At 42.3% G+C, this 72,089-nt stretch overlaps 1 protein-coding gene and 1 pseudogene across 2 annotated transcripts in view; both read right to left on the bottom strand.

Annotated features, from left to right (window-relative positions):
• Positions 1-30,734: 30,734 nt before the first annotated feature.
• LOC147465839 (uncharacterized) lies at positions 30,735-50,236 on the bottom strand (annotated as a pseudogene).
• An 8,147-nt stretch (positions 50,237-58,383) lies between these two features.
• LOC147465838 (amino acid transporter AVT6A-like) overlaps positions 58,384-72,089 on the bottom strand; it is a 24,337-nt gene continuing 10,631 nt past the window's right edge. Inside the window, exons 3-6 of one of the 2 annotated variants that reach the window (XM_086522282.1) lie at positions 60,322-60,528; positions 59,763-60,228; positions 59,039-59,350; positions 58,384-58,906 (exon numbers count right to left, since the gene is read on the bottom strand). In XM_086522282.1, coding sequence (XP_086378408.1) covers positions 59,233-59,350; positions 59,763-60,228; positions 60,322-60,528 — 791 coding nt within the window. In that variant the 3' untranslated portion in view covers positions 58,384-58,906; positions 59,039-59,232. The remainder of the gene's footprint in view (positions 58,907-59,038; positions 59,351-59,762; positions 60,229-60,321; positions 60,529-72,089) is intronic. The other variant, XM_086522274.1, reaches the window with a different exon arrangement.

Raw genomic sequence — 72,089 nt, 5'->3', positions numbered from 1 at the left:
GATAGTCCTACAACGTTAAAATTCTCTTCTTCTTCTTCTTCTTCTGTGTGTGTGTGTGTGTGTGTGTGTGTGTGTGTGTGTGTGTGTGTGTGTGTGTGTGTGTGTGTGTGTGTGCGCGCTCGTCAGAGATTGTTGTACGACAGATGTAGAGGGCGGTGGCAGACACTGGGTGGGGGGGAGGGGGGGATCTTGCAAGTATTTCCAGTACGTGTCATTTCTCTCTCTCTCTCTCTCTCTCTCTCTCTCTCTCTCTCTCTCTCTCTCTCTCTCTCTCTCTCTCTCTCTCTCTCTCTCTCTCTCCCCGCGAATGTCCTCCCATTGATCTGTGTACCACAATGTCCTTGCTTGCCACCCTCCTTTCTGGCTGACAACCCACCACTCCTGCTACACCGGACAACTTCTCATTGATGCCTTGATTGCCTTCGTCAAACTTGCATGCGATTTGCCCATGTCGACACCCCATGTCTTCAAGATACGACAGGGTGCATCTTTTGATGTATATCTTAAAGATCACATTCACAAATCCCATCCAACAAATGAAATATATGTCCACTAACTTCATATGCCAATAAAAAATTAACGAGTTTCAAAAAATACAAAAAATATTTTTATAATAACCTCCCCTTTTTCATTAAGCAAAATGGGGAGGTATCACTAAGGCCTTACCCCTTTGGGGCAGGCCAAAAAGAAGAGTTGATGGATCTCAACTTGGATATTGAGGAGGACCCTAAAGCTGGTTTGAGTCGATACATAGTTGAATACAGATTTTTAGAATCATCTAGGGGTGAAAGCATGTATAGGTGGACCGCTTTTGCCACTATATAGTATATGGTTTTTGGGGTTGAGAAAATGGGTGGTTTAGGCATTTGAAACAATGGGATTAAATTCAAAATTTATGGAAAAAAAAGGGTTAAAATTTGACGTGTACTAAGTGAAAGCGCTTACTCGTTAATGATCACCTCAAGGTACTTTCAAGCACTTAATGCAAATATTCTCTCGAGTCTCGTCCCTCCCACTCTGTCTCGCTCGTTCCTCCCCCCTCTCTCTGTCTCGCTAGTGCCATTCAGGTTTCTAATTCCCTCTTTCCTCCCTCCTTTGTGTTTCTCTGCTAGCCGAAGCAACAAGCAGCAACATCACAACAACAGCAAGCAAATTCAGGAGGAGTACTTTTTGATGGACTGGTCATCAACTTCAGTAAAAATCCCCTGCAGCAGCAGCAACAGGTATGTGTCATCATGTAGGTTGAAGCATTCTATCTCAAATGTTGGTTGAATTTGAATGTGGCTGGTTTTCCTAGGTAGCATTTCCAGGTAGCATTGATCCATGTTTTAACATGCTTCATGCAGATGTAGAAGCGTTGTATGCTTGTCTCTGAATGTGTGGCAAGATAACCAAAGGGGGCTTGGCCTAGTGGTTAAAGTGAATGGGTGGGTGCGTAAGGACCCAGGTTCAACCCCTGGCGATATGGTATGCCCTCTGTTGGGGAGGGTATTGCAAAAAAAAAAAAAAAAAAGAATGTGTGGCAAGATATCATGGATTGTAACTATAAATGATGCATGTGTAAGTTTAGAATTTATTTCTGGAATGTATATGCATTGTGCACATCTAATTGATCACCCTTGTGAATGCTTTATTAAAATGCATCATGCAGCTTGAAGCATGAATGCAGATTTTATCAACTGTGTATGCATGCTTATATGAATGCATCATGCAGGTTCAAGCATGAATGCATTTAACTATTGATCTTGTATCTATGTGGAATTTGTGATTTTTTCAGGATGAAGAACCAGGCTACAAAAGGACCTTCAGACTCTGACAAGGGTACACCTAGGAAGGGAAAGAGCTCTACGCAGGAGTCGCCTATCAAAACAGGTTAGATGCATCATGCATGCATTTCTAAAATTGGTTTTATGTCTTGTAAAATTTCTAAATTTTTTGCACATGCATGCTACAAAAAGAACTTCCGAGTCCCCCAAGGGTACACCTAAGAAGCAAAATGTTCAGCAGGTTAGATGCAGGTATTTCCCCCATGGATTCAATTAAAGTGTTTCTTTATTAGGAAAAAGTAGTGTGCACACCACTAGTAAATATCAAGTGGGTGAACCCCACTTTTTATGGCTACAGCACCACTGATAGGCTGTGTTGAAGTGGTGCACCTGCAGCACCCTTTAAAGTTGGGCAGAAACCATGGTTGCATCACTACATAGTTATGCTGATATGGTGCACCATCTCTTAAAAGTGATACTGGACCACTTTAAAGTGCTGGGCAGCACTAAAAAGAGGTAAGGCTCTAGGAAAAACTGGCGATATAATGGGTGCATCACTTTTCAGTGGAAAACCCTAACTATTTTGTGGTGAAGCATCACTTTTAAGCGAAGCATCACGATGGTGCACCACTTTTCAGTGGTTCTACACACTTTTAAGGTACAGAATAACGTTCTAGTTATTAAGCACCACTTTCTAGTGGTCTTCACCACTAGAACGTGGTCAACATCACTATAAAGTGGTGAACACAACTATAAAGTGGTGCTTCTTAACTAGAACGTTCTAGTTATTAAGCACCACTTTCTAGTGGTCTTCACCACTAGAACGTGGTCAACATCACTATAAAGTGGTGAACACAACTATAAAGTGGTGAACATCACTATAAAGTGGTGCTTCTTAACTAGAACGTTATTCGGTACCTTAAAAGTGTGTAAAACCACTGAAAAGTGGTGCTTTCTAACCTGAACGTTATTTGGTTTAAAGTGGTAAACACCAATAAAGTGGTGCTCACCACTTTTTGTGGTACAAATCACATTTAAGTGGTGTTTATAGTGGTGAAGACCACTATAAAGTGGTAAACATCACTATAAAGTGGTGCTTCTTAACTAGAACGTTATTCGGTACCTTAAAAGTGTGTAGGACCACTGAAAAGTGGTGCTTCTTAACCTAAACGTTATTTGGTATAAAGTGGTAAACACCAATAAAGTGGTGGTCACCATTTTTTATGGTTCAAATCACATTTAAGTGGTGGTGCATGATGGTCAACCACTTTCAGTGCTGTAGAACCACTTTTTAGTGATGCTTTACAAAAGTGCAATAATCTTTAGTTCTGCATCTTTGCTAAAAGTGGTGGTTAAGTGCTTTTAAGTGATGAAGATTTACAAGGAGATACCACATTATATTGGTGTAGCACCACTTTTTAGGAGTGTAGCACCAGTTTTAAGTTGTGTACAACAATTCACATCGGTGTAGCACAACTGAACAGTGGTTCAGCCCACTTTTATGTGCTGGAGCACCACTTTAAAGTGGTGCAGAAACACCAAAAGGTGATGTATCACCAGAAAATAGTGGTATAGCAGGACTTTTTAGTGTTACCTAACCAGTTTTAAGTGGTTGAGAACCATTTAGTGGTACACCACCACTTAAAAATTTTGCAGTACCACTGAGAATGGTGCAGAAATCATTTCAACCACTTCTTGTTGTTGATAAAACAAGTTTAATTATGGCTCATTACATACTAACATGCATTCATATATGTTTTTTACAGGGAGGTGGACAGTACCACGAGTGGCCTTACCCACTCAAACAAAATTTTGCTTCACCAAGGAAGATTTTCATACCGAATATGGGCTATGCTTGGTTGGCCAGGATCCGAAGCTCCTATGTGATGATGATTTCTTAGATGAGGAGTGGCTTAGTGTATGGCTTTACAAGCGCCACCAAAAGGAGAAGATGCATTTAAAGCGGCTGAGGCCTGAAATGTATGAAGAATGTCTCGTGCTATACCACAAAGTATATCAGGGAGCTCCCCCAAACAACGAGGTAGGTGTGCGTTTTGCACATGGATTTACTTGGCAGAAGTGCAAGACCGCTGAAGATTCTGAAGGTTTAGTTGCATGGGCTGTGTATGCTGAAGGTGTTATCAAAATGTTACGCCAACAGAAAACTTTAAATAGGAAATTGGAGAAATGGAGGTCCACAAACGGTCCATGTCTTGGAAGCGAGTGGAAATTTACTGCAGAAAATATGCATAATTACACTGACAGTACTGGCACAGGATTTGACTGGCAGACATACTCAGGTGGACATCAATTTTCAGGGCAGGCTAAGGAGGAATTTCTAAAGAAGCGGGCCTTTGGCTCAATGGGAACATTTGGAATGTCAAATGTTTCCTCGACTACATTTTCTGCGTCAACGGCTAATGTAGCAGCTATTTCTAACATGAAGGCGAATGCTGCTGAAAAGTTAAAAGAGAAGCAGCAATGTCTCGAAGCAATAAAAATTTCTTTAGATCAATCAAAGACAAAGAGATATGAGCAAGTTGGTTTGATGCGAGGCGCCGCCAAGATTGTAGAGAGACTGAACAAGGATATGAAGGAACTCAAGTTGCATAAGGTGGGCTTGTACCAAACGAGGAAGCAATGGCAAAGCTTGAGACCTTGATTCAAATCAGAAAGGAGGCTCTCAAAGACATGGGACTTGATATTCAAGTGCACAATCTCGATAACCTAGGTGAAGAGGCAGCACAGTTACAGGTATGTAAGCTTGATTGATTCACCTAGTAGTAGTTGATATTACTTAAAAGTGGTTAAACTCTAATTAGAAGAAAATGGTTAGAGACCTTTTTATATAATAAAAGACCACTTAAACGTGTTTATATAACACTCTTAAGTGGTACCACATAAAGTGATGAAGACTCTTGAAATTAATGCACAAACACTTATACTGTTTTATAAAGTACGCAGTGCTATTTTTTTACAGGGTCAGCATGACACTTTGTTATGGGAAGAAGAAGTGGCGACAGGGCATCTTCGATTTGTGGAAACGATTATTAATTTTTTCAAGTCAAGAATGCCTATCCTTCCTGTCAGGCGCCTGTTCATTTGGGATCGGACAATAGCTGTGTGCAGTTAGGTGATTGTGTTGCTTGTGGGATGTCTATCATGCAGACTGTTGTTACCGGTGTCTACATGCTCCGGTGTCAACATCCGTATCACCCACTTTGTTTTGTAACTGCCTGTAAGTCTGTTGGCCAGTGTCTATTTCATGGATGTGAGGAACCCTTAAAAGATGCTTCGAAGCTGTTGGCACCTGGAGAGGCAAACATGGATGAGCATGTTGGTACAGGTAATCGATGTTTTTATACCTTATGATATGAAGCTGATTGTAGATTCATTTCTTGACCATTTTGTTTCTTTTCTCCATGTAATTGCAGAGAAAGATCCAATGGAAGGCATCTTTGGATCTCCTGTTTTGATGGAATTGGTAATATTCTGTGAAACATTCTTCTCTTTGAATGTTCACATAACTTAATATTGAGTATTATTACATTGTCTTTTATGTAGCACACTCCCAAGTTGGGTCATCACGCAAGCCCAATATTGATAGCATGTGTGGTGGGTGCGGGGATAAGAATGCATCCCAGAAACAAGCAGGTGAAGACACTCCGAACCAACAAAAGGCAGAAAAAAGGGCTGAAAAAAGAGCAGATGTAGTGGGAGCTCAAGGTGACGCATCCAAGGAGTCAGCCAAGGTGCCTCTAAAGCCAGAACCTGCAATGAACAAGGACATAGAGGACGCTAAAAAATCATCTAAGAAGCCAATTGAAAAGGATACAACAGTGAACTTGTCTGATGAGGACTCGGAACTTCTTATTTCAGATGTTTGTGCAGAGATTTTGGGGCATAGGAAAAAGAGGAGCAACACTGAAGAGCACGCTACACCAGAGAAAAAAGCTAAGGTTGCATCCGAGCCTCCAGAGCCTACTCCAGGAGGTAAAAAATCCAAGGAGCCTTCATCTGCTCGGAAAAAGACTAACCTCCAAGCACCCAACCTTAAACCTCCCAAACCAAAGTCCCGCAAGAAACTTCTGTAGCCCCTATTAACCTTTTGTGCTTTGTAGCCTCTTTGTAATTTTGTTTTTGTACCCTCATTTTGATGATAATGAAACGATGGCTTTATTTTTCGTTCACTAGTTGTTTATTGCTCATTGATTTTCTATTTATTGTACTCATATTGTTCATTGACTGTCTATTTATTGTACTCGTATTGTTCTTTCCGACATCATCATGAGCATCTTCAAGTAGAGCTTATTTTTTCTCCAGTATCTCCTGCCAAGTGGACTGTTGCCATAGAAGTTCAGGAAATTAATGAAATGGAAATCAATAGCCTGGAAGGTATACTTTTCAAGTGTATTTTGAAAACGTTAATATGTGAGTCTGATTGAGGTTTTTAAGGCATGGTAATTGTCTATGGCAGAACTTAGCTGGATTGGAGATGTTCAAGAACCAGATGAGAAGGTTGAAGACATAGCAGCTAAGCAGGATGCAGATGTAACACCAGATAAAGTAGAGGAAGACCAGGAACCAGCAGTTTGCCCCGAAATTGAGGAGATTTCACCAAACTGCCCTGGATGGGGATATCTTGTTTCGAATTTCTGCAAGATCAAAATGTTCATCATCCTTGATCTCGATGGACTATTCGTGAAACGAGATGTAACCAAACGTGATCCAAAGACTGGACAACTTAAACACCCTCCACGTCCAGCTTCCGACAGAGTTAAACTAAAAAGAGTGGACGAGAAGTTGTGGATCTACTACCGTAGAGATGTTGAGCAATTTGTTTGAGATTTGAGGCAAATAGCAGATGCAATGATTTGGAGCACTTGTACTGCTGCTAACATTGAGCATATCCTCAGTACATGTTGGACAGACATATGGGAACATAGGACTTATTACTTTAGGGATCTCTTCTCAAAGTGACAATGTGAAAAGTGGTCGTATTTTGAAGAGATTGTTGGAGCTCCAAGAGACCTTGCAGGTGAACCTGTGTCTTTCAAGCCCCTTTACCATGTCTGGAACAAGTTTCCAGAATATGACTCCTCTCGGACATTGTTGGTAGATGACTCCAGATATAAAAATCTGCGCAATGTCTGGGACAACTGTATATGTCACCCACCTTTGATCCTCTTGATGAAGAACAAGACCCTAATTACCTCACGCGCACACTGTTGCCATGGTTGTGCAGATGGGCACTAACCCCCAATACCCTAGAGTATACAAAGGCAAAACCCATGAGCAATCCCAAAGATGAACTTTCGAGTGTAGTCTTTGAGCACTTTGTTATAAATGGAGATGAATGAGATTGTATATCCGGAAGTGCCAGAAACGTTATATATTGTACATTCTTGGTGGACATGTAGACATTTCTAGATAATTGTTGTAATATACAGAAGTTCTGGCACTTTACTGTCTCTGCACTATACATGTCTCTACACTTCTGAATGTCTCACAACCACTTTTTAGTGGTGCTAAACCCCTAAAACATGGTTAAATTTTTATTATGTTATTGCAACAGTTTTTCTGGAACTGCAACACCATTTAATGGTTATGTTTGGGGGGAGTGGTGCTAAATTTACCACTTTTTAGTGGTGCTAAACCACTTTAGTACCACTAAAAAGTGGTAAATTTTTATTGAGTTTTTCTGGAACTGCAACATTTTTTAGTGGTGATGTTTGGGGGGGGAGGGGAGAGTGGTGAAGCATTCTCAAAAACCAACATGTCAATTCCATCGTACGTTTACACCAATTCCATCTTGTTCAATCTTTCACTAGATGATATAAAATCAGGTTTGATTTACAATTCAAAGGGCATGCTATTGTATATTGCCTCATGGTTTTCATTGGAAAGTTCGAACACTTCTCCTATGCCATTGAGCACTACAGGCTCCATAGGGAACTTTATTGCCCTTATCAAGTGGGAATATATGAAAACTACTAGCTTGTTATCCCACAGCTCATACAAGTTTGCTTGTAGGGATTTATACCAATGGCCCGTGACCATATAAGTATGCTTCTCTATCTTGTTGCCCCATGCATCAATTTGCTCGTTAGTTGTTAGGCCCTTAGCTACTACACACTTCAAAATGTAGAAGTCAACAGCCTCCTCATTATTCTCTTCAGAAGTGACAGCAAAATTGTCTCCAGGTGTAAGAGCATCGCTTAAGGAGTCATAATGACCTGCATAAGTGGCACCATGGAACTCCTCATCGTCTGAGTCTCCTTATGACTGGGAATCATTAGCAAGTGGCTCCAAAGTGTGATATTGCCACGTCTCCACATGTGATCTGTTCATACACTTTCTCCAATGGCCAAGCCTGCAAGGAAAACAAAAGCATGACAACCGTTTTGATCGCAATGCACAAGTGTTGTTCTCAGAATACCCATTCACACAGTGCATTTCTCTTGATCCCTTCAATGGTTTGTAGTCCCATTGATGGGATCGCTGAACATCGCCTAGCTTGACCTCCCAAAACACCCTACTGACCTCCCTCTTTTGCTTGTCATACATAGCAGTTGCTCCAGTACTGAGATGCATTCTCAAAAAAGAGACAACTTCAACTGCACAAGTCAACCACACGCTATTTTTCTTCAATTGCTCATGAGTTAGAGCCCTTTTAATGACAGCCCCAGCCCCATCATGTTCCCCCTTTCCATGTCCTGAGCAAAAAAAATTCAAATTCATTTCCATGCCAGTAAGGCTCCAATATCTAGCAACAAAGTAAAACGGTCGCTTTGCTTTAAATTGTGAAGCTGCGCCATCTGACCAAACCCAATGTTTTTAAAAGCATAGCCCTTGATCTCTCAACCATTGAGCATGTAAGAGAAAAGCATGCTGCACAAATAAGGTGTCATGTTGTTTAATTTCTGAGACAAAAAAGTGCATGGTCTTCTTTATTGCACCTGATGCGATGCGGAAATAAATAATCAGGACAAAGATAGTGACCTGCTTAGTGTACCAATGCATTGACTGGATCTCATTTTGCTCCTTGAAGGAGTAGTTCTCTTCAAAGTCAACGACGGAGACAACCACATCATCTGGAAACAAAGAAATGCAGTCCTTGAACTGTTGTGCTTGTCACCTAAATATAAAATTGTGAGTGACATACTTCTTCAAGTGGTCTTGGTACACTCGCAAAAGTTCTCTAGGCAACATTTCCTTGTGGACAATGTCTTTCACAGTGCTCTTTCTAGCTTCATTGTTTAATCCAGTAGCACCCACTATATTTTCAAAAAACTTCACATATACTTGCTTACTCTGCTTAACTTCTTCTCTTGGACAGATCTGAATATTACCTACACCGCATGCATTGCATGTTCCCATTAAGCATTGGTAGCTATGGAAACTATGTTCTGCAAGTATAGGGCAGAGTATAGACTCCAACGGTGAAGTGGTACTCATACTTGCATTTTTGTATGCAAGACATCCATGGTTGACAACTTCATCATGATGAAGGCATATAGGGCAGCTGCACATGCAGCAAAACCATGAAGATCAAAACTTCGAGTCCGCATGTGATTTACTGCCTCTTTAAGGAAAATCATTTGTACATGCACAATACAACAGCAAGTGTAGCGATCCCTCAATTTTCGGACAAAGAACGGTTTCATAGACTCGAAGCAACGTTGCGAAATCTAAATATATGCATACTTTGTCTTGAATCTTAAATAAAGCTCCACCTGCAATATACATGTATACAAATGTTAAAAATAAAGTTAGCATTCAAAACTGGTTAAATTGTTTCAAAACATTAAAAAGTGATTCTATATCACTAAAAACTGGTGTGCACCACTAAAAACTAGTAATGATACATTCAGTAGTATTGTTTTACCTCTGTGAAAATAATGCACCACAAATACAAATTAGTGTAGAAACTAGTAACCATACAAAAAGGTAGAATATTAAGAGGTTGTGTGAGGACAACTTAATAGTGGTGAGAAACCGCATTCAGCGTAACTAAAAAGTGGTTTGGCACAACTTAAAAGTGAATTCAAACCACTTGATGGTGATGAACCGCCAATAAAAAATGGTGTGCACTGCTTGAATATGGTGGGCAACGATTAAAAAGTGGTGAGTAAGGACATGAAATTTCTGGGGAAGTTCAAAATTAGCACTTAAAAAGTAGCTGGGAGGGACAAAATACTAGGCGACAGACCAGCATTAGCACTAGATAGTAGTCCAACACAACTTGAAAGTGGAGGAGCTCTTGTGAAAAGTGTTTGATGACCACTTTAGAGTGGTGAGCGACTAGTTCAAAGTGGCTAGTCACCAATTAAAATCTAGCACTTAAAAAGTAGCTGGGAGGGACAAAATACTAGGCGACAGACCAGCATCAGAACTAGATAGTGGTCCAACACAACTTGGAAGTGGAGGATCTCTTGTGAAAAGTGCTTCATGACCACTTGAGAGTGGTGAGCAACTACTCAAAGTGGGCAGTCACCACTTGAACGCAGATTCTGGTCACTTGAATGCGGTTTCTGGCCACTTGAAAGCGGGAACTTGCCGCTTGATTGCAGTGACAAGGTTTTAGCTACCACTTGAAAGTGGTGTCTTGCCACTTGGGAGTGGTGCCTCATCACTTGCATGGAGTGATGACTGGCGTAGTGACTTAGCACATGAAAGTGGTGTCTCACCACTTGACGACCACTTGAAATTAGTGAGCAACTACTTCAAAGTGGGCAGTCACCACTTGAACGTTGATTCTGGTCACTTGAATGCGGTGTCTGGCCACTTGAAAGCGGGAGCTTGCCGCTTGATTGCAGTGACCAGGTTTAAGCTATCACTTGAAAGTGGTATCTCACCACTTGATGACCACTTGAGAATGGTGAGCAACTAGTTCAAAGTGGGCAGTCACCACTTGAACGCGGATTCAAGTAATTGGAATGCGGTGTTTGGCCACTTGAAAGTAGTGTCTGACCACTTGCATGGAGTGATGACTAACGTAGTACTTTGCACATGAAAGTGGTGTCTCACCACTTGATGACCACTTGAGAGTGGTGAGAAACTAGTTCAAAGTGGGCAGTCACCACTTTAAAGCGTTTTCTTGTCACTTGAATGCGGTATCTGGCCACTTGAAAGCGGGAACTTTCTGCTTGATTGCAGTGATAAGGTTTTAGTTACTACTTGAACGTGGTGTCACACCACTTGGGAGTGGTGCCTCACCACTTGCATGGAGTGATGGACTGACGTAGTGACTTAGCACATGAAAGTGCCTTCTCACCACTTGAATGCGGTCAGACACCACGTGAAAGTGGTTTTTATACGTGTAAGTGTTGTGTGCACCGCTTCATTGTGGTGTGACATCACTTGTAAGTGTTTACTAACAAAATGTGTTCAAACTCCACTAATATGGTTTTGGTTACCATCATAAGGTGGTGGGCACCATTCGTGCAGCAGCATTAAAAAGTATATGGCACTACTATAACTGTTGCACCATGACTAAAAGCTGCTACATCACTTGGAAAAAGTGAGCTGCACCACCAAAAACGTTTGCACCTGTAACACCCCTATGAGTTTGTAAAACACGTCTGTTAGCATTGGGTAAACAAGACTTTTTAGTCAGTGAACACCACTTTGTAGGGTTTACGGTGAAGCGTTGGTGCATTTCTAGTAAAAACTGTTTCTTAAACATTAAAACCTGCTGCAAAACATTAAAAACTGGTTCAAACACACTAAAAAGTGGTGTGGAAACACAAGTAAAAGTGCTTCAAAAACATTTAGAACTATTGATCAAATTTTAGAAGTGGTTCAGATACAATTAGAGACCAGTATAGTAATGGTTCACCACTTTTTAATGTTGCAGCACCACTAGAAAGTGGTGCAAAACACAGAAACAAGCTATAGCACTAATAAAAAGAAGTATAGAAACATAATGTTGTGGCAGTAATGAGTTGTAGCACCAACAAAAAGTGGTATAGATACATAATGTTGTAGGAGGAATATGAGTTGTAGCACCAATAAAAAGTGCTAAAAAAATATATCAATTACCTGAGGCTCCTCAAGAAGGTGGATTGGATGCTTTACATATGAACATCTAGCTAGTCTCTTACTGCAAACATCTTTCTTGTTGGGGGACACCCTCGTCTCATCCGTCCAAAATTGAAAGACTATGTCTTTAACAGTTTGAGTGATGTGAGTTCTCCGTGCATCATTTCTAGGACACGCAGATGCAGGGAACGAACCATCGGATTCACTTGACACTATTAAGTGATGTTTGGCTGAATATAATTTTCTTTTGTGGATCCCCATAAGCTTGGCAGCTTGCGGTATGCTCATGTCAGTGTTTTGCTCCTTGCTTCCACCATTCACCAACATCATCATTGCTGATTTCTTCACAAAAAACTCGTTTGAAGATCTTGGGACCTTCACATGATTCAAAGTGTTGCGGATGTTTCTTAGCATAATTTCTTCCAACTCTTTGGATTTACTCTACATATTAAGGAAGCACGGATGTTGAAGAAGTTCATCAAAGATTTCCTTCCTACCACTTGCATCCATTCCCACGGTTAATGTATCAAAGTGTTGTACCATAGATTGACATATCCTTCGTTTCTTTCTTTCATCCATCTCCCCCGTATTGCTTTCCATCACAAAGTTGACCGTTGCCTTACGTTGCTTTCGTTTCTGAGCAGTCCAATATTCCCTCATTAATTTTTTGCGTTGAAGTTGAGCTTCTCTACTCAATGACAATGAGCTGATAGACAGTTCTTCACTGTGCTCCATTGTTGCAGTACTTTCAAAGGATTGCTCTACAAGAAATACAATACAAATCATAACTACATGCTATACTTTTAATTAATACATGGCACTTCTTGCACTAATAGCAAGATACTAACAAAGCATAATAAGTGTTTACATACCTCAAGAATTATCAAGTGAAGAGGAACTTATAGAGATAGAGTTCGTGAGAGAGAGAGAGAGAGAGAGAGAGAGAGAGAGAGAGAGAGAGAGAGAGAGAGAGAGAGTGCTGAGAGAGAGAGAGATGAGCGCGAGCTCAGACACAAGAGGAGCCATGCTTAGAGAGAGAAAGAGAGAGAGAGGGGGGGGGGCTGAGCGATACACAAAGCTCGGCAAGAGCTCTATGAGAGAGAGACAGAGAGGAGCTAGATAAAGCTCCAAGAGAGATCTCAGAGACAAAGAAAGCTCAGACAGGTTGTAGCGGGAAAGAAGCGGCGGACAATAATCCAGCGTTCAGCAGTAAATTACATTTAGTCTCATTAATTGTGGTACGTTAGGAGACTTAATTGACGTACCTTAGGAGAGTAATATTCTTTTTGAGATTTGAAGCACTTTTAAAACACCCACTTTTAAGCGCAAAAAAGCAATGTCCTTGACATTACTTTCCAGGCCACCTATACATGCTTTCACCCCTAGAGAGGCTGTTGGTCTAGTTTAAAGACGTGTTCATATGGTCGCATATAGATATGAAAGGATCAAATCTGGCATTTGTCCAACATTGCAAAATTTTGACAGAGGATGCCAAGCTGATTTGGCAATAGAGGTGTCGAATGAATCTAAACTAGGTCTCTTGGGTAAAGGAAGAAATCAATCAGTTGTTGAGGGTCTATTGAATCACATCATGGATAAAGCAACATGGGTATCACTAGTAGTCCTTGTTCCAAAGACAAACAAGAAACTACGAGTGCATGTCGATGATAAGCTACTTTTGGCATGTACATAATAGTGGGTATCTGCATAGACATGTGTACAAATAAATGTAAGTACATTCTTTTGGAAGATTTGTCAATATGATATTGGATTTTGATATGATGGATCATGTATCCATCGTAAATAGTCATGTTTACTTGTCGACAATCGCACACATGTATATACCTGGGCAGGGTGTCGGGGTCTTGGATGTGGTGTCAAGTTGATTTTTTTGGCTCTAGGGTGTGCTTTTGAGCTTTTTAGAATGTAAATAATGCAAATGGGAAGTATGATCATGCTCATCTCTCTCTCGGGGGATTCACCATGGAAAACTTACCGCACCACGTAAGTGTAGGGGAGGGGGATTTTTTTACAAGTTACATAAGCGTATAAGCTAGGGGCATGCCACCAATAATTTATCTCCCAAACTTAAAAATAAGGGAGGGGGGTATCAAATTTGGGGGGGGCGAGGGGGGGGGGGGGGGGGGGGGGGGGGGGGGGGGGACCTAACCCATGCACTAGAACTCGGATGAATTTAGGGGAAGTTTTTCTATCGAGTCACACATCAGTTTTTGCATCAAGCCAGTCCTAGATAAGGACTGATTTGGAGCAGGTCAAGGGTTAATTTACACTAGCATTGGATGGGTCAAAATTGGACGAGCAGCCAAAGTGCAGGCTAATCCGTCACATAGTTTGAAATTCAAACTAAGACAGATTGAAGGTACATCTAGTTATCACCAGAAGTGGTTCCTTAGTATGTTGTCAGTCACTATGCTACACACTCTTTGATTAGTTTTACTCATTTAGAACATGTGAGACCTAAATTTTATATGTAAGATAGGGGTATGATAATTTTATTCATTGATTCCCTAATATGAGTTGTATATAGGGGTTTTATCAAAGTTTTCCGTTCACGGGTGGCGTCCCATTTTGTATATAGAGTGAATCCCCCGAGATCTCGCTCAAGAAGTTTGACACTTGCGATAACTGTCTATTTGCGATGCTCGATATGCAGCGATGTGCGAATCGCCTTTATTATGATAAAAAATAGTTTTTTTCTATGTAAACATGAAGTTTGGGTATCAAGGATCAAGCATACAAAATTTGGAGATCGTTAAAAAAAACATGTCATGGGTCAAAATAGGCCAAAAACAATCATAAAATGTCAAAAATTGGGTCCAAATGTGAGAAGGCTGATTTTTGCAGCATCACTCACGGTATCGTGAGTGTCCATGCTAGGAAGGTGTACTTCTATCTCTCTGTGTGTAAGAGGAAGCACGGTTTCTACAGGTGGTCCTACGGAGTCCCGACTTGTTCACTTCTTGTGAATGAGGGTTTCTTCTCTTGAATTTTTCACTTGGAGGAGTCTATGGAAGTTTTGAGGTTTCCATGGATATGTGTGAGAGAGGAATTGAGGGAAGAATCTGCAACTTTTTGGAAGACAATCCGACCCTGTATCGGTGCCATTGGGGTTGAGGCTGCAACAAAGAGTCCAACAGAGTGGACTTTGGCGAAGCTTTTGCAATGGTTTGAGAGAAGTATTTTGTGGCTGGAGTTTTGACGTTTTTGATGATCCAGTTTGTTTCTTTTTGTGGCTATCGATGGAAATTCCAAGCCTGATCAAGTCTACTCACTTTGCAGTGTCTGGAGATAGACAGGGGCTCGTAGTTTGAGAAGTTTGGAGCTTAAATTGAGTAGGGGGAGGTTTTTTTCATTGAACTAGAGTGGAGCGAGTGGTTCAAGGTCTTGATCCTGCTACAACAAGGTTCTTGCATGATCTTGCTAGTTAGTTACAAGTGTTGAGAATTGACTTTTTCTTCCTCTTCTTCCACGAAATATACTTTGCAACCACAAATCTCTATTACCATCATAAGACCCTTGTGCACTCAGTGATTTATGAGTAGTTATCCACCCTTTTGATTTGTTGTCTACTGTGTGGCCTTCTAACCATATATACTCATCACTTTCACTTAGCATACGTGTGTCACTTACTTTTTTGACACTAGAATTTGCTTTGGAATTTTTTGTGTGCTCTAAGTGAGGGGCATACTTTGGCCTTTGTGCTAGTAGCTCATGGTAGTGTGCTTCTCTTTGGGTCCCTAGAAGGAATTTATGTTGTACCCTCTTTGGCTTTTTTAGAGATGTATCTTGGATTGGTTGATGTAGATGCATAGATTACTTTACAAGTATGTGGTGTTGATGTGGTGCTAAAAGTTGTAACTTCTACTTCACTTTGGTGGTTCTTGGTTGACAAAGCCTATCTTTTACTCTCTCTCAGATTATCTTTTACTCTCTCTCAGATTGACTTTGGCATCATGGTACATTTATTGAGGACTTGGTGGTTTTGGTGCCCTTGCTATTGAGGCTTTAGAATCCTTTAAGCGTGTTAGGTATTGCTGAGTTTCATCTTTAGGAGTCTCCATTGGAAGCTCACTTTTTGTGTGCATCTTCTTTGAATCTTTAGGCAAGGAAGACTTCATTGGGGAGACTGCAATGGCTCCTAGATATGGGTTAGCACTAGTTGTAGCCATATGTAGTACACCTTGAGCCTTTGGAAGTTGCAATTGTAAGTACCTTTGATTCTACCCATTTTTTTTCCTAGGAGAGCATTGGACTTGGATTTTGCAATGGTTGAGGACCTTTTGAGGATGAAGTTTTAACATCATCAAATCTTGGCTTGTTCCTTACACTCAAAGATTCCAATGGCTGTGGCTGCTTTAGATTCATTGAGTCCTTGTTGGGAATGGACCTTGAAGAGATACTAGAGGATTTAGAAAAATAAGATGTTTATGGTCTTCTACCCAGTCCTTGCCTAGGATCAATTCTTCTTGTAGGCTGCCCACCATCTCCAACACATAGAAGAGTGCTCCTGTATTGTGAGACCCTACATAAAGTGTTTTCTCCAACCTACTTATGTACTTATAAGATAGTCCATTCAAAATAGGAAATGGCGTAGAGGAATCTAAAAGAATCTAATTCTTGTATGCTAACATGTTTGCTTTATCTTTTTTATCCAATATGGCTGAGCTTAGACATTGAAGTCCATAGGTGACCATTAGACCACCTAGTAGCTTCGTGGATAGGGTTAAACATTTACCTTGTTCCTCCATTGGTTGTAGAGCAACTTGGAGTGCTACTTGAGTCTTTTATAGCTCATGGTTTGCAGATGTTGGAGCTTTAGGTTGAATTTCTTCAGTCTCTTGTTTTGTACATGGGTTCTAAGTTGCATTTATATGCATGTATATTCATTTTTGTACGTACAAGACAATATTAAATGCTATATAAACATATTTTTTTGTGTATAGCCGTACAAAGTATAATTTAATCAAAATTATATATATATACAAGGCACCAACATTTCAAACAAACTATCAGAGACCCTCATTTTTCAGCTTGCCAGAGTACTTCTTGAGCACTTGTCAGCTTGCTAGACCCCTTGTATCTTGCTTGCGGTGATTAATAAACCTTTTATAATTGTTTATTGTTTACAATTAGCATTTTTTAGAAACCCTATTGTGTAGAGCATAGTATCACACTTTGGGGTTAGTTTGTAGGTTTGTACCCTGCCCCTAACTCTGTAGACCACATCATCACACTACAAGGAGGGTTTATAGCCTAGGTACCCTTGCCTCCTTGTGTAAACCTTTGCATCCCACCATAGGGGAGATTGTCCCTAGCTGTGGAGACCATTGTGTCACACTACAACAAGGAGAGTATAGTGATCCAATTATGCTAACAAATGGATTCATGTATGTAGAAATCAAGAAGATATTAGGATAGATTTTCAAGACATAATAGCATCCAACATCCTGAGATCAAAACTACTCCATGGTTTTTAGATCAGATGGAGCTTATTTCATAGCTATATTCAAAGCTCAAGTGCAAAAACAGACAAGAAGACTCATCCAAATTTCAAAGGACTAGAGAGGAAGTACACATTACTCATGAAGCAATTGTTCAACTTGCAACCTAAGTTTCAACAATAGTCGCATCATCTACATGTCTCCTAACTTGCATTTATATGCCCGTATATCAAAAATTGTACCTATAATATGCTTTTATGCATCATATTTCCATATCATACGCATAAATCCATTTAAACAAAGTTTTGAGCGAATATATTTTTGATCAAAAAATTATATAAATATAAGAGGTGCAGGTGATAGTTCGTTCAAACTATCACCTACACTTGCCATGTCCCTCTCCTACGTACTACCTACTACATTCTACCTATTAGATCTCATCTCCCTCACACTTCCTCCTTGCACACCCGATTCTTCTTCAGTTAGCAAGTAATTTCCATTCTGTCTCAAGTTTCAAGTATGTTAGGTATAATAGATTCCTTGTCCCTAGTTGTTACTAACCTTCATGTTGCACTATAGAGAGTTTCTTAGGATGTTCTACATTCCTTGTCCTTGGGGGTTGTTGTTGACCTTTGCATTGCATTGCAGGGAGTGGCTTAGAAGTTAGGGTGTTCTAGATTCCTTGTCCATAGCTATTTTTGACCACTACGTTGCACTACAAGGAGGCTAGGATATTTTAGATTTCTTATCCCTAGTTGTTGTTGACCGCTATATCGCACTGCGGGGGGGTTTAAGTTCAACAGATTCCTTGTTGTTGACCACCACATCACACTACAAGTAGGGGTTATAGTTCAAATACTTGTTCATCCCTGGCAATTGTTGACCGTCCCGTCTTACTGCAACGAGGGTGATCAAAGTTTTAGAATTGTGAATAAGCATGCTCCATCATTAGCTATTATTTTATTGTCATACTTAAAGGACCATTCAGGAAGCAAACCAATGTTACACATAGTGCTAGAAGAAGCAACAGCCACTGTGCAGCACTGTGGCATGATTCTAGCTCGTGCCCTTGGATGATATAGCAAAAGGCCAATGCTTATTTTTAGACTTTGAAATGGAGGCCATTGTACAACAGTTCATTGAAAACATTCTACCAATCTACAATGCTCTTTTGCAAACCAAGAAGTTCCTACATAGTTGCATGACTACATTCACAATGACTTGCATATCATGAATATTCTATTGCATTTTGGCAAGCAAGGAGTGTATGCCAAGATTGTAAAATATGAACACTTTGCAAAATTTTCCAAAGCTCCCAAACCTCAACCCTGAAAACAGAGCTAAGTTCGACGGAGATTATCCATGGGCGGCTCCCAAAAACATCAACACAAACCCACCTGCTTTTACCAAAGCCTCTCATGTATATAGCCTATCCTATATCCTTAAACGCTTGATTGCGTGTATGCCTAAACCTTGTGAGGCCCCTAAGTGAGAGTTTTTGTGAAATGTAAACGAGTCTTTGTTTGAATGGAGCCCATAATGTCCGTTGTGCTATTGTACCTAATTCTAGCTTGTGATCTACTGATGATTAAACAAAGAAATAATATTTTGTGCCTCTGGTAGTATGTAATATTATTTCGAGTTAGATCTTTAAGCTATTTTAAGTTAGGTGTTTAACTTATTTCAACTTGAGCCTTTAAACTATTTCACGTTAGGTCTTTAACTTCTTTCAAGTTGTGTCATTCAAATTAAAACTTAGTAAGCTGTGTCTCTTTGCAAAAAGATATGGGTCTTAACTCTTATCGCGTTTCAATGCAAATATGGAGGATGTTGTCCCAAATAGTGAGAACCAACCTTAGAATGAAGAGAACATATTTTCTCTTGACTAATTGACTAGAATCCAACTCGCAATTCAGTACTCAACCACAAACTAGAACAATAGATTTATAGAGGAGGAAATATAGGTCGCAATTAACAATCTTAGGGCTTTGGCTACATCTCAAGAGGACGAGAGGTTCTTGGAGAGCCACTGACTTACAAGAAATGTAGAGAGTTGTATCCCAATCATTTTGTGCACAATACACTTTTCAAGATCAATGGAAATTCTAAGAGATCTCCCCCCTTAAAGGTTTCCGACTTGTACAGGTCACCTCCAAACAACAATCAAGTGGAAATCTACTTTGTGTAGCAATGCTATTGTAGCTACATGTTGCAACTCAAAGTAGATTGGAATGATCATCCTACTACAAGAGGTGTTAGTAAAGGATGCCCAATAGAGAAGGCTCATGCTCGGGAGGAAAACCAAGAAGAACCTCCTCACAAAAAAGATATTACATATCTCCTTGAGGAGACGACAATCCTTGAGCAACTCACGACTCAAGGAGTGGACCTGGCAAGCCAAGGAGAGACCCCAGCTATGATACATGCTTGTATGAGGGAGCTAGAAAGGAAGTTGACATAGTATGAGGCAAAGTATGGACTTGCAAATGAAGAAGAGATAGGCAATGCTGGTCCAAGTAGATTTTTGGGCACAAATGAGTTTCACCTATTTGATTTCATGAAAGGTTTAATCAATGACCTAAATTAAACACACAACCATTAGCCCTTTTTTGTAACTTGAACCTTGTTTTGTAACTTGGACGAATTAATACGACTTGTGTTGTTGCAATTTACACACACACACATACTCTCTCTCTCTCTCTCCTTTGAGAGAGAGAGAGAGAGAGAGAGAGAGAGAGATCACTTACAATTTGGCACATTCCATTTACAATAAGCATTACAAAGTTGATTGTCAACTAAAAAATAAACATTATACCTCATCCGCAACATCAAACACGGGCACCATGTCATTCTCTCCCTTCTCTCTCTCTCTCTCTCTCTCTCTCTCTCTCTCTCTATATATATATATATATATATATATATATATATACACATATATACATGATGAGAAATACCTAATTTACACACATAACCTCCAAGAAACTCGACACATGGAAAGTTATCTTAAAATAACCTACCTAGATGACCCCCTAGTGTGAGTCAAACTCTACACATGGCAAGTATTTCATTACTTATCCTACCTAAAGCTCTTCCAAGTGTGATAATACCTCTACACAAGGCAAGAGATTACTATTTATCTTAGATTTCCCTCAATGTGCGTATTAATCTACACATGGCAAACAACCACTACATAAATCTAACCTAGTTACTTCCAGGTGTGAGCATAGCTCAACACAAGGCAAGTAACCACTAACTTTAGCTATCATAAATCACTTCCAAGCAGGAGTTTCCTCTATACAAGGAAATAAATCACTAACTATTCTACCTAAATTACTTCTAAATGTGAGATAAACTCTACACAAAGTAAAATTCTAAATTTCACTAATGGGTTGAAGTATGTATAGGTGGTACCACTTTTTGCACCTTTTGGTGGGTACCACCAATAGCCCCTAGAAGGAGGGAACTTTATTGTTTTTCAAATGTGGGAAAAGGAGGTAGAGGGAAATGTCATGTTGCATGCAAAGGCATTTTTTGAAAAGCATGCAAAATCTAGGTGTATCTACATGTGGGTTATTATGGCATGGCTTGTTTTTCAAAAATCTCATTAAGAACTGATGTGGCCCCGCTTGATGCCTACGTGCGAAGCTAAACTGCTTTCCTCTTATCCACCCTTCTCACAAAATCTACATTGTTCTCCTCTTCTCCACCCTTCTCATAGAAGCTACCCTGCTCTCCTCTTCTCCACCCTTCTCACAAAAGCTACCCTAATTTTCCATCGCTGAATACAGAGATGAGCACTTCCACCCCAAGAAGACCACACACCCCAGGATGTGCAAGGATCCATATCAAGATTCAGAGTCTGTTTAGCAAACCCCATCATATGTGCTAGAACCGGAGAATATTGAATCTTCTTGGTCTAAATGTGCCCCCCCAACATGAAGTCTTCTCTAAAAGGTGGTATGGTAGTCTTTTCTTGTTTGAGCAATGCATGCATCTCACGATGGTAGCAAAAATAACTTTTCTTGATCTTATCGGCAACATCGTTAGAGAATCCAATGCAAAACTATCCCTATTTTTCTACTCATCATTGGAGTTGCATGAGGAGTATGGGTTGAGCATGGAGGGCAAGCTTCCCAAGGAGCTTACCAACAAGGACTTGCCACCGGATCAATGGCTCACTGTCTTCAAGGTGCCTGAGAAGAATAAGATCAAGGTCTTCCTCCACATGGTGCACGACCACCTCTATGACGCTTGTCGCCTCCTTTATTAGAAGGTATACCAAGTTGCCGCCTCCAACGGTGAATCATGGCCAAGTTTGCAAGGGGATTTGCCTATGAAAATTGTGCAACAATCAAATCAAAACTTGAAAGCCACAGGATTGCATGAGCAATGGTCGGTGGCATGATCTTGAAGAATGTCAAGTTACAGAAGGGGGGTTTGAATAGGAAAGTGATGAAGTTCATGATTATTACATAAGGATTTTGTTGTGGACTTCTACGGCCCTACTGCGTCCAATCTCCCTTCGAAACAAATTGAGAGTGCAACCCAGCCCTTGTACACAAAGTGGGTGGATCAAATTGTAGATGAACTTGATCACCAGGCCCATAAAGCTGAAGAGAAGGTCACTTTTGCTAAATCTATCTTAGCAAAAAAAGCATGATTTATGGTTACTCAATGAAGGAAACTACTCATCTTGTGCTCTAATTATTGCAGAGATGAAGAGGCTCAAAGCTTGTAGATGAACTTGATCACCAGGCCCATAAAGCTGAAGAGAAGGTCGCTTTTGCTAAATCTATCTTAGCAAAAAAAGCATGATTTATGGTTACTCAATGAAGGAAACTACTCAGCTTGTGCTCTAATTATTGCAGAGATGAAGAGGCTCAAAGCTTAACTGCAGGTATTGAAAGCATCTTTATCACATAATGAAGGTCTTATTGTCCAAAAGGAAGTTGAGATTGCAGTGTTGACGAGGGTATTGGTTCAATGCTACAAATATGTAGGAGGAGGTGTTTGTAATGCAAGTACTAAACTCTTTACAATGTTAAATTTTTGTGAACTTTTAGGTGTTTAGGCTACTTCAAAGTGCCTGGATATCACCTGAAAGTGAATAGAGTACTTTAAAGTGCTAGGAACAAGTGCATGAGAAGTGATAACGCTTATAAAATTTTGAGAGATTTTGTACCACTTAAAAGTGCTTGTAAGTAATTGGTAGTGCTTAAAAGTGCTTGTAAGTACTTGGCAGTATTCAAAAGTTCTTGTAAGTACTTGGTAGTGCTTGTAAGTACTAGGTAGTGCTTAAAAGTGTTCCAGAGTGTTTCAAAGTGCCCCAAAGTACTTGGAGTGCTTCATAAAATCAAAGTGCTATAAAGTACTACAATGTGCTTCAAAGTACTCGAGAGTGCTTCAAAGTGCTTGATATTTCTTGCTACTACTTCACCTTATGGGAATTTCCAGGCTCGCTTCACCACTTTGAAGTGTTGTTGGTACTCTAAAGTGCTTCAAAATGCTTCCAAGTGCTTAAAATTACTTGAAAACGCTTCTTCTTCAAAGCATCTTCAAGCACTTGAAACCACTTTGAAGTGACAGAGAGATGCTCAAGGAGACGCCTTGTTCTGCAAGCAACAAAGGTGACGCTGGTCAAAGTCTTAATTACCTTACTATTGCAAACTTACATTACCTTACCTCCCATCCTCCTAACTTGCCTTACTGTAGAAAACCCAGGTACTTGTATTGGTAAGGATGACCAAGATGCTGAGTTTTTGGATCAAAAATGGATGCAACCTTGTAATTTGTTGCAAGGGAGCTGTGGAAGAAAAGGAAAAAGCAGGTGGAGGATGGACTTGCCCGCGACCCCAAAAAAGTATTACCATACTTCCCCCCAAAACCAGAGCATGTAAGAAGCTTTAGCTTCTTGTAGCTTTGTTTTTTTTTTTCATGCTATCGTACTATCTCTCAACATATTTTCTATCAGATTTCGCTCATGTGTTCTATAGTTAAAATTCATGTCGTTGGCTCAAAATGCCCATCACCCACTAATGAGGTACAACACATTGATCGCAAAGTTCGTACTTGCATCCTCAATCGCTTCAATGTCAATAGGGATTTGGCAGTCATTGTTGACTTCAACAATGTACTTGGGTATGTGCACGATAAGCACACAACAATGTTTCCCCCAGATGTATCAATGATGTACTTTGCCAAAATAATAGGGGATGATAACATTACCTACTTACGACAGGACGCATAGATTTTCTTCCTTGCACTGAGTCAGGTAGCAGAGGTGTTTCTGTGGACCTCTCTCACTCAGTGAAAGTTGGAACATGCTACTAACAAGTGCCTAACTCATGCCAAGTGTTGCTTGAGCAATTGGCTCTGCCAGAACAGCTACCATGTTAGCAATTGGTTTTTTGAGAACCCTCCAAAACCAATGTTCTTTAAAAAGCTGGAAACTTTTTGGTATCTTTCCCTAAGTTCAATAAGTCAAACACATTAGTGCTAGATGAATCTTTGTATAAGATGTAATTCAATGATCCTTCTTGCTATGTGATTGTTCCTGGGTTGGAGTAGCAAAATGAGAGGTGATGGGAACATTTCTTGAAACAGGATGTAGCCGAATTTGTGTTACAATGGGCTGAGAGTGGTGACAAAGAAAAAACCGTTAGTGAGTGTCCATTTGATGCCAAGAAGGAGGCTCTTTGTTAACCCTCACGGCACACGGACACCCCATCACCTACGATGGACGCGTATTATGTATTTGATAGAGTCAGGTACCGGGCTTGTCGGACCAATAGGGAAAGGTAGAGTGATCGTCGATGAGAGGCGCACTTTAACTTGGACATTCAAGGGATTAGTTGGTTAAGCATGGGCGCCCAAGTGTGAATGGGGTGAGCTCCTATAAAAGCCAACTAAACCTAATTTTTACTCATTCTCTCATTTGTGCAATTGAAGAGTGCTCTTGCTCCATCTCCATCTTCTTCTTCTTCTTCACCTCCTTGTGTGTGTGTGTGAGAGAGAGAGAGAGAGGGAGAGTGTGTGTGCGATCGAGCATTACGAAGGCACGACGGCGGCGAAGCGGTTGAGCGCGGCACGACTGCAGCTTCTTCTTCATCGCGGCGAGGAATCCACCACGAAGGCGAGCGTAGAGCGGTGAGTGACACACCCTTTGTTTTCTTGAGCTTGCTAGTTTAGGCTTGTTGTGTGCTTGGAGCCGTTTGTGGCTCGCATACGGTGTATTGGCAAGTCCCTTGCTTCGACAGTGCGGCAAGGAGCGCACATTTTTGGCGCCGCTGCCGGGGATATGCCCTACACTAAGCTCGGTTAGCACTTTACGCTTCCTTGTGGTGCAATTTCTATCATAGGAACGGGCAGGGAAGGAGTGTGTGGAGATTTCTGTTTTTTGCGTTTTCTGCATTTGCTGTCAAGTTTCAATTTCTGCTATTGTCTGCGTTTTTCAATTTCTGCAATTTCTGCGTTTTCAAGTTCAGCGTTTTCAAGTTCGGCGTTTTCAATTTCTGTCAAGTTCTGCAATTTCTGCGTTTTTCTGTCAATTTTCTGCAATTTCTGTCATTTTTCTGCAATTTCTGTTTTTTTGCGTTTTTCTGCATTTTTTTAATTGCTGCGTTTTTCTGCATCAAAAAAAAAAAAAAACAAAAAAACAAAAAAAATAATTTTTTGGGAAAAAAAGTTTTTTGAGAAAAAAAAAAATTTTCAAAAAAATAAAATTAAAAAAATTCGTAAATTAAAAACGCGAGCGAGTGGGTGGCGAAATTTTTCGAAAATAAAAAACACGACTCTTAAAACGTACGGGTTGGTTTGTATAAAAGATAGATCGGGATCGGGATAGCCCAAGCCCAGGCCCAGGCCCAGGCCCAGGCCCAGGCCCCAGTCCTCAGTCTTATGATATATACTAGACTCACTCTTATATATATACCCTACTCCCTCAAGAGAGAATGAGAGCATGTGGGACAAGTCCTCCACTCTCCTCCTTTCTCTTCCCACTTGCACCCTTAGACTTTCTAGTTTGGGCCTAGTTCCCTACTGGAAATTGACAGTTTTAAGGATTCCGAGGGCATAGAGTGACCAAACGGAGGGCTGTAAAGCACGGCACGACCCTCTGACCGATACGCTCGTTTTGAGCTATCACACGGCCCATTCCACGACACGCTCTAAAAAATCTAGCAAAAAAACAAACAAAAAACACGCTAAAAACTAGTCACAAGGCCTCCTAGAGCAGCTTTTTGACACCTTAGGGTATCAAAAGCACATGCACTTATGCTCTGGGCGGGTGCTAGAACACAAGCATATTGAGGGTGCCTCTGTTCATACGGACACCCATTACCCATCCACGATAAGCTCTAGACCCTCAGCGGGGACACAAGGTAGCACCACCCAAGACCCTAAAATAACCGCTAGTGATTCCTCCTCCGACTCAGAAATCATGGAAGCATACCCTAACCAAAACACTGAGAGCGAAGGCCATGCACCTCCCGAAGCTCCACAGCCTAGTACTAGTATGTTTAGCCGTTTGATGGAAACATTAGGTAGAGCTACTCGCTCGGAACCTGATGCAAATGAAGCACACGAAGAGGATGGGTTGGACTCTGACACACCTCTACGATACCCCATTGAGTTAAATAGTGCCTATGGAAAAGTGCTATATAACGCCTTATTGGACACGGGTGCTAAATACAATCTGATATCCTATGGGGTGTGGTGTCAGTTAGGGAAGCCACCTCTATCTGAAAGTATTATCCAAGTCAAGGGTGTCAACAAGAAAAAAACTACGGTTTTTGGAATCTGGCACACTTCTGTCAGTTATGACAATGGGGTGGTAGCTCAAGACTTTTTGGTCATGCCTACTGGAACTATGGAGGGTAATATAAACCTAGGCCGCACGTGGATGATAGCCACCAAATGCACTATTGATTGGGGGACTGGGGGTGTTACAACGCAAAAACCAACTCTTAGCCCTACCACTCAAGCCATAGTCCCTGAGATATTGCCCAAGGAAATAAAACCCAAGACATTGCATGTCCAGGAGGTTGAACCATACGTCCCCATAGTCCAACTCTCTAGAGCTTCAACTAATGTAGTTGAAAGAAAGCTTGAGACACACAAGAACCATCCTAATATAACAGAGAAAACATACAAGTGGGTCCCTAAAACCTCTGTAGTGAGCATGGTTGATGCAAAAAAACAGAAGCCTAGTAAGAACCGTACCACTCACTCCAAGAAATGTAAAGAAACGCTGCGTTGGATTCCTAAACGACTATTGGAAGCCCAAGGCTACTATCAAGGAAATGATCAAATCTGGGTGCCAAAACGTAGATTGTGCTCTTACCTATCACCTGACCCAAGTGAGCCCAATCCCGTAGCTCCAAAACGAATCAATGATCATGGAAAGAAAAAAATCACAGAATGTTACACACCCGTTCTAGAGCTAGTTTGGGTACCAAAGAAAGAACGATTTGTTCCACCTAGCTCAGGAAGGGGGGAGTCCCATGAAGCTTCTAGCTCATCATGTAATACATCCATAGAGGTAAAAGCTTCTACACAGCCTCCATCTATAGTAGTGGACCTCCATGAAGCTACAAAAGAATCCACACCTCCCAGTGTTCAAGAATCACCTAATGAACCACTTCAAGTTCGATCCTGGGAGAGTACCTTGCCACCCTTGCAACTTGACGAGGCACCTAGGGTAATAGCAAACTACTGGCAAAAATCCTCACCTATTACCAACTGGAACAATTGGTTTCAAAGGGTGACAAGCTCATTTCAAACGGTATGATCTACCCAAGGAAGGGGGGAGTGTTTGCTGACAGTCATCATTCATTTGTTTCCCTCTCAACCTTTTTCCCTGACCTCTTAATCTCCGATCTTAGGGAATGTACATATAAAGCTTTATACTCACAAAAAAAAAAAAAAAAAGAGCAAGAGCAATTAGCAAACGAGTATGCACAATAAAAGTCAAAACATTGACTCAGACCTACACATGTCACATTTGGTACAGTGAAACAGAAACCTATGCCATAAAACACCTTTGATCCTCATCACTTGAGTGATGGAGGGTAGGTAAGATTAGTACGATAGGAGTGTTTCTGTTTTAGAGTTGAGAGATTAGTAAAGTTCTCTTTTCCCACTGATGTGCCTCCTGGAGGTATTCCTTTTGTTTCCTAGTGTGTACAGGAGCGTGTTGCTATTGATAGGATTTGGACCTTCATGGAACCTTCAAATCAAGCGCGACCATCCACACAAACAGGTGTTTCTTGTCCATTAGCATTGCCCTTATCTTTTTTGCATCCATGTTTGTCTGCTTTGATTGTGATTGGTAGCATAATATTCAGCGCATTGGCTTAGTATCCAACATTTAATTCAATGCAATCTTTTGTCATAATCACTTGTTTAGGTGTAAAAATCAAGCAGTCCGACTAAGCTAGTTTGACCAAGCTAGGTATTAGAAATCTTCTCTTAATACCATGGGGAATGCCTTCCTAATAAGCAATGGTTACTTAGGTTCTTAATCCGATTTAGGCAGCATTGTATGAAATGTACTAGGGCTTTCTAGTGGGCTTAACCCTATTGACCTTTAGCTTAAGTATTATAAAGGGAGTTTACTAATGTGATGAGCCTGGGGAGGGTAACAGTGTTATATGACCTCCCAAAGTTACAAAATTAAAATGATGAAAATGAACAAACAAAAAATCAAAGTGCCACAATGTAAAATTTTACGCTGGAAGAGAAATCTCAGCTTGATTTGGTACTTCACTCACATGTATTGCCTATGGTACTAGAGCCCTAGAGGTTCCCAGTGTGGGCGCTTTTCCTTGAAAAGCAAAAAACCCAAGGCATACAAAATAAGCACACACATCATAATTGAATCAATGTGAAAAGACCTTGGGGGGTCAAAGAAAAAGTAATCAGCCAGGCGATGATTTCATGAGAAATTCCTTTTATGGTAGCTTAACTACAAGGTTTTCTAGATATAGCCTCTAGTCAGCCCTCGAACATGAATACTTGGCTCTCGCGATTAAACAACTTAATTGACCACAGAAAATTAAGAAGCTTACCCATGGTATTAATACTTGATCTCTAGTGCTTTTCGACCGTCAAATTAGTGACCCCAGACTTGTTTAATTTTTTGCCTTTACATCTGTTTATGCATTGGATTACATTGCAATTTAATGTTCATTGCTACCAAATTGTTTGAAATTCTTTTACCAATCAATGTGTCTACCTAAAACTGCATATGCTTTTTAAGAGAATGCAATTACTGTGCCAATGTTGTTTGATTTTGCAGTGACTGAAGAAGGCTAAGGACATTCATCTCAAATGCTCTTCCACCTCGACGACCCAGCTTCAACTCAATAGCTTCCGAGGACGGAATCTACATCAGGAAGGGGGGCATGTTAACCCTCACGGCACACGGACACCCCATCACCTACGATGGACGCGTATTATGTATTTGATAGAGTCAGGTACCGGGCTTGTCGGACCAATAGGGAAAGGTAGAGTGATCGTCGATGAGAGGCGCACTTTAACTTGGACATTCAAGGGATTAGTTGGTTAAGCATGGGCGCCCAAGTGTGAATGGGGTGAGCTCCTATAAAAGCCAACTAAACCTAATTTTTACTCATTCTCTCATTTGTGCAATTGAAGAGTGCTCTTGCTCCATCTCCATCTTCTTCTTCTTCTTCACCTCCTTGTGTGTGTGTGTGAGAGAGAGAGAGAGAGGGAGAGTGTGTGTGCGATCGAGCATTACGAAGGCACGACGGCGGCGAAGCGGTTGAGCGCGGCACGACTGCAGCTTCTTCTTCATCGCGGCGAGGAATCCACCACGAAGGCGAGCGTAGAGCGGTGAGTGACACACCCTTTGTTTTCTTGAGCTTGCTAGTTTAGGCTTGTTGTGTGCTTGGAGCCGTTTGTGGCTCGCATACGGTGTATTGGCAAGTCCCTTGCTTCGACAGTGCGGCAAGGAGCGCACACTCTTGCACAATGGAACTAGGATATTGTGTGTGCATTATAAGGTATGGTCCCAACATGAGATTACCTCTCTGTCCCTCCCAAAAGGGACCCTCGACCATAATCCAAAAGCCCCATACAAGCACCCAAAACCGTTAGTGAGTGTCCATTTGATGCCAGGAAGGAGGCTCTTGCACAATGGAACTAGGATATTGTGCATTATAAGGTATGGTCCCAACATGAGATTACCTTCTCTGTCCCTCCCAAAAGGGGCCCTCGACCATACTCCAAAAGCCCCATACAAGCACCCAAAGATGGGAAAGTTTTTGTAGTCTTTATATGTTAACATCGGTTCATACCAAATATAATGAATCTAGACTTATACAGGAATGCTTTTGTGTTTGCGTCTACTTTATTCTTATCTTGAGTGTGTTGTAAATTGCAAGTCAAGTAATGTGAATGCACTTTCAAGTAGTAGAAAGTGCATGGTTAATGCTTTCAAGCAGTTATCAAACAGAACGTGCAGATAAGTGCTAGAGTGTGTCTGTTATAAGGCTGTTAAGTGGTGCTAAGTGGTGGTAAAGTGCTAGAAATGTGCTGTCAAGTAAAGCTTATTGGTGGTGAAGTGCTGGAAATTGCTATTAAGGAGTGTTGTGTTTTGGTGAAGTGGAAAAAAAGTAGTGCTCAGTGGTGGTGAGGTCCTGTAAAGTGCTGTCAAGTTGTGATGAGGTCCTGTAAAGTGTTGTCAAGTGGTGCTAATCGGTGGTAAAGTGATGAAAATGTGCTTTCAAGTGGTGCTAATTGGTGGTAAAGTGTTGTAAGTGTTATGTCAAGTAGTGCTTATTGGTGGTGAAGTGTTGGAAAGTGCTATCAAGGAGTGCTGTGTTTTGGTGAACTAGGAAAAAAGTAGTACTCAGTGGTGGTGAGGACCTGTAAAGTGTTGTTAAGTGGTGCTAACTAGTAGTAAAGTGCTAGAAATTTTCTTTCAAGTGGTGATAAAGTGTTGAAAGTGTGCTATCCAGTAGTGCTTATTGGTAGTGAAGTGATGGAAAGTGCTATCAAGAAGTGTTGTGTTTTGATGAAGTGAAGCAAAAGTAGTGCTCAATGGTGGTGAGGTCCTATAAAGTGTTGTCAAGTGGTTCTTTTGTGGTGGTAAAGTACTTTCAAGTAATGCTTATTGGTGGTGAAGTGCTAGAAAGTGCTATCAAGGAGTGTTGTGTTTTGGTGAAGTGCTGGAAAAGTAGTGCTCAATGGTGGTGAGGTCCTGCAAAGTGATGTAAAGTGGTGCTTTTGTGGTGATGAATTCCTCAAAAAATGATGTCACTTGGTTAAATTAATCCTATTGATGAAGTACAAATTGTGGGAAGCCTTTGAATGATCACATAGATAGAACTTACAAGTTCTTCTCTGGGGGAATGCTATTATAAATTTGTTCAAATACATCATTTGACATATCATATACATTATGCTCACCTTTTCTCGGGCACATTGGAAACGTGATGCATCATACCAGGTGGGAGTAGATAAGAGCAGTGGGCTTGTTGTCCAAAAGGACATAGATATCATCTAGCCCATTTACCTTGTCATAGAATAGTCCCTCAATGACAAATGAAATTTTCTTCTCATCCACTTTTTGCGTAGGAACCTCATCAAAAAGCTTCACAGTCATCCTAGAGATATCATCACTGTATTCGCCTGGACACAACAACAACCTATCAATGCCACAATGTTTGCATGTTCCCAAAAGATATTTTTTTTGTGGTGATAAGCATTGTCAATGGGCTTTGGACACAAGACTCGGATAGGTCTGTTAAGGATGAAATGCGGCATTTGATGTTGTGCATTGTGTTGTTCCATCACAGGAATTGCAAACAACACATCTACAAAAGCATGATGTTCCATGTAGCCCGTATCTTCCTTGACGCATCTTACTGAAGGCTTCCTTGAGGTAAACAGGTTGAACATGGTATTCACAGCAGTAAGTGTTGCAGTCCTTCAACTTGCGTACGAAGTATGGCTTCAGACCCTCAAAGCATCTGAGCGAGATCCTAATGTTAGGATGAGCCTCTTGGAACAGCATGTAGAAGTCTTTATGTGAAATAGAAGACACATTATTAAGTACTGGAAACTACTTGCAAGCACAATAACACACATATAGCTAGATCTGAGATGCTTTTAGAAGCACTTGGAATCAGTCATGAGCACTTGGAAGCACTGAGACGTATTTAAAAGCTTTTGGGAGCACTTGAAATCACTTTAAAGCATTTAGAAGAACTTGCAAGCACTCAAAAACCTTCAAAAGCAACGGCAAGCATTGAAAAGAACTTGGAAGCACTTGGAAGAACTAGGAAGCACTTGGAAGAACTGGGAAGCAATGGGAAGACCTTGGAAGCATTCATAATATTTTGAAAGCACTCAAAAGCATTGAGAAGCACTTGGAATCACTAGGAAAACTTGGGAAGACCTTGGAAGCACTGGGAAGACCTTGGAAGCACTGGGAAGAACTTGGAAGCATTTGAAAGCACTCAAAATCATTCAAATCACTGGGAAGCATTGAGAAGCATTGGGAAGTACATGATAGCACTGAAAGGACTTTCTTATGAAGTATTTGCCTATTGGAAGCACTTGAAAGCACTCAAAAACATTAAAAAGAACTTGGAATCACTTAGAAAGAAGAATTTGAAATAACTCAAAATTTTTCGAAAGAACTTTCAATTACTACGAAGCCTTTGAAATTTATTTAAAGCATTAAGAAGCAGTCATGATCACTAATCAGCACATGGAGGTACTCATAAGCACTTGGCATGGTAACGCACAAGAATGGATTGTCAAGCACTTGGAAGACCCTAAAGCATTTGGAATCATTATGGGACATTTGGGAGCACTTGGATGCACTAATAGACAATCATGAACAGTTGGAATCATTTATCAATCTCAGTCAAGCACTATATAGCACGATTAAGTACTATAATGGACTACCATACACATGAAATTGACTACCATACACATGAAATAAGTACTATAATGGACTACCATACACATGAAAGCAATTGGAGGCACCTCAAGCTGTAAATGCATTTTGAAAAAATTACACACATAGTAAAGCACCTAAATAACGTTAAGTTATAGACAATTAAATGAAATGATCATTTTGCTGATGTGGCACCATATAATAACATCGAATAAGCAAGGGTGTTATATAATATTCTCGTTTAAGACCTATTATACGTACACCTGATAATGTGCAATGCAACTTAGCATGTCTCTCTATCACAAAGGCAATTGCTTTGGATGAAAGCCTAACTCCCCAAGTCCTTCACTTACTTGGTGAAATTTTAATTTTTCACCTACAAGCTCCCCAAATTGGTGAAGGTCGCTTCATTGTTGTGAAGCAAGTGATAGTGGTGCCCATCTAGAATTCAAGGATGCAAAGTACGTGATCAAGATCTACAAGCTCATGCCACATGAAATATCCCCCTATATAGATGGCCCTAGAAGAGGGTATTTCCATGACTATTCAACACCGTGGCATGATCCTTGCGAAAGGCCTTGTACACCATAGCATTCAGCCTATGCTCATTTTGAAAATATAGAACGGTGGCCACGTAGAGCAGTGGACATAAGCTTGCTACCATGATGAAAGCAAACCAGCTATAAGAGAGTTCCCATACACCTCTAAAACTTTGGAGCAGTTTATTGAGAACATCTTGCCAATCACGAATGCCCACTTACAGATGCTAAAGTTTTTGCATAGCCACAACTTCCTACACAATGATTTGCATGGTTGCAACATATTGATACACTTTGGCACAAAAGGTATATATGCCAACATTGTTGATTGGAGATCAAGGACTGTACCAAGGAGACATTTCCTCGTTTGTTACAGCTATCCCTAGAAGCAAGAGCACAACAAGAAAGAGATTATCCATGGATAGCCCTTGAAAACATAAGCAAAAAGCCCCCTCCATTCACTAAAGCCTCTGATATATCTTAAATGCTTGATTTTGTGTCTTCCACAGCCTTCAAAATGTAGGAAACAAGATAAGAGTTCACATCCTTGTTATTGGTATCACATGGGAATTTTAACCTCAAAAGATCGCTGTCTAGAGGAAGCTGGTGTCAATTCTATCGATTGCATGTTGTGCAATGTCAAGAAGAGTTTGAACTTGGAGTCATCGATTCTCCCATTAAAATCTTATAGATCTTAAGTTTGGCCAAGGTATGGGATGCTTGCTACCATATATATAGTGTTTTTTTTTTTTTTGGACACCGACCTTGAAATATTACTCAAGTTTTTGGCGAGAAATGAATCTAAATTATTGAATTTGACGAGCAAAATATTTTAAAATTGAATTTATCATTTTTTCAACAAAATTTTTAATTTAGACCTTAATTGGTCATTTGTTTCAATATCACATGTAAGGATAAAAGGAACATCTCTTACAACTTTTTATAAAATAGAAAGAAGTGATTTAAGTAGTGCCACCTAGACTTTTCAAATAAGTATCAACGTCACAACACACCTTATATGTACTAGCGCTTTTCTAGGAGACAACATCTTGTTGAGTAGGGTAAGGTCTTTGAAATCTAGATGAAAACTAAATGAGGAAGTGTAAAGATCTCAAACCTCCTACATAAAATCTAGTTAATCATGCATAGGTCAATCGTAGAAAAGTTAGAAGAGTGAAAAGAAAAGTAATTATGATGATAGGAGCCCATTAAAATTCCATGTAACAAAATCTTACAACCACACGTAGGCTTTAATATTTTGGGTCCCATGCCATAATGTGATGTGTCTCATCAAACCTACTTGCCCCTCAATCTCCCCTGCCATCAAGTTCTTCAGTGGGCATATCTTTGGTGACTAGCTACCCCAAAATACAAAACCTTATAGCAAAGTCTGGCGAAAAACATCTTAAAGTCTACACCAATGAGAGCCAAAAAAAAAGCTCAAAAATTTCAAGATTCACCAAATTGACAATTTTTAGCCCAAAAAAAAAAAAAAAAACAATGCATATATATTGTAGTGATGTGTGTGAACACACTTAGGGACACTGGGGCTCTTTTTCCCTCACTAAGAGCTCCCACATGTGCATTGTATATATGCCCATCACTCTAGGGCTATGTTATCTTTTCTATTTGCAGACTAAGGAATATAATCTCTCTTTTGTGCCTTGATCTTATTCATCTTCTCCAAGCTATGTATGCATCCCTATAATCCCTAATTTCAGCAATTGATATTAGATCAGGTCACACCCTCCTGGTACTGTCGCCAGTATCCCTTTGCTCATGTTCTCATATTTTTGTGAGCTTAAATTTTTCATTTGGACTTATTTCAGCCTTTGTTTCCACCACATGCAGTATTAAGCAGGCAATTTTTTCCTTCTGTGCAAAATTTTTGCCATGCATGTTTTTGCAGAATAGGTTCCTTATAGTCCTCTTCAGGTTGTGCTATATAGAACATGTTAGTCCTACTTTGTTTTTCCTCTTTTGGTTCAATTTTTACATCAATGTAGTCACTCAACATGGCTGACAACAGCAGAGATGTTTTCAAATTGTTGACTACTAGAGGACAAATTGGATGGGGATAATTACCCAATGTGGGATTACATGATGATGCATGCTCTTGTTTCATAGGGGATCTAGAATGTTGTACAAGGAATTGATGTATGTTTGCTTTTTGTGGATACGAGCTCCGTTGAGGATGTTGCAAGGTCTAGCAGATTTGTTGGTGCTAGAGTTGTTATGTCTACAATTGAGCAATCTCATTGGGATGTTAGAGATGAGTGCTCATGCATTGATTGTATTATATGTGAATCACACTATTATTTCTCACATTCACTCATAAAAATCAGCAAAACAGGTTTGGGATACTCGGGTAGGTCTCTATGCAAGTCCCCAATGAGGCAAAAATTGCATTGCTTTGTAAAGAGCTAGAGTCTAAGATTTTGCACGAGGAAGATGACATGGATATTTTTCTTGCTAGTACAAGGATATCAATGAGAAACTCATTTTTTCAGGCAAGTCATTTAAACAATTCACTTGTAAAAACTATTATGGATGCATTGCCAGACTCTTACTACCAGACTTTTGCTAGTACTTGGAGACTTATGACCCAAGGAAACCCTCAAGCTATAAGGTTTGATGCACTATGCACATTGCTATTACAAAGAGTCACTTTCAAGAAAGAATAGGGCTAAACAACATGTAGTTGGACAGACTTTTGTTATTACTCAAAAAGAAGGTGGTAATAGCAATGTAGCCACTTCTCGTTGTTCTTCTATGAGTAGCAGATCACCTATTTCTAGTGCTTCTATTGGTAGCAACTCATTTGGGAATTTTGGTGAAAAAGACAAGAAGAAGTGCCTTGCCATTATTGCAAGGTAATGATCACTTGATACAACAATGTCCTTATTTGAAGGCAAAAGAAGACTCTTCTACCAGTGTAGCTATTGGAGAATCTTCTATAAATGGAGATTTTGATGATGATGTAAATCCAAAATGGGCATTCAGTGCAAAGTGTACTTATGATCCTTTTGTGCATGATGCATATGACTATCTATTTGTGGCCACACGAGCATATGCAACTCTCACTACTGCGAGAGTGTGTACAAGGTTGGCAAAACCTCTCAAAATGGAAGTAAGACTCGACCACTAAACCATCAGAGAGTATACTGCGGATATGCATGAAACATGACGAGAATTTGGGGAAAATCCGACAAAGTTTTCCATGAAAACAAAGTGAAAACTCCAAATATCTCATCAATACCGCATAAAGCATAGACAAACACTCAGTGTCTCACTAAACAAATTCACAAATGGTATACATGCACCTGGCAAAATGGCTCACTCATGAACGAGTGGCTCTATGGGCCTCTACCTTTCCAAAAAAATTGTAAACCTATGAACCTGCTATCTGTGAGCTATACCTAACTCAAGCTTTATCCGCAAATGCATATATAGCATGAGACTGCACAAAACCGTGCTAAAAACTGCTTTGTGGAATGCCCCACACGATCATAGATAGTCTACACTACAAGGAAGCACAAAATTGTGAGCAAAATGGTTGAGAATATGGCACACTACATCATCAGTCAGAATACTTGTTGACCGGAAATCAAAACACAAAGCACAATCAACCAATCGTGTGTGGTCAAAATTGTTGACCGAGAGCCGTGCTCACGAAAAAAACTGCTCCGAAATGGGCAGTCGGAGCCACTATGCATTGGTATGTGCCGCCGAAGCTAAAAACTAGGGAACTATTGAAGCCAAAATCGCTAAATCAAGGCCGGGATGTTTGAGGAGAAGCCGTCGAAGAAAAACCGCTCCAAAATTGGTATGGGAGGGGAGCTGATGGCGAGGCTACGCAAGGGAGAGCCAAGCCTCTCTCTCTCTCTCTTTCTCTCTCTCTCTCTCTATGTCAAAGCCGAGAAAACCTGGTCGATGCCATCTTCCGCCATTGGACGGAAGTGCTCGCCGAAACCATAGCCGATTCGAATCACCAATGCCGAGACATGGGAAACGCCAAGAAGAACGTCGAGAAAACGAGAACTCGATGGTCGATGCTACATGTACGACGAAGAAAAACCATCGATGTCGGGGGGATGTCCAGGCTTATTTGCTGAGGCTCGTACACGATGCCTCTATGTGTGTGTGCGCCCACGCCGAGAGCGCACACACATGCTCTCTTTTCCGCGACCAAGAGAAGTCCTACTTTGCCGACTCAACAATGAATCCCAAAATTGTGTGTATGTCATACCTCTCTCTATTCTCTCTCTGTAAACATTAACGAGTGTGTGTGTGTGTGTGTGTGTATATGCTTCTGCACTCAATCCCTTGCTCTTTCGTCCCCCTTCAATTGCTCGTCATTGCAACGCTGCCCAATTAAAGAGCTGAAGCTACATGTGTGTGGGTGGGTGGAAACACACCTTTACACACACATCTTCAAATAAAAAAATAAAAAAAAATCCCTGTAGCTTTTCTGTTCTTCTCTCTGCCACTTTTGTAGTAGTGCCAAGCTCTTCCAGCGCTCCTTCAACAGACACAATTGTCAATGCTAGGCAATTCCAAATCCTCAAGCTCTGCTCAATTTTGGTTTGCAGCCCGATTGCATGTGTTTGCACGCACGTGTGTGTGTGTGTGCGCGCACACACACACACGCACAATCAATTTTTTGCTTTGATTCCCTGCGATTCCCAAGCCTTGCATGGTGCGTACTTCAAGACTCCAAGCTTTTTCAAGCTTCCCTGCTCTGCTTGCTTGTAGTGTTAATTTTCAGCTTTGCTTAGTTTTGAGCCGTTGATTTCACAAGAAGATTTAGAAATTTTCTAATGTAGGAAAATGGAGTCTTTTCAGTGTTTTTTATACAATGAATAACATCATGAGCTTCTGCTTGAGAGGCACCGCATATCTAGCTAGGTACGATTGGGGGCAAGGGACCACCGCCCCCCCTCCCATCGAGCCGACGGTCCCCTGCCCCCAATCGTTTGGGGGGGGGGGGGGGGGGGGCGGTGGTCCCCTGCCCCCTATTGTACCTAGCTAAGTATGCGGTGTCTCCCTCACAAAAGCTCATGATGTTTTATTGTGAGAATTTGTCCAAAACTTCTTGTGCACACAAGAAGATTTAGAAATTTTCTTATGTAGGAAAATGGAGTCTTTTCCAGTGTTTTTCATACAATGAATAACATCATGAGCTTCTGCTCGAGAGGCACCGCATACCTAACTAGGTATGGGGTGCCTCGCTCACAGAAGCTAATGATATTGAGGTAAGTCACAATGTGGGAAGAATTTGTCCAAAACTTCTTGTGTCAAAACAACCAAGTATATCAAGGACAAGATCAAACTGAGATTTTAGTATCACTAAGTGAACTAAGTGAAATTTGCTAGAGTTAACGAGAGTATGAACCATTTAGAACCCTAGTAAGCATTAACAAGGCATATGTATCCTTTTAAGTGCACAACAATGGTAGAAAGAAGAGTGCATTGCAAGTAGTGTCTTCTCTTGGGCTTTAGGTTGTGGGCTGACTCCCATGTCTACAAATGGAACTTGTCAAGGTTGCTTCCTCTTCACAGATCACTAGATATCTCATGCTTTTCATTCCAATGTTATGGATGAACTCTGGAGTCTCTTCAATAATATGACCCTTGTATGGGTAATGGAATATTTATTTCTTAGAATGAAGGTTCAATTGGACCCAAAGTGTCATGGCCTATTTTCATTCTCATGGACTATTTGTGCTAATCTTAACCTATATCAATGATGCATTGTGAGTTCATGTGCCAGAAGGATGATATTGTTTTTGTTTCCTTATGAGAATATGTGGAAAAGGGCTCTGAAGTAAGTCCCCCCTCTGTGATTGATGGAAGCTATAGACTTATTTCACTTATCTATACATGGAGAGTACTTTGAATGGCTATGAATTAATGGTTTTTAGGATGATGCTATCTTTTTCTATCTTAAAAACAAGACACAAGACACATCAGCCATAAAGAAAATAGAAAATATGAGAAATTTGAGTACCCTCAACATTTCCTTTGGTGAATGGGTTGTGTAGCCCACAACTCAAAGCCATAGAAGATAGTACTTACAACTCTCTCTCTCTCTCTCTCTCTCTCTCTCTCTCTCTCTCTCTCTTGAAAAAAATAGCAAGATGACTCAAGGCTAAGTGAGGGATAAATAACCCTCACCTTAAATAGTGGTAGGACTCAAATTAAGCTAGCATCCATATCCTCAACATAGAGCGCTTCAACAGGGTCAGCATCATTCCAAACTTCAACTGTGTGAGGAGAACATAGCACAAGTATCACAAGAAGATTTAGGATTTTTCTCATTTAGGAAAACGGAGTCTTTATCAGTGTTTTTCATACGATGCATAACATCATGAGCTTTTGTTCGAGAGGCAAATAAGAAAGAAAGTGGACGAGGATTAACCGACAGGTCAAGCTCAACAATATGCTAGGCATGTAGTTCCCATGAGGAAAAGCTAATACAGGAAAGAGAGTGGGTAGTGTTTTAGGAGCAGAAAAAAGTTGACCCTCCTTCCAAGCAAAGCAAAGAACTGCATATCACTGCATGTATATGCTTCAAGGTAAGCGAGAAAAGATTAGAGGTAAATGAGCAAGAATACCAAAGATCACACAAACCAAAAAGCTTGAGACATTTCAACTATAGACCATATTTTGTGGGGGTTTGTGCGTATAAATAAAGTTAAGCTCGAAAGCTCTCTATGGATGGAACTTTTGATCATGAGTGCAACACATTGAAGGGCAAATTGGGTTCAACGATACAGGTAAAGGATCAAGCGCCCATGTGTGGCTGCCCTTGAGAAGAAAAGTCCGCCTAGAAATCGACCATCCGGCCATTTTTCGATCACTTTCTGGCCACCGGCGGTCGGTCATAATATTTCGGTAAAAAAGGAATATTCCGAAAGAAAAGTACAAGATACAAAGTATACAAATACCTAAGTGTTCAAACAATCCTTACAAATTAGGTATTTCAAAGTGGTTAGAGTTGTACCCTACCTGGATTGATTAGAAGCCCACGAATCCTCAAACCCATCCATTTGGATTAAGTGGGTCAAACTAAGGTGTGTTTCTAGACTGAGGCCAATGTATATCCTAACTGGTTAAGTGCCTGTGAGCCCCATCCGCTTGGATTGGCTAGGTCAAGTCAAGAATCATAACTATTTAAGCCCATTGTATAGTGCTAGTCCAACCAAAGGCAAGGTAGGAAATGTGATGTGTGTGTTTATGGATGATTACACCACAACAATTTGATTTTTGCAAACTTTTGGACCATACAATGGAACTAGACTAGGCAAGTATGTCTGGTCAATTTCAAAAAATGATGCATTAATCGAAATCTTTTGAAGATGCCGCAAAGGTAAAGGCACAAGACGAGCGAGCAGAGGCAAGGAGGGGCGGAGCGAGCCTGGGCGGCCTCAAGTTTCGTGATGAGAGGGGGAAAAGAGGGGGGGGCGGGGGGGGGGGCTGGGGCTGCAAAGCCAGATGTTGAGGCATGCACAGAGTTTGCTGGTTTTTTTTTTTAAGATTTGATGAATCGGTTGCAATACCAGCTCGACGTCTTGGTGCATGTGGTTAGGCTTGAGACTCTAAAGACCTGCTCGCCGATGGGCCTGAGTTCAAATCCTCTCTAGTCCTTTTCGAAAGTAAGTCCTCTCCTCATGGAGAGGAGCATGAGATTCATAGGAATCTTTGGTAAAATGATTATAATTAAGAACGTACCAATACATATGTAATGAAGGGAAGTTTATAAAAAAATTTGTATTGAGTTAATACACAACTAACATTGAAAATTTTACAAGGACTTTCCCTTAATCTTTAAGAGATGGAACGTGGCTATGGATGATGATATGCATAGCCACCGCTATAGTTGCTATTGTAATCCCAAGGATGGAAATACTGGCATTTACTTAGGAAGACAGGTGTCATAGAAGAAAAAATTATTTTCATATTGCTTTTTATTTTAAAATACCCTTGATGTATTTATTATTTGACTCCAATCACTGCTTCTAGCAACCGACGCTATACATTTTTTAGGATCCCCATTTGATGAAATGGTTACTCTACCCTTTTTTTTTTTTGGTCTACAAGAACATGTACATGTTTACAGCATAAGAAAATCCTTTTAGAAAATCCACATGGATAAAAAATTCTGTGAAAAATTTTGATAGCATTTTGGTTGTAATTAGTCCATTTAAAAAAAAATTACCAATGCCATCTGAGGACATGAGACCCTCATGTGAGACATAAGACGTACCTATCTCATCATATACGTTATCCAAAATCTATAAATGTACCCGATATGTTAAGATTGTTGACAGCATAGGAGAACCCAACTTGATGTCAATTTTATAGCCGTTTACTTTAAAAATTTGGATCTAAAGGAAAATCCAATGTAAATCAAATTTTGTTTTGAACCCTTACGTGAGAGTGGGCAACCTAAAAAAAACAACCTATCATGCATCTAGCAAGTGTAAAATCCCTTTGTTATTTTGAATTACCATAATACATTTATTCACCTAGTCTGACGATTCCTTCTAGTAGCCTAAGTTGGTCTACAATGCAAATTCTATTCCCAGTTACAAAAGCATTTTGTGTGTATGCTAACCATATTTTCAAAATTTTAGTCATGAGCATCTCCATGGAGACCTCACATGAGGTTTAAGGAATATCCAACCCAACATATATGTCAAACAAAACTTCATGCATTCAGCTAATACAACCCATTGTGCTTGAACCAAAAGGAAACTCAATCCGTTTAATCCATGCCTTGTTTTTTTCACAAACAATAAGAAGAAGGTGAAAATGAAAAGCAATATAAGCGAATCTGACCGAGATGTAAATCCAGAGATATTGGCTAATCTTACATGTCCACATGGGGAACATTGCTACACACTTCGGTGTTCAACAACATTAGCTTTCATGCCTATCCTCAACCACATCCCAACATATTCGAGAATAAATACACATTATCCAAGATTTTGAGTTTTCTGTAGATGCACAATCCCCAATGCATAAATTTTGGTTGTGAACCCATAGAGATGTTAATAATGTGTTCATGCAAACATCCATAGTCATAACCATCTCCACCTATATAGAATGTTTAAATATTGGATAACACCATCTATATATCCATGGAGAGAGAAAATGATGCCACAACCCAAAAAATCCAGTAAAATCCAAAAGCTAGGTTAGATAACCTACTTCCATGAACCAATTATTCATGAAAAACAGATCATTGATCCTAAATTAAGCTTTATGGTCATCCAAAGCAAATAGAAGCAAACTCACCACACTCTTCCAACTTTTGTATGTTCATGCCTAACCTTCTGTTTGAGAGTTAGCTAGCAATATCAAGAGCTTCAATGAGTAAGCTTACGTGATACAGGATGTGTGTGTGCAAAAGATTGCAACGAGTGTGTGTGGTAAATTTCAACGAGATTGTGTACGTATGCTTCTCGATGATGATACAAACAGGTGAGCAATACGGGGCACTCATTGTAGAAGTAACAATGCCCTAAGGTTGTATTTGGGCGGGTACAAGAGGCACTACTGAACACATAAAAAGTAATGTGTGTGTGTGTGTGTGTGTGTGTGTGTGTGTGAGAGAGAGAGAGAGAGAGAGAGAGAGAGAGCCAAAATGACCTATGAGACCAAATCGTTACAATGTGGTGACTCTGATACAAAGTCAGAGTAACAAAATGAAATGATAAAATGATAAATTAAAGTACTATGGGATCCTAAACTGGTAGGTGTGAACTAAGCAGCTAGCTGGTTTAGCTAAATCACAAGTCACAAGAAATCCAGCATCGGTCTTCGCTGGCGGATCTCATCAATCTCCTCCATGGACAGTAGTCTAACCGGGCGTCGTGGATGTCGGGTCAAAGTGATCCGAATCCTCTGATATAGCCTCCGTTGATGCTGTGTAGTCCTCTGCAGTCCTGGGCGTCTAGATCTCCCCAGCTCAGTCGCTCGATCGATCAATGTGCCTCTGGTGTGAGGCGACAAGATCTGCTGTGGTAGTAGCTCCTCTGGGTGTCCAGTGTCTGCTCTAAAGAAGTCTGTGATGTGTCTCTGAGACCAGCTAGCCTCTCCTCTCATCAGGCTCTCTCTGTGTCTGCGCAACTCGAGCAAGAACAAACCCAAGCATCTCTGATCCTCGCATCTCATGACTTTGGAGAGTGGTCCAAAGCCCTCTCTAAATAAGCAGTGGAAGCGGCCTCGTATCTCGTAGTAGATGGGGTAGTGACATGTGTAGTGTAACTCTGTCTCAGGCTCCAGGTCACAGAGGGTGGCCTTTGCTGGCACTCCGCTGTATCTCCCAGTCTCGATCCGCAACTGGTGTGAGGATGTGCCTATCTGGCCAATGGCACACCGTATCCCATGAGACAGGTGGGTGTCCATGTATCTGGGCCTCATCACAAAACCATCTTCCGTAGCTGGAGAAGATGCTCTCTATAGAAAACCATCTTTGTGCCCATCTCCTGTGCTGGCTGTACCCATGTCCTCCTGGTGTCTAGTTGAATCAGGTCCTCGCGGATGAGCCTGGTGGTCTCGGGCTATGTGTCACCTGACACATCCAACCCTATGTGTACGTGGACAAGCTACAGCCTGACCAGGGTTCTCAGTCAGTCTAGAATAGGAAGTGATCTGGCACTTTTGTGAGTCTGTTCGCAGACCGTGCATGACTAGTCACTTAGATTAGATGCATATCCTCTGGTTGCACACAACATGATCATCAGTATTCCCATCAGAATCCATCAGGGGAATTTTCCAGTGCATTAAACCTATTTTCCCTATTTTTGACATTTTTCACTTATTTATTAAGTGATTTTTGTTGGAAAGTAGGTAGAGCAATTTTGCTAAGTTGTATAAGTAGAAATCTAGCGCTAGCACTTTCTGGCAGAAGAGGCAGCAGGAGCACCTTGCTCAACAGGCAACTTCTCAGCAAGATCAACCCCGGCGATAACTCTGTTGTGTTTTCAGCATTGCAAAAGGCCTAGCGTTTTTGCATCAGATCAGCCAACGTTTTTGCACTTGCAGATTCACGGCGACAATAGACAGCAAATCACCACTAGCGTTAGCAGATTCCCACCGATAGGACCCTAAATAACCCTAGCGTTTTTGGATCAGCCAGAGACCTAGCGTTTTTGTAGATCTTCGCGACAGAAGCAGCAGTAGCAACAGCGTTTTCAGTTTTCAACAGTCAGACTCCGCAGTAGAACCCCCGAACCTCGCAGATCTCACCTTCCCGCAGCAAATCCTCGCCGCACGGTCAGATTCCGCAAGGTTTACAGATTCAACCCGGAAAACGCAGATTTCAGCATCTACGTTTTTAGCGCGTCGTCGTCATCGCCGTCGTCACTGACATAGAGTCAGAATTCAGCAGATAAAGATTTGCAGATTTCAACCCTTAGCATTCTCAGATTTCAGCCCATCTCGCCGTCGTCGACATTGTCGGCAAGTCCAAGCATTGTAGAGATTTGTGCAATCATAAGTAGATCGCTCTCGCCATAGAGAGTGGGGCCTTCGGAGGAGGGTTTGACAACATTATAGTGTCGTATTCTTCTCTCTATCTCTCAGTCTCATGCACTTCCATTCACGGTGTCCATTCACTTTGTTTGTGTCCATTTCACTCTCTCATTAAAGAACAGAAGGCTCTCCCTTCCCTAAGAACAAGGAACCTTGAGCACAGGTCGGAGCACTATCTTGAGCAAAGTTCAACATTCATTCCGCTGCACCTTACATTGGTATCAGAGCTTTAGCAGTGTTCTGTATCACTCAAGGAAAGAACCACAAGAATCACAAGATTTTTTTTTGCTTGTTGCGGTCGCACGTAACCCAAGACCTCTTGGGCGTATCGATTCCTAATCGTGTTTTTGAAGAGTGACAGGAAACCCAAGAAAGAAGGGCTTGTCCAGCCTCCCCTTGTGCCTTTTTTCACTCATTGAGAGCGGACCGTGCACTTAGCGGCCGGCCAATCGACGTGAGGTGGGAAAAAACAACCTTGGTGTGAGCGCAAGGCCGCCAAGGGGTGCGCCCGCAGAAAAGAGCAGAACTCGGGTGAAGAGAAGATCCTTCTCTAGCACAGATTGCAAGCGAAAGAACTCAAGAACCTCACGACCCCCAAGAACCTCAAGAACCCAAGACCCCTAAGAACCCAAGTTCCTTGTGAACTTAAGAACCCAAGACCACAAGAACCCACGACTTCCGTGGATGGTCATCACTCGAAGCGGAATGGATACTTCGCTTGGAGGTGATGAGCATGAGAGAGGCGAAGAAGAATTTTCCCCACCAGGAGGTTTTTCCGACTCTCCCCCTTCCCCATCTACGCCAAGGATTGCACTAACTCCTATGGAGGAGTTGAAGCAGTTGTTTATGAAAAGAAAGTTAGAACGCGAAGAAAGAAAATCAGAAAGAGAAGCAGAAAGAAAGGCCTACGAAGAAAGGAGGGCAGCCATAGATCGTGAATATGAAGAACGAATGGCAGCCATAGAGCGTGAGCACAAGCGCGAGAACAAAGAAAGAGAAGCAGAGTTTGATCGCGAGAACAAAGAAAGACAAGCAGCATTTGATAGCGAGAACAAAGCAAGTCAAGCAATGAACGACCAACACATGAAAGAGATGTTGCGACTCTTTTCTCAAGTGCAGGCACAGATGCAAGAGATTCGGGAAAAGGAGACTCTCTCAGTCTCTTCTTCTCTAAAGCATGACACACAAGATTTGCATGATGAATTGCATAATAATGATGAGCATGATGATTTGGATGATAAGGACAAGCATGATGATTTGCATGATGATCACGATGTGATTTCTCACCAGCATGATGATTTGTATGATCCAGACGTGATTGTTCATAAGATGATGGTTTAGTTGATGCTTTTTCTAGCAAAGCTAACCTCGTTGCAGATTCGATCAATCACGAAGAATCGATCTTGGCTTTCGAGTCGAGGTCCACCGACCCCCCCCCCCCCCCCAAGGTAGATTCGATCAAACACGAAGAACCGATCTTGCTCTCGAGCCTAGGTCCAAAGAACCCTTACAGGAAGTACTATGTGTTCGAATGATTAGTCAGCACCCATTGTACGAGTGTTTCATTCGTGATCGTTTCCTGTATTTTAGTCATTGTCTTTATGTGATCCCTTTCTAAAGGCGTGACATATTGTATGTTGAGCACGTTTCACTCATGAATGAGCGCGGATGTATGCGGATTATTCATAAAAAGCTGAAAAGTATGCATTCAAGTCACATTCCATGTCTCTTCCTTGGCACGACACAGTTGTAGAAAGAGCACAAGACAGTATGAGCACCAAGCATGGGCATTTTCGTTATGAATTGCCACAGTTGATTGATTTAGATCAGAAAGAAAAGATTCGATCTCATTGTTCGCAAATGTTTGATGAACGGTTTGGCACTCCATTTCTATGTTAATCTACATTGCATGCACAGTCTTTAGAGAAGACAAGATTTTTTCCAATCACTTTACATGGAATGGGTATGTTCATGTTTTTGTGTTGGAAGTGGTTTCAGGAATTTTCAGCCATGGAGATTATTAAAGAAGAAAGAAGCATGACTCTAGACGAAGTTGAAGCATCGAAGGAGCCACAAAAGACTTTGTGTCGCTTTCGGCGCGGCCCAAAGAAGCAAGCGTTGCAGACCTTTATGAAGTTCAAGTACCGCACAACCCACACATCAGAGTGGACCGGCGAATAGTCCCTTCCAGGATTCCGGATGCTATTGGCGATCTCCCTCGATGCCATACAATTCGGTACAAGTACCTCACTTTGAAAAGGAGGGGATGTCACGTGACACATCCAACCCTATGTGTCCATGGACAAGCTACATCATGACCAGGATTCAATTCAGTTCAGTCAGTCTAGAATAGAAAGTGATCTGGCACTTTTGTGAGTCTGTTCGCAAACCATGCATGACCAGTCACTTAGATTAGATGCACACAGCATGATCATCAGCATTCTCATCAGAATCCATCAGGGAAATTTTCCAGTGCATTAAACCTATTTTCCCTATTTTTGATATTTTTCACTTATTTATTAAGTGACTTCTGTTGGAAAGTAGGTAGGGCAATTTTGCTAAGTTTGTATAAGTAGAAACCTAGCGCTAGCACTTTCTAGCAGAAGAGGCAGCAAGAGCACCTTGCTCAACACGCAACTTCTCAGTAAGACCAAACCCGGCGACAACTCTGGTGTTTTCAGCATTGCAAAAGGCCTAATGTTTTTGCATCAGATCAGCCAACGTTTTTGCACTTGCAGATTCACGGCGACAGTAGACAGCAAATCACCACTAGCGTTAGCAGATTCCCACCACAGGACCCCAAATAAGCCTAGCGTTTTTGCATATCTTCGCGACGGAAGCAGCAGTAGCACCAGCGTTTTTAGTTTTCAGCAGTCAGACTCCGCAGTAGAACCCCCGAACCTCGCAGATCTCACCTTCCTGCAGCAAATCCTCGTCACACGGTCACATTCCGCAAGGTTTACATTCAGCCCGGAAAACGCAGATTTCAGCATCTGCGTTTTCAGCGTATCGTCGTCACCGACATAGAGTCAGAATTCAGCAGATAAAGATTTGCAGATTTCAGCCCTTAGCATTCTCAGATTTCAGCCCATCTCGTCATCGTCCTCATCGTTGTTGACATCGTCAGCAAGTCCAAGCATTGTAGAGATTTGTGCAATCATAAGTAGACCGCTCTCGCCATAGAGAGTGGGGCCTTTGGAGGAGGGTTTGACAACATTTGTTAGGTGTAGCGGAATGAATGTTGTATTTTCTCAAGATTAGTGATCTTTATTGCTCAAGGTTCCTTTTAGTTCTTAGAGAAAGAGAGAGCTTTCCGTCTTATGGAGAGTGCTATGATCACGAACAAAGTGAGTGGATATTGTGCGTGCAAGTGAATGAGACTGAGAGAAGGAGAGAGAAGAGATACGACACCCGAGACGTTGTAAAACCCTCCTCCGAAGGCCCCACTCTCGTCGGCGAGAGTGGTCTATTCTTTGATTGCACAAAGGTGTACAATGCGTATGCAATGGACTATGCAACTTGGTCTATGCCGATGACGACGACGATGACGATGACGATGACGACGACGACGATGGCTGAAATCTGGGATCTTCTAATCGCTGAATTTCGGGACTGTTTCGGTGGCCGAAAATGACTGTTTTGGCTGCGTTTTCTTGGCTGAAAAATGAGGTTTCTTAGGACTGAAAACTGATGGTCTTTACGGGCTGAATCTGCTACACTTTAGGTGAATAATGCCGGTCTTAATTTTCTTCTGAAATCCAAAAACGCCAGGGGCTGAAATTGCTCCTTCTGTCACCAGGGTTCTGCAAATGCAAAAACGCTAGGCTGATCTGCTGTGTCGTGATGACGCCGGGGCTGATCTGCTGTGCACAAATCGCCAAGGCTGATCTGATGCAAAAGCGCTAGGTCTTCTGTGGAGAAAAACGCCAAAGTAGTCGCGGAGGTTGGTCTTGCTGAGAAGTTGCTTGTTGAGCAAGGTGCTCCTGCTGCCTCTTCTGCCAGAAAGTGTGAACTTTGGTTTGCTTATATATTAACTTAACAAAATTGCCCTACCTACTTTTGTTGGAAAGTCACTTAAAAATAATAAGTGAAAATCCCAATAAATAGGAAAATAGGCTAAATGCACTCAAAAATTCCCCTAACTGATGCTAATGGATTCTGATGGGAATTGCGATGATCATGCTGTGTGCGACCGGAGGATATGCATCTATTCTAAGTGATTGGGCATGCACGGTCTACGAATAGACCCACAAAAGTGCCAGATCACTTCTAATCTAAACTGACTCGACTGACTGAACCCTGCTGTGGTGTAGCTTGTCCACGGACACATAGGGTTGGGATGTGTCACGTGACATCCCCTCCTTTTCAAAGTGAGGTACTGGTACCGAACTGTATGGCGTCGAGGGAGATCGCCAACAACATCCGGAATCCTCAAAGGGACTCTTCGCCGGCCCACTCTGCTGTGTGGATCAAGCGGTACTTGAACTTCATAAAGGTCTGCAACGCTTGCTTCTTTGGGCCGCGCCGAAAGCGACACAAAGTCTTCTGTAGCTCCTTTGATGCTTCAACTTCGTCTAGAGTCCTGCTTCTTTCATCTTCAAAAATCTCCATGGCTGAAAATTCCTGAAACCCTCTCCAACACAAAAACATGAACATACCCATTCCATGTAAAGTGAAGGAAAAAAATATTGTCTTCTCTAAAGACTGTGTATGCAATGTAGATGAACAAAGAGATTGAGTGACAAACCGTTCATCCAACACATGCAAACAATGAGGTCGAATCTTTTCTGTTTGATCAAAATCAATCAACTGTGGCAAATCATAATGGAAATGCCCATGCTTAGTGCTCATACAATTATGTGCTCTTTCAGAAACTGTGTCATGCCAAGGAAGAGACATGGAATGCGCCTTCCTAACATACAAACTTTTCAACTTTTCATGAACAATCTGCATACATCCGTGCTCATCTATGAGAGAAACGTGCTCAATATACAATATGTCATGCCTAGGAAAAGGGATCACATAACGATGCTGACTAAAATACAGGAAACCTTCACGAATGAAACACTCGAACAATGCGTGCGTATCAATCATGCGAACGCATAATACCTCTTGTGATGGTTCTTGAGACCTAGGCACAAGAGCCAAGATCTGTGCTTCCTGAAGGGGTTCTTCTTGAGTGGGTTCTTGCTGAGGGGGTTCTGTTGACCTAGGCTCGAGAGCCAAGATCGATCCTTCGTGATCTATCGAATCTTCTTGTGGGGGATTTGTGGACCTTGAATCGAAAGCCAAGATCGATTCGTCGTGATTGATCGAATCTACAACGAGGTTAGCTTCGCTAGAAAAAGCATCTACTAACACATCATCCTTGTGAACAATCACATCATCTTCATGCAACTCATCATGCTTGTGAGAAATCACATCTTGATCATGCAAATCATCATGCTTGTCATTGTCAATGAAATCATTATGCAAATCATTGGCATCCAAATCATCATGCTTATCATTGTGCTTCAAATCATCATGTAAGTCATTGTCAATCAAATCATCATCATGCTTCACACAATCATGCAAATCCTGTGTGTCATGTTGTGGAGAAGAAGAGACTGCGAGAGTCTCCTTTTTCCGATCATGTTGAATCTGTGCCTGCACTTGAGAAAAGAGTCGCAACATCTCTTACATTTGTGCTTTGTTCTCGCGATAAAATTCTGCTTCTATGGCTGCCCTTCTTTCTTGGTACTTACGCTCGATGGCTGCCATGTCTTCTTCGTACGCTTTTCTTTCTGCTTCTCTTTCTTGGTCCAACTCCTCCATAGGAGTTAGTGCAATCTTTGTCGTAGATGGAAAAGGGGGAGGGTCGGAAAAACCTCCTGGTGGGGAAAATTCTTCTTCGCCTCTCTCATGCTCATCACTTCCAAGCGAAGTATCCAATCCGCTTCGAGTGATGATCATTCTGAAGTCGTAGGTTCTTGTGGGTTCTTAAGTTCACGAGGAACTTGGGTTCTTGGGGGTCTTGGGTTCTTAAGTTCACGAGGAACTTGTGTTCTTGCGGGTCTTGGGTTCTTAAGTTCACGAGGAACTTGGGTTCTTGAGGATCTTGAGGTCCTTGATTCGTGAGAATCTAGGGTTCTTGAGGTGTTCTTTCGCTTGCAAATCGCGCTTGAGAAGGATCTTCTCCTAACCCGAGTTCTACCCTTTTCTGCGGGCGCACCCCTTGGCGGCCTTGCGCTCACACCAAGGTTTCTTTTTCCCACCTCACGTCGATTGGCCGGCCGCCAAGTGCACGGTCCCCTCTCAATGAGTGAAAAGAGACACAAGGGGAGGCTGGACAAGCCCTTCTTTCTTGGGATTCCTGTCACTCTTCAACAAAAACGATTAGGAATCGCTACGCCCAAGTAAACTTGGGTTCGTGCGATCGCAACAAGCAAAAACATTCTTGTGGTTCTTGCGGTTCTTTCCTTGAGTAATACAGAAAACTTCCAAAGCTCTGATACCAATGTTAGGTGCAGAGGAATGAATGTTGTATTTTCTCAAGATTAGTGATCTTTATTGCTCAAGGTTCCTTTTAGTTCTTAGGGAAAGAGAGAGCTTTCCGTCTTATGGAGAGTGCTATGATCACGAACAAAGTGAGTGGATATTGTGCGTGCAAGTGAATGAGACTGGGAGAAGGAGAGAGAAGAGATACGACACCCGAGAGGTTGTAAAACCCTCCTCCGAAGGCCCCACTCTCGTCGGCGAGAGTGGTCTATTCTTTGATTGCACAAAGGTGTACAATGCGTATGCAATGGACTATGCAACTTGGTCTATGCCGATGACGACAACGGTGACGGCGACGACGACGTCGATGACGACGACGACGACGACGACGATGGCTGAAATCTGGGATCTTCTAATCGCTGAATTTCAGGACTGTTTCGGTGGCTGAAAATGACTGTTTTGGCTGCGTTTTCTTGGCTGAAAAATGAGGTTTCTTAGGGCTGAAATCTGATGGTCTTTACGGGCTGAATCTGCTACACTTTAGGTGAATAATGCCGGTCTTAATTTGCTGCTGAAATCCAAAAACGCCAGGGGCTGAAATTGGTCCTTCTGTTGCCGGGGTTCTGCAAATGCAAAAACGCTAAGCTGATCTGCTGTGTCGTGATGACGCCGGGGCTGATCTGCTATGCACAAATCGCCAAGGCTGATCTGATGCAAAAACGCTAGGTCTTCTGTGGAGAAAAACGCCAGAGTAGTCGCGGGGGTTGGTCTTGCTGAGAAGTTGCCTGTTGAGCAAGGTGCTCCTGCTGCCTCTTCTGCCAGAAAGTGTGAACTTTGGTTTGCTTATATATTAACTTAGCAAAATTTCCCTACCTACTTTTGTTGGAAAGTCACTTAAAAATAATACATGAAAATCCCATTAAATAGGAAAATAGGCTAAATGCACTGGAAAATTCCCCTAACTGATGCTAATGGATTCTGATGGGAATTCCGATGATCATGCTGTGTGCAACCGGAGGATATGCATCTATTCTAAGTGACTGGGCATGCACGGTCTACGAATAGACTCACAAAAGTGTCAGATCACTTCTAAACTGAACTGACTGGACTGACTGAACCCTGCTGTGGTGTAGCTTGTCCACGGACACATAGGGTTGGGATGTGTCACGTGACAACATTCTAGTGTCGTATTCTTCTCTCTATCTCTCAGTCTCATGCACTTCCATTCACAGTGTCCATTCACTTTGTTTGTGTCCATTTCACTCTCTCATTAAAGAACGGAAGGCTCTCCCTTCCCTAAGAACAAAGAACCTTGAGCACAATTCCGAGCACTCATCTTGAGCAAAGTTCAACATTCATTCCGCTGCACCTTACACTATGTAAGAGTTAGAGAGGGTGCATCCAATGAGTACTGGAAGGGGGGCAATCTACCTATACTGAATCCGTGTGCCTGGAACCATGACGTCATCTCCCCATACCAACACGTTGTGTCTCCCTACCTGGCTAACTGTCGAGAGGACTCAAGTGCAAGGTGGGCGTATCTGTCTCTGGGAAGTTCCCACAAGCGGTGTAGGAAGGAAACAGATCTGGTGAGCGCCTCAACTACTAGTGGGGGGGCAGCTAGCTCTTCTCGGATAATGACACATGGTACTGAAGCCTTGGCTCTAATGAGCCGCGAGATCATAGAGACCAGAGGCTTCTCCATGTCCCCCCATCCATCAGTACGACCTGTTCTCCCGTGATGATCCAATGTAGGCCCCCATATCTCAGCTCCATAGAGCAATACAGAAGCCACCAAAGTGTCAAAGAGCCAGAGCTTCATCCGAGGCTCCTGAAACTGAACCTGTGAACACATCCTCTCCAGTTTCCCAATGCCGAATGGGCTCTGGTCAATCTAGTCTCTGCTGCTCTCCTCAAAGAAAATGCTGGTCCACTAAAAGCCACTCCAAGGTAAGTATAAGCATCTTTATATTCCACTGTCTCCTGGCCATATGTGAATGCGGGCGCTGACCTCCTGATCCACTGTGGGGTGATATTAAATACCATGACCTTGGTTTTACCATGGTTGACAGACAAGCCACTCTCATGGGCAAAGCTATGCAAAGCATCCAAGTTGCATCCCCTCCAGAGAGTTGGAGATCAACACAATATCATCAGCATATAACAATGGCGGAATCCATATCCCTACCAGCAGTGCACCTCTATCACCATCTCTCTCAATGTAGTCAGAAACCTTATCCACATACATACCAAATAGAGTAGAAGAGAGCGGGTATCCCTGCTTCACCCCAATAGTGGAGTAAACCGGTGTAGATAGACCCTCTGAGGTGTGTACATGCCCTACTACTAATCTGTACAGTGCCATGATCCCCCAAATGAGCTTTGTGGGTACTCCCATTTCCTGTAATCTGCGCATCAATCTAGCTTTGGGTACTGTGTCAAATGCTTTGCGGAAGCCCACAAAGCTACAATAGATCCGTCTCCCACGGGATCTGCCTTCCTCGATGATGGCCCTGAGTGTCAAAATATGGTCAAGAGTAGAAAAACCTCTCTCTGCTACTCAAGAATGGATACGTACAACCGTGCCAATGTGTATCCAATCATGATAGTGCAATAATTTCCATGATCCATAGGGTCTCCTGACTTGAAGATAGGTATGATCGTAGACAGGCTCCAAGTATCAGGCAAGCCCTCACACATGGCACGGTTAAACATAACTGCTAGAAGCTCTGCTAATAGATCTCTGGCATGCATGAAATGCTCGGCCACTAAGCCATCATGATCATATGCTCTTCCAGTCCTCTGTCAATGGCCTTCTTCACCATCTCAGCATTGAAAAAGGCACATGTGTGTGGACATGGATCGGGGGGGTCGGGAAGGGGCTGCTGTCCAGAAACTGTGTACAAAGATGATGCGTATTGACCCAAGGTCTCTGTAGAGGTAATGGCAGGGAGGGGAGACTGCTCATGAAAGAGCCTCCATGCCTCACGCGAGTCCTGACTCAAGAATAGCCGATATAGATCCTGCTCTAGTCGAGCCAAAAATGCACTCTTCTTCCGCCGCACTAAGCGTCGGAAGTCAATCAGTGACTGTCTATGTGTGATGTCTCCGAAAAGCACTTCCCTCTGAAGTCTAGCTCTAGTCTGACGGCATTCCTCATCATACCAGCTGTTCTGAGACATGCTCCCAGAACGACGTCTCTGCTCAGGTTGTGTGTGTGGGTATGCCTCTACTGCTACATCATGTAATGTCTGTGTCAGTATGGTAGTAAGCTCCTCCAGAGGTCGCCCCGGCTCCTTAATGAATAGGCGCCTGTAAATCCCGTCAATGTATACAGAATCCGTCTCCCGCATGAAGGTGTAGCGAGTAGGGGCTGCTACCTCTGGGATGTGTGCTACATTGAATTGGAAAGAGATGGTCAGCGACACAATAGCATGATCCACTGCCACCCCAACAGGTCTAGGTCCAACTATGAGATCCTATATAGTAGATATGAGGGTCGGCTGTACCATGACATAATCTATCGTGCTAGCTCCATGTCTATGTGGAAAGCAGGGAAATCTTTCTAGGCCATTCAAGATGGCCAATCTATGTGCATTCCCCATGTCTATCAAGTGTTGTGCATACTCAGTATGTTCCCCATCCGGTGATATTCTGGATAGGCCCGTCTCAGTAATAGCCAGCTCTCTCAGCATCTCCTCCGAAATATCATAAAATACCGTCTGATGATGGGCAATCCTAGCATTGAAGTCCCCTAGGATGATAATGTCGCCATCTCTAGAGATTCCCATATGCCATCATCCAAAATAGAGAAGGGGGATTGTCCTTTGGGTGGTGCATATGCTGACGTACTCGGGGGAAAGTAGCAAATGACAATGTAAAGATATCTACCAGTCTCTGCTCTCAATCTCACCCACATGTACCTTGCTTGCGCATCTCTACGAGCTATATGTATCAATGGCTGTAATTCCTCCCTAAATAACACTGCCACTTCTCCTAAGCCCCGCCCTCTGTGCTCTGATCGTGTCTCCTGTCTACAAACTGTCTCCCATCTGTATCCACCAATGTGAGACATAGATTGCCCAGGGGCCTGATGTGTCTCAGAGTAGAAGATGATGTCTCGCCCAGTAAAACTCTCCTCAAAAGCACCCATATCAAGACGCATAGATCTATTACAATTTCAAATAGCAACTTTGAGTGTGGTCCCATAGGTCTCACACCGTCATGTGGAGCATGGCTCCAATATCACCACTCTTCCATCTCGATAAAAAGCGATCTTTACCTTTTCCCTTGCCGCTCTAATCTCTGGCATTACCTCCTGCATATGAGCAATTTGTGAGAGGGTAAGATCATCCCCGAGAAAGATGCTCGTTTTCTTAAGAGTTGGTCTCTTCTTCAAAAAGTCATTCTTCGCTTCCATGGAGGAAAAACGAAGGATGAGTGCCCTTTCTTCCGAGGTTTTCCCCTTGCTCCCATTTTTCTTGTTGCCCACCCTCCATGCTCTTGAGTGCATCGGTTTATGAACCCCCATCAAAGCCATGAGTTCTTTTACCTATTATCTTTGTCTTTAAGGCCGCAAATTCTCACATGTAGAGAGTGCACACGCCTTCTTTGCTCCTCTTTTAGTGTCAGGTTAATTCTGATTGGTGTGGACGTTGTTTCCTTGCTTTTCCCTTTCTTGGTAACCTCAATCCATTTTTTGGCCTCATCAACCTTTTGTTGAGTCTTTGTGATGACGTCCACCTAAGAGGTCATCATTTCTTCGTGTTGCTCTTCCCCCTCTTTGATGGCTCGTACTTGTTCTTTGATCGTATTGAGCTCTTCTATTACTGAAGGTTGCAATTCTCCTCCTTCAAGCGTGTTTCGTAAGCTTGTCTCGACGAGCTCCTTCTTGAGTGATGCAATCAATCTCTCCGTCTTGCGCCGTCAGCTGATCTCCCATTGTCGCGATCTTGCTTTCTTGGGCCGAAACACGATCCTCGAGCATTCTTATTGTCCCTAATAGTTGGCGGATGATATTGTTAATGGTTTCGACCATTTCTGCACTTTGAAACTGCGTCTTCTAAGGAGTCGGCCTTATCACTTTGCTTCCTCATGTTTGATCGATGTCAAAAATGAGAAAAATTTGGCCTACACTCACATGTGCTTCCACATAATGCGTACATGTTCCAGACTAAGCATACATGGCACATATCTTGCAATATTCTGCGAAATATGACCAAGCGACAAAAAACTCCGTTTTATGTAATTTCTGCAATTTCTTGTCAATTCTACAATTTTGAATTTCTGCAGTTGCTAAATTTCCTAAATTCTGCAATTATCTGAAGGCCTGCGATTTCTTATTTTTTTATTTTTTTATTTTGGGCGGATTGTCTGCTGCTGCTGTACCTTCTGTTGTCGCTGTACCTGCGGGTGGGAGGGTTGGGGGGGTGCAACACACAAGGGGTACAATGTGCAATATGGGTATATATGAAAGTGCAATGTGCAATGTGTGTGTGTGTGTGTGTGTGTGTGTGTGTGTGTGTGTAGGGGCGGTGGCAGCAAGGGGGGATGGGGGCGGAGGCAGCACCTGGTTGCAGGCCGATCAGTAATGCAACAGCTACAAGCGCGTGGGGGTGCAGTGGGAGCAGCAGCAGGAGGGGACTGGGGGAGCAGCACGCAGGCATCCTCAGAGAGCAGCACGCAGGCGCCAGCAGAACAACGGGCTAGCAACAACAGGCAGTGAGGGTGGTGGTTGCGGCGCAAGCAGGCGATGGCGAGAGAGAGAGAGAGAGAGAGAGAGAGAGAGAGTTTTTGCTATAAAAGCACAATAGAGACTAGTCATGAAAGACAGACCCCATGCACGCCACTCAACCCGATGCTACGAGTGTATGACCCAGAGAACACGTACACCCATGAATACAACCCTGCTTTAAGTTCATCCTCAGCACTTGCAAAAGCAAAGCCTAACTAAGAATGTCTGTCCTCTATCATCCCTCCTTGTCTGTGTCTGTTGTCAAAAATCTTACGTGCGTTTCCAGCCTCCTAGCTCGATGAGGTTGCAGGAGAGACCAGATCTGCATTTCAAAAGGGAAGAGAGGAGGAGGAGGAGTCCTTAGATGAAGAGAAGTGTGAAAATCATCAGCATTCAAATCATTACCACCAAACGTGACATGGGTGTGTATGTGCTTGGGCACCTTCTCACAAAAGTGGCACTTGCATGAATTTGTACTTGTGGGTACATCATTCAATAAAAGGAAAATATTCGTTAGGCATTGTCATCTACCATGAACCTAGATAATTTCACCTAGCCCACAAATGACAATGCTTGCAAGTGTACCATATCACCATGTATGTCATTAAAATATAGGAAAAGCAATGCGTTCCACTTTTAGAAAGCTAGAACAAATGCTACCCTTTTATATTGAAACAGAGAAGAGAGCTACTATTTGGTTGATTTTACAAAAGGTGTTTTGATGGATTGCATAAAGATGCAGAGCTACAACCTATAAGCCCTCTCCATTTGTAAAGGTGCATTACTCTTCAAAGCAAGATAAGAAGGCGTTACCTCGAAGGTTTTCAAACAAGGTGAACAAAGTCTGCTACAAGTTTTTAGTCTCACCAGTAGATCAACATAAAAAAGAGAAATTTTCCAACATAGGGGCAGTTTGGGATAAAACGTCAAACATAGAGATTGCCCACTTGATGATAGAAATAAGGTGACTTACACTGGTGAATTTGAACACGAACATATGAATGAAAGAGTTATAGTCAGGTCATCTACATGAGTGAGCGTGAAGCATAGATGGCAAGCACAAGTATGGTGTGTAGAGCCATCATGGATGCATTCATTCAAGGATTGAGTTCACACAGGATTTGGAGGTCTAGATGGCCCATGAGAGTGTGTAGCCTGACACACCATAGACTTGGGTGCGCTTAGCTAATGTCCCAACCGAGTGTAGACGACCATGTCTATATAAAGAAGACCCCTCCGGTTGCGTGGTAAGCTCATGTTAGAGATCCTATGCTAGAGGGTGAGTAGAGCAAACAATATCTACATTTCAACTACCATTCTCCATGAAAGCCTTGATTAGGCTAATTCTGCCCCTTCATATCTACCATAACACCCTCCAATGAGAGTTGTGTGGCAACTAGAATTGCAACGTTGTCATCTTCTCTAATCTGCGATAAATGTAATGGTCTGTAATGTAGGTCCTCTTGACTAAGAACCAGAGAGGAATGCCCTATAATCTTGAATGGGAGGATCAATTTTGATCAGAGACTGTTTTGAGTTTACTAGAAGCTAAAAAATATGCTACCATAAACCATTATTTAAAAATCAAATAGTCAGGATGGTAGCTGGCAAGGAGTGCAATTCTTGAACAAAGCTGTCTCAGCCACTACAAATCTCTAAACTAGCACCTTAATAAGATTGCACTTTCTGGAAAGTCTTTGTTTTTGTGTTTACATAAGCATTCAAAATTATTAGTAAATTGATTTACTGTCAACCTATCAAAGGGAAGGTGAATTTAGTGTTTGTTTGTTTGTATGTACTGATTTTGTCTTTGTCATGATCGTAAGGTTAAATTTGGCTAGAAGTATGAAATGACGAAGATGCTATTTCCCTACGCCAAAGCGAGGACTTACTTTGTCATATAACCACCACCTTTGGTATGTGAACCGAGATTACAAAAACGTAGGGCTAAAATTCACAACACAAGTTGAGGACATGCCATTGACTGCATAATTATCAAGCATGAACCTCGCAATTATATGTTGCAGCATTAATTGAGTAGGTTTTTCATGTTTGAGAACTCTATGAATACTTTCAAGAGGCAGCATGGACTTCCCGAACCAAAAAATCTGTACTTGAGCTTATTAGATAATGGTTTCGTCTTGATACCACTCTCTTCCAAAATGTTGAGCGGCCACACTTTCATCCCCGGCCTAACATTAGACACAGTATCCTGTTAGATGATGGATGTCTTCAAAGTGACATTGAGAACGCTTGAGCAGTTTTCTGGCTATGTTATTTGCTCTGATGTACCAGATGACCTTATTACATATGAAAAAAGAATGTGGCTTTTTGATAATGGAGACGACACAGTTAACAAAAGCTAGAAAGGCTGCTATTCGAGCCTTTGCAAAATTCTCACCAATAGGGAACTGCACAAACAAAAATAGGCACATAAGGAAACACTTGAGCTGATAATCTTACTAAGGACACAGCCTATGAGAATTCATAAATAATTAGTATAAATTTTGAAATAAATATGCATATTACAACTCTCGCCTCACCACAAGCAAAAGGTACCTTGTGGACCATCAGCACTCCTGTGAATGTTTTCATGCTTACCCCCACGCTTTTCTCATGCTATCGAAGAACTTGAGAGAAGCGTCACCACCTACAAAGAATGAAATGCTAAAATACAGAGGCTATGTCGCCGGATATTGCCACATTATTGTTGGAGTGCCAAAGATATTTAGCTTAATTAGTCAAATATATCATAAATATCCCCCGTCAAAGCTATTGCACTTGAACCCACTGCAAGAATAACCATGAACCAAGCTGCCATCTTTTCTCGCCTGTTCGCAATCCCAGCGGCATCTCTACATACATCAAGCCAGCAATCATGCCAATTAGAATCCCACATCGCACATCTTCATGTGGTCTAAGACAAATCCATTGCTACTCTCATCATACCATGTTGTTAACATGCTTATGAAAAGGTGAATTTTCATAAAGCCTTGCCTTGCTCGACAAAGCCAATGCTCATTTTTTAATGCTCACAAAATGAGCTAAAAGCAACTCCCAAAGCTAACACATACACAGACATTCCCACCCAAAAGAATCATTCATGCAATCACACAGAGAGATGAATCAAATTTCACACAACCTTTACTATTGTTTTCATGCACCATATGCACACAAGCAAGCAACCCTCAATCCTAAAGCCAAAATCACTACCCAGACTGCCGGACAGGCATAATAACGCAGGGGCAAAATAGCACGACTGTTTACCTCAAGACGAGGATTCCAGGGAAGACGAAACCCACACAAACTCCTGAAGTAGAGCCTGTAAGTTGAAAGGCATCCCATATATCAGGAATAAAAGAAGCAGCAATGAATGATGATGTTACGAGGGCAGCAGTAATAATGGAGAAACGCTTCGTGTCCAGGGAAAGAGGGCCAGCCCTTGGAAAGATGAGTCCATCAAAGTTAAGGCGGAGAGAAAAATGGAGTAATGGGAATACCAACATAAGGTGAACAGCATATCCAACCCGAACAATATCTGCTAAAATGGCCGAATGAGGCACTCCAAGATCCGAATCAAAGTTGGAAAGAACATCACTTAACGTGCTCTCCCCAAATAAAAGGTAACCAAAAGCGCTCGTTGCCAGATAGATTGCTGTGCAGAGGACAAGCGAAACCCGCACCGCCATCTTCGATTGAGTATCATCCTGGAGCTCATTCAGCACAGGGTGGACTACATAAAAGCAAGCAAGATCTGTCATAAACCCAAAACACTGTTTCATCTTTATCTACCTACCCAAAAGAGAACAAAAGACAATTTACATACCAGAGTGATGACATATGTATGCTGTTACTAAGATCGGTACCACAGAGAAGTAGTCAAAGATTGTGGATGCGTCAAAAACGAATTCAGGAAATAACTTTGGCGAACTGATTGTTCCTGCCACCAGCTTGTAAACAGCAATTGCTGCTGTAACAACAACGAACAAGATCGCAAGAGCAACTGATAATGCTGATGACAGCTCCAAAGAGTCTAGAAACACACAACCGATTGTAAGATAAACAGAACTTTGGGACAAATAATTCAAACTTATCTTTTAAGCAAAATACCACATGCATGGCGCATGAGCAGTTTCCAGTTTAAACATGTCTGTGATAAGTGTGATGCTACGAAAGGAGGAAAGGATCGCTTCCATTTTCAGCACATGAGCATGCTAGATTTTAGTGGTCCAAATCAAATGTAACAGAGCTCATCAACAGGGTTCAAAAGTAGTGAAAAGACTACCAGAGTAATTCTCTCTCTCACTGGGTGGCTATGCCATTCGCTTTTCCTAACACCAGAAGGGGCATATCAGCGACTCCTGCAAAATCTTCATGTTTTATGAAAATCTGGGACTAGAATTTTGTCCTGCTTTTTGTGGCCAATGCTTTTCCGTCCCTTGGGCTCTTATCGTAACACCACATCAGCCATTTGTGACAATAGAGATGTAGAGAGATAGAGAGAGGAGAAAGACACACCGATGGGGTCCCAACCAACCCTATTAAGGGCCCCCACGCCTGGAATGTATATCAATGCAAACCTCAATTCAACTGAATGGATGATATGGCCGCGGTAATTTTTCGATATAAGGCATTTCCTGGGCTGATTTGATGCACCTTTGTAATCCGGCTCGATGTGAGTTGCGGATGGCCACCACAACTAAGATCTGGGGCTAATTTGCACACCTGATGTTAGGGGATTAAGGGCTGAAGGCTGGCTGCAAAAATGCAGATCTGCAATGATGAAAACGCAACAAATCCATCGCGATGCACCGCTGAAAATGCAGCAGACGATGGAGCACTTGATGGGCAGCAGATGAGAGCCAATCCCAAGGCGATGGGGCACCATAAATGAAGGCTACAAAGGCTGCCAGAACTCGCAGAGAATGGCTGTAGGAGGGAGAGTTGAGGCAAGAGGATACCCTGCCAGTTGAGAGCTATGATCTCACTAGAGAAGGGAGATGGGGACAATCTGCAAAAACGCTGGGAATCTGCCAGCATGCCCAAGTTCTTGACTGTCTGAGTCTGCAAGATGTGTTCTGTTCCCTTTATACTCACACATCCTCCTCATGTACTTTATTGATCTTGACTGCGACTGCGACTGCGACTGTGACTGTAATAGATAACTACAACAATGGACACCCCAAGCCGAAGATCAACTACAACACACAAGGGGAACTGCAAATAACTTGGAGAGAGAGAGAGAGAGAGAGAGTGTCACAAGACGGGCACCACGTGCCAATAGAAAAGAACAGACTGAACAATTTTAAGCACTCCAAATAACAACTGAACTGAAATAGAGAGAGACGACACGTGACACGGAGTGGCGGAATTCCACCCCAGAGAGTATTGGCCCCAAACCTTGGCACCCCTTTCGGTATTTCTTTATATTACTGCTGATTCGCAAAGTATAGCAGTCCGGGAGCACCTCCTCTGCAATCTGCGCGCTGAAGAGTGCCAGAGAGGGCCCCCAAGGCTAATATTTAAAGGCCCAAAGCCTAAAAGCATCAAATATGAAAAGCTGACCCCAAAAAATCACTTTCCTAAAATTTCGGGATTTCCCTAAAAATCTGCCGCGAATTCCGAAACGTCCGTACAGGTGCCACATCATCATACTTTGATGTGCCGAGTCTTTTGAGTGTGTTTTGCTTTATTTTTTATGCCTTTATGTCACTTGGGCCCCATCGGACGGGGTCACCATAAGTTGGTGGGAACTCTTCTTTAAAAATAGGCGACTCGTCAAGACTTTGTAAGTCTATAAAACTTCTTCTTCTTCTGCTGCTGCTTCTTTGTAGGGTTTTTGATTTTAGGGTTAGGGTTTCGGGCAAAATTAGGGTTTTTGATTTTAGGATTAGGGTTGCAACAAAATGAGGGTTTCGGACAAAATTAGGGTTTCTGATTTTAGGGTTAGGGTTTCAGCAGAATTAGGATTTCGACACGTCAGCAGTTTGTAACATCTCTTCTTCTTGAAAGAGAGTAACATCCTGGATTACAACATATCTGCAAAACAACTCAAGTTAGCTCAAAAATTTCCGAGGGACAATCAGTTTACTCTTTTTATTAAGGAGTTAGCTTCTCCTTTCTGCTCTTTTGATCAAGGAGTTAGCTTCTCCTTTCTGCTCTTTTGATCAGGGAGTTAGCTTCTCCTTTTGGCTGTTTTGATCAAGGAGTTAGCTTCCCCTTTCTGCTCTTTTGATCAAGGAGTTAGCTTCTCCTTTTCGTCCAGATCGGAACTCTTGATATTCCGGCGTAGTAAAATTAGCCATCACACCCGGACCGTACTGATCTTCCACGCGTGTCTTGATGCACTAGAATTACATACCTAGGCAATCTCATCCAATTAGGAATAACCAGTAATTGGCAAGTCACAATGCAACACAAATGCTTCCATATGCATGTTACAAGACACAACAAACAGCGCCGCTGAGCACTCTCCCAAGACAAACGATCTACGGTATGAAGCTACTCAACGACTACCTCGTCACTCCCCCCCCAAATAACCTAAAAAGGTCCGGGCCATGAGCTCAGGAACTGTACAACCAAACGCTCCCCAGACCGCAGCCTGCGTCGCTTGGAGATTCAAGCATACAACCAAACGCTCCCCAAGCATCGGCCTGCGTCGTTCGGAGGTTTTCTAACATACAACGAAACGCTCCCAGGCATCGGCCTGCGTCGTTCCGAGGTTTTCAAATACAACGAAACGCTCTCCAAGCATCGGCCTGCGTCGTTCTGAGGTTTTCAAACATAGAACGAAACGCTCCCCAGGCATCAACTTGCATCGTTCCGAGGTTCAAACAATACCAAAACAGTATTTCTCACTACTCCACCCGGGAGTAAGATCACCAATCATTGAAACCAGTATCAAACCAGAGTCGAACAATTCAAATCGACACCAAAACAGGTTCAAAACAGATACCATCCATTTCAAACAAATTTCAAACAGGATCACCAAACAAGTTCTCAAACAGATTTCAAACTTAAAAAGCAATCTCGACATCAATCGAGCTCGAAAAGTCGACTGACTTTCCATCCTTAAACCTGCACCAAAATTAGGGTTAGGTTCATTCCATAAGGTCATAGCCGAGCACAGCATGGTCCATCAGCTCTTGAACAGACAGTGTTTCTTTGGCGGCGATGGTAGTCCCAAGAGATAGCAATCACACCAAACCTCCAAGGTTATCAACTCGAGAAGAGACATCTACTGAGAGATGTCGAGAAATTTCAAGATATAATCTGCTAGGGTTTCCATGGCAAGCATTTCAGGATACCCCACTCTGCCAGAAGTTGCACTCCAAAGGAAGATGTTAGAAACCATATAACTTCCGGCGAAAATTTTCTTGAAAGCTTGCCAAGTACTTGGAGTATGTTGCTTGGTAGCTGTAGACATCAACATCCGCATGGCATTGCTTCTGAGAAAAAAAACAGTGACTTGAAACAAACCTTGGATCCTTCTCTTCCAAGTGATCTTAATTGGCTTATGCCCTGTAAGACATGAGCGATGTAGACGGGGGCGCGCCCGATGCGCGATGAAGTAAGGGTGGGAGTGGCTAGTAAGTCCGGGTTGCAGGGCGAAGATACCTCCAATAAATTCTAGAAGTCTGCTCTTTTGTGGCACCAGTATGCTTTCAGAAAAGAACAGACTGAACAAATAACACCTGAATTGAAATAGAGAGAGACGACACGTGACACGGAGTGGCGGAATTCCACCCCAGAGAGTATTGGCCCCAAACCTTGGCACCCCTTTCGGTATTTCTTTATATTACTGCTGATTCGCAAAGTACAACAGTCTGGGAGCACCTCCTCTGCAATCTGCACGCTAAAGAGTGCCAGAGAGGACCCCCAAGGCTCATATTTAAAGGCCCAAAGCCTAAAAGCATCAAATATGAAAAGCTGACCCCAAAAAATCACTTTTCTAAAATTTCAGGATTTCCCTAAAAATACGCCGCGAATTCCGAAACGTCCGTAAAGGTGCCACATCATCATATTTTGATGTGCCAAGTCTTTTGAGTGTGTTTTGCTTTATTTTTAATGCCTTTATGTCATTTAGGCCCCATCGGATGGGGTCCCATAAGTTGGTGGGACCTCTTCTTTAAAAATAGGCCACTCGTCAAGACTTTGTAAGTCTGTAAAACTTCTTCTTCTTCTTCTTCTGTTGCTTCTTCGTACGATTTCTGATTTTAGGGTTAGGATTTCGGGCAAACTTAGGGTTTCTGATTTTAGGGTTAGAATTTCAACAGAATGAAGGTTTCGGGCAGAATTAGGGTTTTTGATTTTAGGGTTAGGGTTTCAACTGAATTAGGGTTTTGACACGTCAGCAGTTTGTGTGTGTGTGTGTGTGTGTGTGTGTGTGTGTGTGAGAGAGAGAGAGAGAGAGAGAGAGAGAGAGAGAGAGAGAGAGAGAGAGAGAGAGAGAGGCGCGGCGTAGTTCCGCGTCCAGATGCACTAGGCCTAAAGACTGGTAAATGATCCAATACCAATGTTAGCTAACCGGCCTGTTCAATCCAATAGACTTTACTTCAAACCTTGATTTAGCTTTCACCCATTATTAGTCGTCTATTCTACCTGTACTTTCAAGACACAACACAGGGGAAAGGGATACAGACTGCTAGAATGCACCTGTATGAGTAGACCGTGTAACAGACTTGGACACTCCAAGTCAAGAATCAACCGCGACAGCACCAAATAACCACTTCAAAACAATTCACAAATCACAATAGATTTGCACTGGCCCGGCGGAGTTCCATGCCTAGAGATATTGGCCCCAAAGACTGGCGCCCCTTTCGGTATTTCTTTTTATATTAATCAATCATCAAAGTACAAGAGAGCGGTTAGGGTTTCACTCTCAGACTCTACGTCCACATGCTCTGAGAAGTGAGGCCCTCACCACTAATTTAAAGGTTACAAGGGATACCCAAAAGCAAAGCCCCAAAAGCTTGAAAGCAAAAGCAGATTCTCTCTCTCTCTCAATGAGAGTCAGTAAAAAGCAAGTTCTCTTTTTCTCTTTCTTTCTCCCAAATCAAAGCGAAAAGCTGAGATTTGCGTCGCTCAAAATTTCCAAAAAAATAATTTTTTTTTTATTTTTTTTAAATACTCCGCCTCCGCAATTTCCGGAAATTAGGGTTTCTGGCATAAATTAGGGTTTGCAAGAATTTTAGGATTTTTGGCAGAAATTAGGGTTTCTGCTGTCCGCCACGTCATCACTTTGTGACATACCCCCCTCTTGAAAGCATTGTAATCGACCGCGATTACGCCTGCAAAACCGACAAAAGCCATAAACCGTCTTAGCAGACACTGACTGTTAGTACCTACGTACTAGGAACACACATCTAGCACATGTACAAAATCGACAGTCACATCACACGACATCACAGGACATCACATGACATTCAACATTCATTCGGATCTTAGACCATGATTTATCGGCAATGTAGCTAGCAATCACATCTAGGTCCAATCGGGACCTCAACGATGTCCGATTGTCTAACCCCTATTGCAACCATGTCTATTCAAGATCAATCAGACCAAAATGCTGCAGTCATTTCGGCTATCAGTTCCTGCACTCACAAGAAGTCAAGAACAAATCAGTATCATAATCAGGAATTCCATTTCATAAAGTCATCCAGCAGAATACTGTCAGCTCTCAGTATCCCTGAAGCTCAAAGAGACATCAGTGACTTTAGTATCAAAATCGAGGCATCTGTTGACAAGAAAGCGGAGTGACTCCCCTCTTGTGCATCCCACTGCACCAGATCTCCGGCCAAGCTGAATTCTGGGTTCCGTTTGGAGTAGACTATGCTAAACCAAAACATCGAGGTAAAGTTTCACAATCCGAGGAGTATCTGCTAGATCCTCCTCCTCCATCCACTTCGCATCAAATGCAGGAAAGTTCTTGAACTTAACCAAGAACCCGCCTTCGGACTTTACCTTTCTTCGTATCATTATGTGCCAAAATTTGTTCAGGAACAAGGATCTCCTCGTTTTCTTCCACTTTGGGTTGCTCATCAGGCTCCCCATCATCAGGCACATCACCCTTAACAGGTTTCAAGAGACTCACATGCAATGCATTGTGAATCCTCCAAGTATCTGGCAGTTTCAATCGGAAGGAGACATCATTTATCTTGTCAGTAATCTGGAAAGGTCCGTAGTATCACATACTAAGCTTTGGAAAAAGCCTCTCCTTTCCCTTTTTCTTTCTTAGGCATGCCTTCTTAAAAGTAAGAGCACCCAATCATCCTCCTTCAGTTTCCAGGCGCGACGATGGCGATCCGCTGCCTTTTTCTGTCATTCTTGAGACTCCTGCAAAGTCTCGCGAACCTTGGCAAAAGTCGTATCCAAGTCTCGCGAATATTCATCCGCTTCAAATATCTAATCTTTCGTGCTCAGGAAGGATGGAACCTTCGCAGCACTTTCAACAATCTCACATGGCGTCTTCCCCGTCGAAGACTGTATCGTGTTACTATAGGCAAATTCCACCAAAGGTAAGTTCTTTTCCCATTGAGTCTTTTGATCCGAGATACAAGACTTCAATAAATTTAAAATCACTGAATTGGCAATCTCAAATTGCCCGTCAGTCTGCAAGTGGAACGATGACGAGAACTGCAATTGCGTGCCAATGTTCTCCCAAATTGCCTTCCAAAACCAACTCATAAATCTGGGGTCTCTGTCGGAGAGAATCGTCTCAGACGTGCCATGTAATCGGAAAATCATCGTGATCATTCTGTATTCTCGGGAGATCAAAAAATAAAATGAAATCCATTTCAATATTTTCCTAGGGACGGGTGGGTATGGGTAAAGGCTGTAACAATCCTTGTGCTTTATGCCTGTCGAACTTGACCTTCTGGCATACCAAGCAGCTGCGCACAAACTCTTCCACATCCTTCTTGAGTCTCCGCCAAAAGAAATATCTCTCTACCCCTTTCATGGTGGTAGCAATGCCGCGGTGACCCGTAAAAGGTGGACAGTGGCAATCAGTCATAACCTTTTCCCTCAACGGCTGTGTAACGCACAACATAGTCTTTTTTTCATCAAGTAGCCTTCCCGAAGGGATTATCCAGCTACTGTCTCCCCATCACGTATCCGTGTGAAAATGTCTGCAAAATCTGTACCTGTGGCATACTGATCGACCATATCCTCGAAGCTCTTATGATGTATCGCGGAAACAGCCAGAACCAACGGTTTCCGAGACAAAGCATCTGCCACCACATTCTTCTGTCCCTGCACATGGACAATCTGGAAGTGGAACTATGACAAGATGTTCGTCCACCGCATCTGCTTTTCCGAAAGCTGCTTCTGTGACAAGAAGTAGCGCAAACTCTGATGGTCTGTAAAGACAGTAAAATCCGCTCCGAGTAGGTAATGCCGCCACTGAGTAAGAGCATGGATAACCGCCAAAAGCTCTTTCTCATAGATCTGTGATGTCATCTCCGGCCTAGAGAACAAACGGCTCTCGTAAGCTATGATATGGCCTTCTTGCATCAAGACCGCACCTACACTATGACCACAAGCATCACAAAATACTTCAAATGACTTCTGCAAGTCCAGCAAAGTCAAAATAGGTCCCGTAGTCAATCTCTTTCAATATACCGAAAGGCAATCACCTCTGTGGGTCCCCACGAAAAAGGTACTCCTTTCTGTGTCAAGGTATGCAAAGGGGAAGCAACCTTTGCAAACTTTCGTATGAACCGCCTGTAGTACGAACACAGTCCCAAGAAGCTTCTAACTTCATGGACATTCCTCAAATCGGGCCAATCACGGATAGTCTCTATCTTGGCCGGGTCCATTTGCACTCCTCCTGCTGACACAATGTGTCCCAAAAAGTGTATCTTTGGTAGGAAAAATTCACTTTTCTTTGCATTAATCACTACCTTGTGATCTCGTAATGCCTGAAAGACTTGAAGCAGATGATCTCTGTGTTCTGCCTCATTCTTAGAGAAAACAATGATGTCGTCAAAGAAAGTGCCAACGAATAGCCTGTACTCTCAAAAAATCCTATCCATCATCCGGTTAAATGTCGCACGAGCATTGGTTAAGCCAAAAGGTATCACCAAAAACTCAAATAACCCAAAAGTCGTCCGAAAAGCTGTCTTGTAGACATCTCTTGGCGCTATCCTGATCCGATGATATCCACTCTTCAAGTCAATCCTGCTAAAGCACGAGGATCCCTGTAACTTGTCGAGTATATCATCGATCCTAGGAATCGGAAATCTGTTCTTGATGGTCATTTCGTTGAGAGTGCTATAATCGATGCACATTCTCCAAGATCCGTCTTTCTTCAAAAACCAACAACACTGGAGAGCAATACGGTGAAGTACTAGGCTGGACAAGACCCTTTTCCAAGAGGTCTTTCACTAGGTTCATAATCTTTTCATTCTGTACTCGGCTCACACGATAAGGTGGCTGATTCGGTGGCGTGCTTCCAGATATCAGATCAATGGTATGATCTTCAGGCCCTCTCAAAAGCAATCGGCATGAGCGTGGAGAAAAAATCTTGGCGTTCTTTTCTTCAGGTCAAAACATATTCAACCTTTATCCATCGTTCAGTTCTCCCAAAAGAATGAGTAAGAAAACTGAAGTTCATCAAGTACAATCTCTAAGCCCTTCATTTATCAAAGTCGCTTTCTCGGCCCGGTAGTCAACCATGGCGTAGTTCTTGTGGTACCAAGGGATCCCGAGTAGAACGTCACTCGCGTGCCCTGAACACCCCTGTCATTGCAAACAAAGTTTGCCAATGCTAGGTGTAATGGCAACATCCCATCCGGGTGCCAGTCGAACTACCTCCGTCTGTGGCGTCAGTCTGTCGGGCGTAGTTCCAAATCGAGCCGCCAATTCCAAGTGAAAAGAAGTTGGCCTTGGCTCCTTCAAAAGAGCTTCCTGATCCTTCACTTTGCCCCGAAAGTGGCAAAGTTTGTACTTTCATTCATTAGATTCGGTGCAGGTCCCACGCCATGTGGTACCAGTTCTGCTTTTCTATCTGCCTTTTCTGCCACATTCCTCAGCTGCTCTCGAACTCTTAGACCTGTCGTCGTCTTTATCATTCTGTTCTTTCTGTGCCTTATCAGGGCACTTCGCGGAGATATATCCATGTTCCCCGCATCCAAAGCACTTCCCCTCTCTGATGAAGCGAGCTCTCTCCTCAGGAGTAAGCTTGGGTCGTGCATCCTTTTTTTTCTTGGTTGCTCTTTTTTTCTTTCTACTTTCATTCCCAGAAGTCTGTTCGGCTCGTTGTGTCATAGCCTCATCTGTGGGGTAGGTCAGACTGCCAGAGTGAATGGCAAAGCCCCACTTCGCATGACTCATCAACTCCTGAATAGAAGCTGACTTTTGTTCCAAGCAGTGATCTCGGATCTCTGTAGGTAGACCCAAGGTAAACCGCTCAATCTGTTCTCTGAACGAGATCTTCTTGAATGAAGAGGCGGGTAGAAAAGAGCTCCAGAATCTTTCACAATAAGCATTGATTGTATCTTTCTTGGTCATCCGAAGATGGTTCCAAGCAGCTCGTATATCTCGCTCAAACTCTTGAGTCAACCAAGAAGAAATAAAAAGCCTCTTGAATTTCAGCCATGTAACTGGCACAGTCTTGCTTAATAGAAGCGTGGACCACCAAGTGCGAGCATTCCCTTTAAAATAAGAGGCAGCTCTCCGAATCTTGGAGTGCTCTGAATAGCGTCCTCTCGTGAAAGCGATGTCAAACTGCTGAAAAAAAGACAAAGCCTTCGAAGCATCTGAGTATCCTGAAAAGTATCAAACTTGATCGAGTGGCCACCTTCCTTAAACTCTCGGTCTTTCTTGCTTTTTTCTTCGAGAAAGTCATACTGGTTGGCTTTGTAAAAATTCTTCTTGTTCGCATAAAACTTTCCGTCATCAGAATCTGAGCTGTCTGTAGACGAGTCCTCAGAAGAACTGTCAGTCTCTGGGCATGATGTAGCCTTCTTCTTGCCCTTTCCAAAGCTTTGTTTCTTGCTTCGCTTTTTACCTTTTCTGTCTTCTTCGCTCGAATCTGAAGAGCTAGAAGAACTGTCAGAAGAAGAAGAAGAAGAAGAACTGGGTACTCCTTCAAATCGAACACGCTTCTTCTGTTTCTTTGCCTTGTCAAATGTCGACCGACGACCCAAATATCCCGAGAAGTCAGTACCTTTCTTCTGCTTTTTGCCGTGCTTTTTGTCTTTCTTTTGCACGTCGAAAAGCTGAGCAATCCGTGCATCAACCACGTTCTCCAGTTCCTTCTCCGTATATGTCTTGGAGACAAAAGGTTTCTTGAGAGCGGGTTTCGGGAGTGGTGTTGTGGTTCTCTGCCACTCCATCTGTACCTCTTCCAAAGAGGTTTGGTTCATATATTTTGCCATCTTCGGGTCCTTGGCAAAACTAAGCATCATCTTCGTTGCATCGCCGATCAATTGACGACGCGTCATCTCTCTTTGCTCCGCTTGAGTAGGCCGAGGCGGGCCATACTCTCTGCCAGAATCTTCGTTGTGACCCCAGCCCGCATCTCCAGATGCAGAGGGAGTCGATTCATCATTGCCTGAAGCCATAGGTGCCGCGGGAAAAAAAAATTGGGGATCGGATTTCCCGTAGAAGAGAAATCGGCCGTGCTCTGATACCACTGTAACAGACTTGGACACTCCAAGTCAAGAATCAACCGCGACAGCACCAAATAACCACTTCAAAACAATTCACAAATCACAATAGATTTGCACTGGCCCGGCGGAGTTCCGTGCCTAGAGATATTGGCCCCAAAGACTGGCGCCCCTTTCGGTATTTCTTTTTATATTAATCAATCATCAAAGTACAAGAGAGCGGTTAGGGTTTCACTCTCAGACTCTGCATCCAGATGCTCTGAGAAGTGAGGCCCTCACCACTAATTTAAAGGTTACAAGGGATGCCCAAAAGCAGAGCCCCAAAAGCTTGAAAGCAAAAGCAGATTCTCTCTCTCTCTCTCAATGAGAGTCAATAAAAAGCAAGTTCTCTTTTTCTCTTTCTTTCTCCCAAATCAAAGCGAAAAGCTGAGATTTGCGTCGCTCAAAATTTCCCAAAAAAATAATAATTATAATAATAATATTATTATTATTATTCCGCCTCCGCAATTTCCAAAAATTAGGGGTTTTTGGCAAAAATTAGGGTTTGCAGGAATTTTAGGGTTTCTGGCAGAAATTAGGGTTTCTGTTGTCAGCCACATCATCACTTTGTGACAGACCGACACCAGATTGGCCCCTAACTTAGGCGCCCCTTTCGGTATTTCTTTATTGTTTAAAAGAGGGAATAAACGTTGTGGTTCCCTACAAGCTGCCCCGCACAAGCTTGGCTGAATTTCAACTGTTCCGGCCCGATTTCGAAAACATAACTGTACTAGGACCCTTCACAATCAGTATTCCCACGCATTGAATGACCTTCCCGACGCATACGGGCACTTTGCAAAACCTGGCGAGAATCTGCAGCACGCTGAATTCTCTGTTTTCAGCCCCGAAAATGCACCAAATCACCTGTACAACGGTCCCCTTGCGTCCCCGAACCTCCTGGGGGTATTAGGGTCCGTTTAGGGCCAAAACCCTAAACCTGCAA

Source organism: Adiantum capillus-veneris, chromosome 1 (assembly GCF_014529385.1).
Source record: "Adiantum capillus-veneris isolate H3 chromosome 1, ASM1452938v2, whole genome shotgun sequence".
Taxonomy (NCBI): domain Eukaryota; kingdom Viridiplantae; phylum Streptophyta; class Polypodiopsida; order Polypodiales; family Pteridaceae; genus Adiantum; species Adiantum capillus-veneris.
The sequence above is the reverse complement of the archived record's forward strand: the minus strand, read 5'-3'. Positions and strand labels throughout refer to the sequence as shown.